Genomic DNA, 72,089 nt, shown 5'->3' with positions numbered 1-72,089 from the left:
TGAAGGGAGGTATTCTAATGGTGGCCATACCCACCGATCAATATCTTTTTTTCGTTCAGCCCACAGGCTGCATGAAAAAAAAGTTTACAATATATGCCCAACAAGGACCAGCAACGTACTGGTATGTTGCTGGACTTTGAGTGGTTATACCAGAATGATGCCTGCAGGTTTAGGTATCATCTTGGTATCATTCTTTTCAGCCAGCGGTCGGCTTTCATGTAAAAGCAATCCTAGCGGCTAATTAGACTGAACCTGAGAATGCAGCCGGTGATTCGGCCAGCTGACCATAGAGCTGATCAGAGACCAGAATGGCTCCAAACATCTCTATGGCCTAAGAATCCGGAAGCTACGAGCATTTCATGACTTAGATTTCGCCGGATTTAAACAGCGCCATTGTGAAATTGGGAAAGCATTTTATCACACCAATCTTGGTGTGGTCAGATGCTTTTAGGGCAGAGGAGAGATCTAGGGTCTAATAGACCCCAATTTTTTCAAAAAAAGAGTACCTGTCACTACCTATTGCTATCATAGGGGATATTTACATTCCCTGAGATAACAATAAAAATGATTAAAAAAAAATAAAAATGAAAGGAACAGTTTAAAAATAAGATAAAAAATCAAAAAATTAATAAAAAAAAAAAATAAAAAAAAAAAAAGCACCCCTGTCCCCCCCTGCTCTCGCGCAAAGGCGAACGCAAGCGTCGGTCTGGCGTCAAATGTAAACAGCAATTGCACCATGCATGTGAGGTATCACCGCGAAGGTCAGATTGAGGGCAGTCATTTTAGCAGTAGACCTCCTCTGTAAATCTAAAGTGGTAACCTGTAAAGGCTTTTAAAGGCTTTTAAAAATGTATTTAGTTTGTCGCCACTGCACGTTTGTGCGCAATTTTAAAGCATGTCATGTTTGGTATCCATGTACTCGGCCTAAGATCATCTTTTTATTTCATCAAACATTTGGGCAATATAGTGTGTTTTAGTGCATTAAAATTTTAAAAAGTGTGTTTTTTCCCCAAAAAATGCATTTGAAAAATCGCTGCGCAAATACTGTGTGAAAAAAAAAAATGAAACACCCACCATTTTAATCTGTAGGGCATTTGCTTTAAAAAAATATATAATGTTTGGGGGTTCAAAGTAATTTTCTTGCAAAAAAAAATAATTTTTTCATGTAAACAAAAAGTGTCAGAAAGGGCTTTGTCTTCAAGTGGTTAGAAGAGTGGGTGATGTGTGACATAAGCTTCTAAATGTTGTGCATAAAATGCCAGGACAGTTCAAACCCCCCCCAAATGACCCCATTTTGGAAAGTAGACACCCCAAGCTATTTGCTGAGAGGCATGTCGAGTCCATGGAATATTTTATATTGTGACACAAGTTGCGGGAAAAAGACAAATTTTTTTTTTTTTTGCACATAGTTGTCACTAAATGATATATTGCTCAAACATGCCATGGGAATATGTGAAATTACACCCCAAAATACATTCTGTTGCCTCTCCTGAGTACGGGGATACCACATGTGTGAGACTTTTTGGGAGCCTAGCCGCGTACGGGACCCCGAAAACCAAGCACCGCCTTCAGGCTTTCTAAGAGCGTAAATTTTTGATTTCACTCTTCACTGCCTATCACAGTTTCGGAGGCCATGGAATGCCCAGATGGCACAAACCCCCCCCCCCCAAATGACCCCATTTTGGAAAATAGACACCCAAAGCTATTTGCTGAGAGGTATAGTGAGTATTTTGCAGACCTCACTTTTTGTCACAAACTTTTGAAAATTGAAAAAAGAAAAAAAAAATATACGTTTTTCTTGTCTTTCTTCATTTTCAAAAACAAATGAGAGCTGCAAAATACTCACCATGCCTCTCAGCAAATAGCTTGGGGTGTCTACTTTCCAAAATGGGGTCATTTTGGGGTGGTTTTGTGCTATCTTGGCATTTTATGGCCTTCAAAACTGTGATGGGTAGTAAGGAGTGAAATCAAAATTAACGCTCTTAGAAATCCTGAAGGCGGTGATTGGATTTCTGGGCCCCGTATGAAGTTAGGCTCCCAAAAAGTGCCACTCATGTGGTATCCCCGTACTCAGGAGAAGCAGCAGAATGTATTTTGGGGTGTAATTCCACATATGCCCATGGCATGTTTGAGCAATATATCATTTAGTGACAACTTTGTGCAAAAAAAAAAAAAAAAAATTGTCACTTTCCCGCAACTTGTGTCAAAATATAAAATATTCCATGGACTCATCATGCCTCTCAACAAATAGCTTGGGGTGTCTTCTTTCCAAAATGGGGTCATTTGGGGGGGTTTGTGCCATCTTGGCATTTTATGGCCTTCAAAACTGTGATAGGTAGTGAGAGTAAAATCAAAAATTTATGCCCTTTGAAATCCTGAAGGCGGTGCTTGGTTTTCGGGGCCCCGTACGCGGCTAGGCTCCCAAAAAGTCCCACACATTTGGTATCCCCGTACTCAGGAGAAGCAGCTGAATGTATTTTGGGGTGCAATTCCACATATGCCCATGGCCTGTGTGAGCAATATATCATTTAGTGACAACTTTTTGTAATTTTTTTTTTTTTTTTGTCATTATTCAATCACTTGGGACAAAAAAAAATAAATATTCAATGGATTCAACATGCCTCTCAGCAATTTCCTTGGGGTGTCTACTTTCCAAAATGGGGTCATTTGGGGGGGTTTTGTACTGCCCTGCCATTTTAGCACCTCATGAAATGACATAGGCAGTCATAAACTAAAAGCTGTGTAAATTCCAGAAAATGTACCCTAGTTTGTAGGCGCTATAACTTTTGCGCAAACCAATAAATATACGCTTATTGACATTTTTTTTACCAAAGACATGTGGCCGAATACATGTTGGCCTAAATGTATGACTAAAATTGATTTTAATGGATTTTTTTTATAACAAAAAATAGAAAATATCATTTTTTTTCAAAATTTTCGGTCTTTTTCCGTTTATAGCGCAAAAAATAAAAGCGGCAAAGGTGATCAAATACCATCAAAATAAATCTCTATTTGTGGGAAGAAAAGGACGCAAATTTCGTTTGGGTACAGCATTGCATGACCGCACAATTAGCAGTTAAAGCGACGCAGTGCCAAATTGTAAAAAGTGCTCTGGTCAGGAAGGGGGTAAATCCTTCCGGGGCTGAAGTGGTTAACAACATCAGTACATCCGAAAGACAGGATCTTGCAGATCTCAAAAATGGCAAAGATATTGTTTTTCGAGAGGCAGATAAGGGGGGCGCTATAGTGGTACTTAATGATAGTGATTACATAATTGAAGCCTTGCGGCAACTTAATGATTCTTCCAAGTATCGTCCCCTTAGATCTGATCCCACTCCAGTTTTCAAGAGAAAATACAAACACCTCTTGGACCTCCCCAAGATACACAAACCTGAGATACCTGTAAAAGGTGTCCAATAGTAATAGGTATTGGTTCACTCCTTAAGAGATTAGGTGAATGGGTAGAGCAGTATCTGCAACCTTTTGTGACAAGGCTGCCGGGCTATATAAAAGACACCACATCAATACCAAAACATATAAATGAAGTACAATGGGCAGAGCATTTTTTGTGGGTTACTTTAGACATTAAGTCTCTTTATTCATGCCTACCACATCATCTTGCTCTAAACGCACTACAATTTCACTTGTCCAAATATCGTTTCTATGATCCCCAGCTCAAAGAATTCATCATCATGGCTGTCACATTTCTATTACAGCACAATTATTTCTTCTTTCACAATTCCTTCTACAGTCATTTTCTCCATTATTAGCTAATTTGTACATAGGATGGTGGGAAGAATGTTTTTTTTTTCACATCTCAATCTTTATGCACCCCACATCTATTGGTATGGGCGTAACATAGACGACCTGATTTTAAACTGGTGCTAAAATCTTGTGAGCCACAAATGGGTTAATGCCTCCAATGTGAATAAATGAACCTAATTCAGCTGCACACACTAACCACGTTCCATACCGTGTATATGCCAAAATAAAATAAATATATGTGCATGCGCTAAAGGCTATAAATAGGTGAACAAAGAATATAATAAATCTATATAATATTGAAAATTACAAACAGTGTAGATACGATAAAATTACAAATATAAATATAAACGAAAGTATTCCTGAAAATGCGTATTGATCTTGGAATATCACAATTACTATCTAGTAATAACACCTAAAAAATAGCCGCCTCACCAAATGGTAAAAGGGGAAAAGTAAGTCTATATGAACCATACCATACATGTTAATCAGACGATCATTTAAGTATCTAAAAAGTGCTAAGTAATCCAGGAGAGCGTTATATCAAAAAGCAATAAATATGGGGGAGTGCTTTGTGAAAGGCACTATATGAGCTTAATCGCTCCCCAATGTGCAAACATATTATTTTAGTGGCTAGAGTGAATCCATTCAAAATCAAGCGAATCGTCATAATCTACTATGTATACCCATACAAAACCTTTTAAGTACTGTAAAATATGGATATCTAGGTGGGATACAAAAAGGTGAAATCAATAATTACTCAAGAAACATCTTAAATCGAACTCCTTATTAAGCCCCCCCGGGGCCATGGAGCCGAGCTGGTGTATCCACCATGATTCACGTTTACTAATTATCCTGCGACACGATAGGGGTTGTTTACGCGTTAAAATGCCCATGCAATTACATCTATGTGGGGCGGACTATTAGGGCTTTGAAAGACCGTTTAGAAGAGCACGTAAGGAATATACGTAAGGGGTCTGACAAGCACCATCTGTACATACATTCAAACGTGTACATAATCAAAGCACGCTTGGGATGAAATTTTGGGGGATAGAGGTACCCAAACGCCACTGGAGGGGTTCCAACTTTGTAAGAGAAATTAGTAAACATGAATCATGGTGGATACACCAGCTCGGCTCCATGGCCCCGGGGGGGCTTAATAAGGAGTTCGATTTAAGATGTTTCTTGAGTAATTATTGATTTCACCTTTTTGTATCCCACCTAGATATCCATATTTTACAGTACTTAAAAGGTTTTTTATGGGTATACATAGTAGATTATGACGATTCGCTTGATTTTGATTGGATTCACTCTAGCCACTAAAATAATATGTTTGCACATTGGGGAGCAATTAAGCTCATATAGTGCTTTTCACAAAGCACTCCCCCATATTTATTGCTTTTTGATATAACGCTCTCCTGGATTACTTAGCACTTTTTAGATACTTAAATGATCGCCTGATTAACATGTATGGTATGGTTCATATAGACTTACTTTTCCCCTTTTACCATTTGGTGAGGCGGCTATTTTTTAGGTGTTATTACTAGATAGTAATTGTGATATTCCAAGATCAATACGCATTTTCAGGAATACTTTTGTTTATATTTATATTTGTAATTTTATCGTATCTACTGTATTCCAGATGTGTATTTTTTAGGTTATAGAATTATTGAATTTTTATATATAAAAAATGTTTTTTTTTTGTATCAATTTTCTATATTTATTTCAAATTTTTTTTATATATTTATTTTAATATTTTTATTTACATTTATTTTAATATTTTTATTTAAACACATATCTGTGAGTTTCCTATTACAGAGCAATAAAGGTTACAGGTCCCTTTAAGGGTTTTATAGGATCCCACAATGATGATTGTGCTGTATTACTGATGCGAGAAACATACTTAATTCTCAGTATGATTTTAAACAAAATTTTTTATATATATTTTTTATTGTTATATATTATGCCATTAGATTAGTACATTTGTAGTTTTTTGATGTTCCATATATTAATCGCTAGTGCAATTACCATTATTTGTGGTGTGCGATGTGGTGTCTACTCTGATGTGTGGCTCTGTCCTGGATTAGGATTATACTTATGCAGATAGGGTTAACACCGCTTACTATAGCTTTTCATTTCCTGCTTTTTCCTAAATATCAAGGCCGGCATACAGCGTCATTTGCTGTTGTTTTTACATAGCTGGAGCCTAACACTAGGATGTCAGCGATCCCAGGCAAAATGGCCGCTGTTGGAGCCGAACACTAGGATGTCCGCTGTGACAGTATAAATTACACATGGAGCGCCCGTCCTATTAGATCCCCCAGATGAAGGCACGTATACCCTGTGCCGAAGACGCATAGGGGAGGGGCAGGACGGAGCTTTCTACACACAGACAGGCAGAGGATTGTACACCGCACCGCACACCACAGGATTCATCTGTATTGCATACTTTGAATAGGATAGTGCACTGACGCACCCAAGCATTGTGAGTACCCTCCTGGAGGGATTGTTTTTATGGCTTTTCAAATAAATTCCTGGCGGTATTATGCTATGAGTCTCCTTTCTTTTATATATGTCACCATTTGAGCGTGGTACAGATCATCACCAGCAGACCCTGTATGAGCCCTGGAGTGGCTCTAATGCATGTTTTGACACTGTTTAGCCACTGTGTCACATGCTCTAAGGTGAGCACATTATCCATTGGGGGTCACTGGAGAGCACTGCAGCATGCCATAACGTGCACATCTCTTAAGAAGAGCATGAGGAATATTTAGCACTTTTTCATAAATACAAGCATGAGGAATGCCTGCTATTTGTTTGGACACTATTGTGCACTTTGATTTATATACTCTTGTGAATGGTTTGGACTGAGATATATTCATTTGTATGAATTGCTTTCGGACACTTTATTTATCAAGCAGCACTTATATATTTTATTTAAAGGATTTTTTTCTTTTCTTTCTCACTTTTTTTTTTTTTTTGCATGTTGCTTGTTACCATTTATTCATATATTCAATTGTGGATTTTAGTCACTTTCTTCACAGGCGTTTGACACTGTTTGTAATTTTCAATATTGTATAGATTTATTATATTCTTTGTTCACGTATTTATAGCCTTTAGCGCATGCACATATATTTATTTTATTTTGATTTTAAACTTGGACCATACTGATTCCTATTTAACTTCTTTTGTCTCATACCCCGACAACAACAGCCTTAATCTGGAATTCTTTTATGTGAATAATAAGACCACGATTGACCTTCTAGATATCACACTCAGGGTTGACTCCAGCACTGTCCTTATAAATACTGGAACGTTCCGCAAACCCACTACCGGAAATCCCTTACTTCTGGCCTCTAGCTTCCATTCACCCCATACTATTCATTCTATCCCAGTGGGTGAGTTCATTAGAGCCAAATGCAACTGCTCTACCCCAGCAAGTTTTCAGCTAGAATGTTACAACATCTCAAAATGATTAAGTGATAGAGGCTATCAGAAGTGGCCATTTCTATAGCCTCAGGGAAGGACAGGAACAATCTAATATATAACAAAGACAAATCCCCTTATTCTTTAAAACATACAAAACATATAAATCAAAAGAACAAGGACAAAAGTTTCCTTAGCTTTGTCACCACTTTTTCCAGAGAGTTTAATCAGATAAAAACAAATCGTTAACAAACATCTTCCCATCCTCTATGGTGACAAGGACCTAATAGATGTGCTTTCCAAAGGATGCAATTTTTCTTGTTATCGTGCCCCAACTTTAGGTAACACCTTGTCGCCCAGTCTACATCAAACCACCTCTATTCCCAAAATGTGCCTCAGTGTTAATGACTCATATAGTTGTGGTTTGAATACTTGTAGGTATTGTAACAAACATATCAAGAATCACAAGTCTATCGCCTTGTACCATAACAATAAGGTATTCCCTATCAAGGACTTTATAAATTGTAGTACTCAATATGTAGTCTACGTGATAAAATGTGATGTTTGTAAATTACAATAGTAAGGGTGCACCACCAGGCCCCTTCGCATGAGGATTAGCGAACATTATAACGGAGCAGCATATAGTAATGAGAGATTTCCAATGTATCAAAACACTTCAAATTTATACATGAAGATAACATGGATTCCTTCTCTTTCTCTGCAGTTCAAAAAACCAGAATGTCGATATGTGGAGGAGACAAGCACAGAAGACTATTAGAACAGGAAGTTAAGTGGATTTTCCTGTTGGGGACATGCACCCCCACAGGCATGAACCACAGATGGGATGTGGATCTATTTCTCAAATGAAATCATCCTATCCCATCTTTAGTGTTATGCCCCGTACACACGGTCGGACTTTGTTCGGACATTCCGACAACAAAATCCTAGGATTTTTTCCGACGGATGTTGGCTCAAACTTGTTTTGCCTACACACGGTCGCACAAAGTTGTCAAAATTTCCGATCGCCAACCATGCGGTCACGTACACCACATACGACGAGACTAGAAAAGGCCGGTTCAGAACCAAGCGCGGCACCCTTTGGGCTCCTTTTGCTAATCTGTGTTAGTAAAAGTTTGGTGAGAGACGATTCGCGCTTTTTCAGACTCGTGGCTTTCAGATCGTTTTCTGCCGTTCAGTTTGTGCTTGTGGGTTTGTATCTACTCTTCAGTGCGTGCAAGCAAGTTCCGCGTGACTTTAAGTAGTCATTGTATTCTTGTTCGTTCGTTACTGGTTTTCAGGTCGCTCTTCACAGGCCTTGCTGTTCTTCAGTGCGTTCTGTTACTTCGTTCTGAGCAGCCGACCGTTTTCTAGCCATGTTTCGTATGCGTACTCCTCGTAGAGTTCGTGCTGTGCGGGGGCTTGGTGTTGAGGTCTTGACCTTGACACAAGTCCAGTCCATGAACAGGGTGGGGAGGAGTTCATGGACCAAGAATTGGTTGCTTCAGCGTGACCAGTTCTGTCATATGCCTTTGCTCCGTGAGATCCATGAGAAATATCCTGATGATTTCAGGAACTTTCTCAGGATGACGGACCCTGTGTTTCACCGTTTGTTGGCTTTGCTGACCCCCTATATCAGCAGGCAGGATACCTACATGAGGCAAGCCATCACTGCGGAGCAGAGGTTGGTCGCTACCTTGCGGTATTTGGCCACAGGGAGAAGCCTGCAGGACCTCAAGTTCTCGACAGGCATCTCCCCCCAGGCTCTTCTTTGTGGACATTTACTGCTTGTGTTTGTTTGAGCTGACCCTGACAGAAATGTGTGGAGTGCAGAAAATGTCGTGATTGTGTAACCTTACAAAGCACTTTTGGCTGTTATTTACTAAATGCAAAGACACTTTTCACTACAAGTGCACTTGCAACTGCACTGAAACAGCACTTGGAAATAGGAAATAACCCCCATTTTCTCATAAAACAACAATTACATCACCCCAAAAGTGTTGTAGCATTGAGACAATAATCCACACATTCTTGATTAACAATCTTTTTAATACCAGCACAATCACATGTGCATTTACCCAAGGTTTTTCTGACAAACCGACATGTTTGTTGTATAACAATTTTTGTGGTGTCATTATCCAAAATCAAAATGTGCATTTTATAGAAAACAGGCCTGTGTAAAACCAACAAGAAAGACACAAATCTTGATCTTACAAAGTTCACATTTGGTAGAACTTGAAGGCAATATCAGACATGAGTATTTAGGAACTGGGTTTGATATTGCGTTCAGATGGGGGAAATCACCCCAGGAAAAGCCAAATTTGGAAGATGCACACAAATTTCACAATGTCAACATGTGCTATCTGCCATCAGGGGGGATCAAGGGACGTGTTTTGGGGGAGAAAGCCCTTCCTCACCGCTACTTTATTATTGAGGAAGGGGTTGCACCCCCAAAACGCGTCCATTGATCTCCCGTGATGGCAGATAGCACATGTTGACACACTGTGTGCATCCTCCAAATTTGGCTTTGGGAAAAATCACAAAAACATTTCGCACATTGTAGCACACAAAAGAAGAAAGTGATTTGGAGGGGTTTTAAACTCTCCCCAAAACATCAATGACGTTTTTATATTTTGGAATAACATCATTGATGTTTTGCTTGATGTTTTCCAATTGTAAATTACACCCCATGATCTCCCCGATCAGGATCTGGGCACTTTCGGATGTGAAAGGATCTTCATCCACAACCTCACGATCACCTAAAAAGAGAGGAACCCAAAATAAATTAGGTCTAAAAAATATGCCGCCATCCATCTCTTATCGGAGCCTGTGGTCGCAGACACTCACCTGTTGTGGTGACTAGTTCCACTACGTCTTCATCCTCCAGCTCATCTTGTGTTGGGGGGATTTCCCCTTCTTCCAGGGGGGGGGCTCTGGTCTCCTCGGATGAGGGGTGTCCTCCGAGTCTTTTCTCCCCTATGTAAAACAAAAATGGTATAATTAGCACACAGATATTTGATGGCAGAACTATAAAGATGAAACATTGCTTGGAAGTGGGGTACAATGATCTATTTTAGCAGAGTTCCAAGATGTAGCTTTTTTAGTGTCCTTTGTCAACCTGCAATACTTTACCTGTTTGGTACAAGCTTCACAGATGGAGACCCCCCTATAGTATACACTGGAGCACCTGTGTGGCCCCCCTAATAAAAATGGTGTTCTGGTGTCCCACACTAGTGCTCCAGTGTCCAGATGTGAAAACAGCTGCTGAGTGTCCTCTCCTTACACACAATCTAGTTTGCATTTCATTCTAGTAACAAAGTCTACACAACCAAATTCTTTGAAGACAAGTATAGGGCGTCAAAATGGTGGCCAAATGCATATGGCCTAAACAATGGTATTTTATCGTCACAAATAAAAATGTGTGATCCGAACGAATAATGTGCCCATGAACATGAAAGTTGCCATTTTAAACTGTACAACAGTTCCTAAAAGCACATGGAGCAGCACGAATGTAATAAACACAAGAACAATAGGAACACAGCACAACTACTTACTTTTTTGCAGCACTCTCTGGATCTTTCTGTACTGGTCGTGTTCTCGTAATTTCAGGTCCGACCACCACTTCCTGAGCTGATCTTTTGATCGTCGTACCCCGAATTTCCGGTGCAGACTCCTGACCACTTTTGCCATGATCTTGGCCTTTCGGACATTGGGGTTGGGGTAAGGCCCATACTTTCCATCATAGTTGGCCTTCTTCAGGATGTCCACCATTTCCAACATCTCCCCAAAGGACATATTTGAGTCCTTTAATCTCCTTCTGGATTGGGACGTTTCAGGCTCCGGCCTTTCCTCCTCCTCCTACTCCTCGTTGCTGTAATTAGCACGATCCTGCTGTCTATCCACAATGTGCTCTTCCTCCACTGCGCTGAACGAAAAGGGGTGGGGAATGGAATAGAAAGAACGTCAGGGGTGGGCGGAGTTATACGCATGCGCAGTGTGTATAAATCGTAACGCACGCGTCTTACGTACGATCTGTGAGCGGAGGAAGGAGCATCGGAGACGCCGATCGTGCTAACGAAGGTAGGATCTAAACTTGGGCCTATACTGCTTCGAAATGGAAGCCTATATTGTAACAAGATTAGGGGAGTTTGGCCTGACATTAGGGTTTGTCTTGTGTTGTGTCTTGCAGAGAAAATGGATGGGTTCAACGACCACAATTTCCTGCCCCTGTTCATTGACAAGTACAGGGAGCTGCCCTGTCTGTGGCAAGTCAGACACCCCCACTATAATCACAAACAGAAGAGGCAGGCAGCGCTGGAGAAACTGCTGGAGTTGGTGACGCCGGTGGTCCCCACAGCAACCATCCCCTATTTAAAAGCTAAAATTGGTGGCCTGAGGAGCACGTATCTTAGGGAGCGCAAGAAGGTCACAGATTCCCAGAGGTCCAGAGCTGCAGCAGATGACGTTTATGTCCCCAGGCTGTGGTACTATGAGAGACTGCGATTTCTGTCAGACCACACTGAAGTCAGGGAATCCCTCTCTACTCTTCCTTCCACCCTTCCTTCCATCCCAGCTGACGCTTCTGATGTCCAACCTGGGCCTTCCAGCCAGGAAGAAGTGGAGGAGCCCAGCTGGAGTCAGGTATAGCATTCTTCTACAGATTTCTGGGCAATAAATAAATGATGTTTACTAGATGTTATTATTGATCACTAATTGCTGATTAAAAAAAGTGTTTTACATATCAATAGACAGTAGTGGGCACCCAAAATTGGGACAAGAATGCAAAATGCTGGGCTCAGAAGGATAGTCTGTTATATTTGTTAACATTCAATTTGCAGCAGTCAGGAGGTGAAAATTGTGTGTGATTGATGTAAAAAATACTAAAACTATGTCCCTTTTTCATACACAGGAAGACCTCAGCCAGGGGGAGGCTGTGGAATGTGGCAGTCAAGAGGAGGCGGGGATTATTAGTGTCAGCCAGGAGGAGGCGGGGATTAGTGGCAGCCAGGAGGAGGCGGGGCTAAGTGGCAGCCAAGAGAAGCCTGGGGCAAGTCGCAGCCTGACTGAGTCTCAGGTTCCTCCCCTCCGCCTGCCATATAAACGAGCCAGGAAGGCCACTCCCAGTCCAGTGCAGGATTCAGCATACAGGCTGATCCAGGAGGCTTTGGCATCCATGAGAGCCTTCCCCAGTCCTGAAGAGGCCTTTGCCTGCATGGCTGCCACCAAATTGCTGGGCATGCAGGAGGGCCAACGCAAGATCTCTGAGGACCTGATTTATAAAGTCCTACGTAAGGGGGAGAGTGGGGAACTGACACACAAGACGGATGTCATTGAGATCGACGATCCTCCTCCTCCTCCTTCTCCTGCTGCCACAACTCCACCACCACAGCCAAAGCCTGGAAGGAAGCGTGGAAGGAAGACCAAAGAGTGATGACCCTGGGTTCAGTCTGGTCTGACAGAAGATGCAGTCTCTCGTATGACCACAGCCTGGGGACACAGATGTCATCTGCTGCTTTCCGGATCTCTGGGACTTCTGGACCAGACTGCCCTTCCTTATAGGGCGTACACATGGTCGGACTTTGTTCGGACATTCCGACAACAAAATCCTAGGATTTTTTCCGACGGATGTTGGCTCAAACTTGTCTTGCATACACACGGTCACACAAAGTTGTCGGAAAATCCGATTGTTCTGAACGCGGTGACGTAAAACACATACGTCGGGACTATAAACGGGGCAGTGGCCAATAGTTTTCATCTCTTTATTTATTCTGAGCATGCGTGGCACTTTGTCCATCGGATTTGTGTACACACGATCGGAATTTCCGACAACGGATTTTGTTGTCGGAAAATTTTATCTCCTGCTCTCCAACTTTGTGTGTCCAGAAAATCCGATGGAAAATGTCCGATGGAGCCCACACACGGTCGGAATTTCCGACAACACACTCCGATCGGACATTATCCATCGGAAAATCCGACCGTGTGTACAGGGCATTAGATATGGACTCCTCAGGCCACCAATTTTGCTTTTAAATAATTGATGTCTGCCCTGGGGGTCCAAGGCTTCGCCCACTTCTGCAGTTTCTCCAGTGTTGCCTCCCTCTTTGTTTATAGTTGGGACCCCTTAATAAAATTTTTTTAGGTAAATTCTACTCTCCTGTGTGTGTTTTCATCCAAAAAGGACCGTTTGTTGGTGACAATTCAGGTACATTTCTAAAAACATAAAATGTGAAATTAACAAGGGACAACAACACCAAACAATCTCCTACAGATTAAATAGAACAACATATCAATGGTGTTGTGGGAACTTGTCACAAAAAACACACAAACATTTTCGGGAGTACAAATCAAAATCACCAAAAAAAAAAATTAAAAAAGAGAAACACAAAAAAAGATTCTACATTAAAGTCAAAAAAAAAAAAAAAATATGTTGTCAGATGTGAGAAATCAAAATATATTGAGGGAATCCCGATAAATAGTAACGAAAGAAGTTTGTGAGAAGTGTGTGTGAATATGAGCATCAAAACTACTTAATTCTTGTCACATTATAAAGAAGAAGAGAGTGCGCTGTATTAAACCATTTTGAACATTGTAGCATGACGAAAGTGTTGTATCCATTGCGAACGCTAAGTTTACCAGAACGAGCTGTCCCGTGTCGGAATTTCTTCTGAGCATGCGCGGCACTTTGTGCGTCGGAACAGGCCACACACGGTCGGAATTGACGCGATCGGATTTTGTTGTCGGAATATTTTATCTCCTGCTGTCCAACTTTGTATGTCGGAAAATCCGATGGAAAATGTCCGATGGAGCCCACACACGGTCGGAATTTCCGACAACACGCTCCGATCGGACATTGTCCATCGGAAAATCCGACCGTGTGTACGGGGCATTATTGTTCACCTGCTTTAGATTTTGCCCTTTGCTCTTAGTAGGTTCCTTCTGTGCTTGTCTTCTGCCTTCTAATTTTTCCTCCTGCCATCTTTGAACAATCAATTGAGAATCTTTCCCCCACATTTTTTTTTTTGATCCTGCCATACATTTTTGATCCTGCCATAAAGGAAAGGAAAAGGAAAAGAGGTGTAGTCACCAACCACTTGAATGACTGGTGGTATCAATTAAATATGCCAATTTTCTGTGACACTATCCTGATAGGTCAATTATGTAGAGGTGGAGCTTGGATATGTGTATGTAAGTATATAGATATCTTGCCATATCTGTTTCAAACTAGATACAACTAAGGCTATTGCCAAAACGTTTCAGCATTATTGTTTTATTGTCACTCTGATGTACCAATAAACGACACTTCAAGGATTACAGTCTTGCCGGCTCTTCTTACTATTATATCAATATGGGTATTGCCATTCTCCGTATAAAACAGGGATCAAATCAACAAAACATTGAATATCTGGGTCTTTAGGGAGTGTTTCCTGCACTGGGCTCACAGCAGCTGATTCCTACTTCATCAATTTTAACACGTAGTTTTTCTTTGTCTCCAGCCTCCTCCAATACAGGCAATAAGGTAGCTGGATACAAATGTACACATTTTTCATTGTTAGATTTGTACATAAACAAACAAAACAAATTAATATTTTGAACCCTTCATTAGACAAACATTTAGTTAGCTGTATATTTGCTGCACAGAATGTGGAACCATTAAAAATTAAATATTTGACCAAAATAATTGCTGTAACTTTGTCTAAATAGCACCTTTACATAAAGCTACTACTCTGATATATCGGGGTGAAACCCTTCATTACTGGGTCCAACTTGCATAACTATATATTACAATGGTTTGTTTTCTATCATGCTGTTTGTGTAAGAAATCACGTTTCATGTTTCAAAAATACAACTTTTTCCTGGCAATATTATAATTTCCCATTGCTTGCTCTGTTGTTAGTTTTAGCTAGCTAACACAAGTCCTTAGTTTCCATCTGACATTATTTTCCTGGTGTCATAACATAATAAATGATAACAATACCTTGCGGTCATGCAGAGATGTCCAATAAATCCAAAGTATTTTTCTGCTTATACCACTGTACCCACTGCACTTACAAGGAAAAGGGGCATATCATTTCACAATCCACACATTCTGCTTTGGATTCCAAAAATAAAAATAAATAAAAACAAAAGGATCAACAATCTGTATATGGCAGAACAGAAAGCTCTCAGCTAGATCAAAAATTATACAACAACTGGCTGCAGGTGGCATCTATTCTAACAGGGTGTGTGGACTTGATGTGATGGGTCTGTTATATTTAAATTTTATTTATTATAGCTCTCACATCATGGACCACACATCAAGTTATTTTCAGACCTTTAGATCTCATTTTTGTAGAAAAACTTCTTTTGTATCCCATCCATCTTGGCTTTGTTAAATATTATGGCAGCTAAATATTCCAATTAACAACCTCATTTTAATCTTTTTTCTCTCTCAGTAAGGGTTTATTGTATAAATTTAAATTACAAAATTGTTATCTTAATCTAAACTAATCCCATCTTACAAATTTCTCCAATAACCTGGATTTCATTTCCAACCAAAGGTTGTCTAAACCAGTTATAATATATCTATATTATTAATACAATTGTTAAATTCATACTCAAGTGATAAGCTCACTATCACACCCTAATTCTAATATACAGTGGGGACGGAAAGTATTCAGACCCCCTTAAATTTTTCACTCTTTGTTAAATTGCAGCCATTTGCTAAAATCATTTAACCACTTCAACTCTGGAAGAATTTACCCCCTTCCTGACCAGAGCACTTTTTGCAATTCGGCACTGCGTCGCTTTAACTGACAATTGTGCGGTCGTGCGACGTGGCTCCCAAACAAAATTGACGTCTTTTTTTTCCGACAAATAGAGCTTTCTTTTGGTGGTATTTGATCACCCCTGCGCTTTTTATTTTTTGCGCTATAAACAAAAACAAGCGTCAATTTTGAAAAAAAACGCATTATTTTAAAATTTTTACTATGATAAATATCCCCCAAAAATATATATAAATTTTTTTTTTCCTCAGTTTAGGCAGATACGTATTTTTCTACATATTTTTGGTAAAAAAAAATTGCAATAAGCGATTATTGATCGGTTTGCGCAAAAGTTATAGCGTTTACAAAATAGGGGATAGTTTTATGGCATTTTTATTAATATTTTTTTTTTTTTAAATGGCAGGGATCAGCGATTTTTATTGTGACTGCGACATTATGGCGGACACATCGGACATTTTTGACACATTTTTGGGACCATTGTCATTTATACAGCAATCAGTGCTATACAAATGCGCTGATTCCTGTGTAAATGACACTGGCAGTGAAGGGGTTAACCACTAGGTGGCAGTGTAGGGGTCAAGTGTGTCCTAGAGGCGTGTTTCTAACTGTGAGGGGCATGGCTGTGTGTGGCATGTCACTGATCTCTGCTCCGATGACAGGGAGCAGAGATCAGTGACACTGTCACTAGGCAGAACGGGGAGATGCTTGTTTACATTAGCATCTCCCCATTCTTCCTCCCTGTGAGGCGATCGCAAGTATCCCCACGGTGATCGAGTCCACGGGACCCGGGACCTGGCTCATGGAGCTTGCCGCGTCCACACGCGCCGCCGGCGGCGCGCGCTCGCCCGCTGTCCGCCTCTTAAAGGGGAACAGGGGAACGTACAGGTACTTGATTCTGCCTGTACAAGCCCTTCTGCCGCAGTATATCTGTGTGAGGCGGTCGGCAAGCGGTTAAGTTCATTTTTTTCTTCGTTAATGTACACACAGCACCCTATATTGACAGAAAGTCCTTTGACCTCATGATTCTCATTTGCTCTGACACGCACTGTGAGCTGTAAGGTCTTATATAGACAGGTGTGTGGCTTTCCTAATTAAGTCCAATCAGTATAATCAAACACAGCTGGACTCAAATGAAGGTGTAGAACCATCTTAAGGATGATCAGAAGAAATAGACAGCACCTGAGTTAAATATATGAGTGTCACAGCAAAGGGTCTGAATACTTAGGACCATGTGATATTTCAGTTTTTCTTTTTTAATAAATCTGCAAAAATGTCAACAATTCTGTGTTTTTCTGTCAATATAGGGTGCTGTGTTTATATTAATGAGGAAAAAAATGACCTTAAATGATTTTAGCAAATGGCTGCAATATAACAAAGAGTGAATACTTTCCGTCCCCACTGTATGTCCACAGATATATTTCCTTAAATTTCCTTGTAATTTAAATTTATACATTTTACTTAATTTCCCCTTTTTAAATGCACTGTTTCCACTATCAAAGGATATTCAATTTGTTTAATACACAGTTAAATGTAACCTTCATTTTACCATGTTTGGAAAGCAGATTCAAAATAATTGTGATCACATTGTTTATCATTAGATTAAATAACTCGACACATTTTGTTATGATATACATGTAGTCATATCATGGGTGTCCTTGTCACTAATGTCTTATGCCAGCACATTCTTTTATGAGACAGTGAAAAGGGAGGAGGTCTTCAGAGAGCTAGCATCACACACAAGATGTAGAACTAAAGGTTCCAGCATTCACATACATGAATATCTCTCTTAAATTACTAGCATTTTCCCATTTGTACACAACACATGCATATCATTCTCTCTCTTTCTTTTAACTCTTTAATATTTCCCTGCTTAAATACTGCTTTCCTTATTTTGTTCTGATATCCTTTGCATCCCATGTATTGTAATCCCATTGAGGAGAAAGCAAAACAGTTCCAAAGAAATAGGTTATTTCCAGCTTTAGCAGTGCTCAAAACAACAACAAAAAAAAAATCACATAAATAAAGTTAAAAAAAAATGCATATGAGCAACCAGCACTCTAAAAATATAAAAATTGTGACAGTCCAGTTCCAATAATCTCACCACCTCAGAAAGAAACAGATCGTTTATGGTGGTTCCCGGGAGAGACTCGGAACTGCTTTTACCAGCAGTGTATATTATACCTGAATGCTGTTTTAAATACGTCTTTGTGTAAGTGCAATAGCTTAAGGGTCGGGTGTTTTTGGGACAATAAAAGTTTGCAGTTTCACACTATGAGGATTCCTTTAACTTCTATATGCTTGAGTGGAATAAGAGGATTGTGGGTGTGTTCAGTCTGGAATGTTCAGGATCAGGATGCCATATCTCTGTCGATTTGATCGTTACTGAAATCGCACGCTGATGTCCTTTATTTGCTGAGATAAGGCTGGATTGATCCACTAAGGCGATTGATTAGGAGTCCGGTAAGTGCATTTCCTATAGGGAGTGGAATCACAAGGTGTGGTGACGGAACATTTCTGCAATGATATGAACTGTCTCATGAAAAATTACTCAACACCTGGACTGTCACAATTTTTATATTTTTAGAGTGCTGGTTGCTCGTATGCATTTTTTTTTTAAACTTTATTTATATGGGTTTTTTTTTGTTGTTGTTTTGAGCGCTGCTTAAGCTGGAAAGAACCTATTTCGTTGGAACTTTTTTGCTTTCTCCCTAATGTTAAATTTGTTTATAGCAGCGGCTTCATTTAATTTACTTCTTATCTTGAGTGATGGATAAGTGACCCGTTTGCTTTTACTTATTGTATTGTAATCCCATACTTCCCATACTCTAGTTTCTATGATTCTATGATCAGATGGGCAGCCATAGTGCTCATCCCATCTTCCCTCTCTTACAAAATATAAAGTATCCTGTTTTGACTTTACTAGTTGTAGTGCCTGACCCTAAATTCATCCCACAACTTAACATCAAAAGGTCCTTTTCTGTCTAGTGTTCATTTTCAACCTTGATCCATCCTGCTCACATAGATAGCTGTTTCTCTAGCTGTTTACTCTGCATGATTCTTAGTCCCTATGGACTTTGGTAACCCAGTTACCCATTGTGGATCCATGTCCATTTTAACCATTTATCTAGGGGCTCAGTATAGGCGGAACCACACCTCTGGTTCATATATTTTATAGCGCTCCTCTTGCTCTGGGCATTTTTGAGGGTCTCTTACCCTTCATTCCCTTACTTAATTTAATGCCCATAATGACTGTCCAGTCTTTCTCTTCTCTACTTGTGCCTATACCTAATTGCCTCTAAACTACTTTATCTAGCAGATGTACTACATATACCTGTGAACAGAACTATGTTTTCCTTTCTTATCTATAACATTCCGATGGACAGAAGACAGAGACGACATAACATATAACCACCAAGCAATACAGTTTGATTAAGGGGAATAAAAAAGGTACCCTTTGTCCCGAAAATGCCTTACTGATCAAGGAAGTCTGATAACTCAAATGTAAGCAAAATGCTTACCTTAGTCGGCTGATTATCAGAAATTTCCGGATCGTCTCAAGCTCCTCGTTTTGGATTCTCAGGGTCACCTGTAAATCCCTTCCTATGCAAAGCTCACCATCTGATATGAAATTTTATAGATAGGCAACTCCTATCCTCATATTGATTAGTGGTTCCAAATTAATAATAACTACTGCAGTAGGGAACAGACACAAAAGATACACTCCGCATCTTTCCAAATAACTGTTCTGCTTTATTATGACACAAAACAAGGTTCACCTTGAGATAAGCCACGTCCATAAAACATTGAGGATACAGAATAAGGTAGTACTGAGTACAGGGAGGCGGACTTTTTAGGCTAAGAAACAGTGGAGAAGATATAGCAGTATAAAAAATATAAATTTATTGAAAAATACAAATATCTAAAAAACAAAATGACAGTTGTAACATAAAGCATCTAAGATTATTGTGCAGTGAGCCGTTGTATGTCTACGCGTTTTGCCATTAGGCTTCCTCAGGACACGGCCAAGGTTCACAGATGAGACAGAGAAGGAAATATGTCTCTATCTTAAATTGAAATGCAAAAACATGCAAATCACGGTAGAATGAGAAAGTTCAATCAGCAGTTAGAAAGTATATTGGATATAGCTAAATATCTCAGCAGATATTTCCTTCTCTGTCTCATCTGTGAACCTTGGCCGTGTCCTGAGGAAGCCTAATGGCGAAATGCATAGACATACAAGGGCTCACTGCACAATAATCATAGATGCTTTATGTTACAACTGTCATTTTGTTTTTTAGATATTTGTATTTTTCAATAAATTTATATTTTTTTATACTGCTATATCTTCTCCACTGTTTCTTAGCCTAAGAAGTCCGCCTCCCTGGTAATACTCAGTACTACCTTATTTTGTATCCGCTTTATTATGACACAATTGAGGGTTTTTATACACATGATTACCTAGGTATCACATTAATGTTACAATTGTTCGTTTATGGTAACAAGGGGCGTAACATAGGCAGACTAATTCTAATCAGGACTCGAAAGAATACAAACATGTAATGAAAACATTATTAGTGCTGTGTGCACAGTGAGGGCAGTGTGCAATACATACAAAATAGAATACAATTATATACAGAACTTACAAATTTACAAGCAATGCGAGACAGGGGCTTAATTTGAATGGAGAGGTCTCAACTGGAAGGGCTGGGACTTAGAATGGTCTGCACCCTAATGGTCTTGGTTGGGAGTCTGACTCCACTATGGCTATCTTTTGAGCTGTACAGTGGTGCTGACATGAGTGAAGTGTGATAAGACAGTACAAGCTATGTTCCTATGTTTGTAGCAGCTCTTTGTGGTAAAATTTTGGACTTGGCATTTTCAAACGTGAGGCTGAATATAAAGACAGTAAGGGAGAGAAGGAGCATGTACCCTAGTGGAAGGTCAAAGGGGTTTTTCAGAAGTACCAAGTTTTTACATCATACTTTATTATAATAGGGTGTTAAGCCAGCAGTTTGTGTTCCAAAAAGGATGGAACCCTCTTTAACTGCTTGCCACCCACCGGCCGTCATATGATGGCCAGGTGGCACGGCTCTTGTTCTGGGTGGGCGTCATATGACGCCCATCCATTTAAACAGGGCATGCGTGTGGTCGTGCGTGCAGCCCTGTACCTTCGGTGGCGGCGTGTTACAGAAACACTACTCGCCAACTGAGGGAGGTGAACAGCCATTGGGCATGGCTGTTTACCACGTGATCAGCCGTGATGAAGTCACGGCGATCACAGATGGTACCACCCTACTTTGCACGGCAAATGCGCGCGAGCGCGCTGCGCATCGGTGGCAGAGTGTTGCCAGGAACACTGCTCGTTACCGACGCTGGTAAACAGCCATTGGCCGACTTCTGTTTACCACGTGATCGGCTGTGATCCTTTCACAGTCGATCACTAAATGTAAACACAGAGCGGTAACGAGATGTTACCGGGTTCTCCTCCTTACACACCGATCGTGTGTAATAAGGAGACTGCAGTAACATCTCGTTACCACTTACAGTGTACACCAATCACACTGACCCCCCCCAATAAAGAGAACCTGTCACCACCCATCAAAGTACCTGTCACTGTCCATCTGAGTACCTGTCACAGCCCATCTGAGTATCTGTTACAGTTCATCTGAGTACCTGAGTACCTGTCACAGTTCATCCGAGTACCCGAGTACCCGAATACCTGTAACAGTCCATCTGAGTAGCCGAGTACCTGAGTACCTGTAACAGTCCATCTGAGTAGCTGAGTACCTGAGTACCTGTAACAGTACATCTAAATAGCCAAGTACCTGTAACAGTCCATCTGAGTACCTGAGTACCTGTCACAGTCCATCTGAGTACCTGAGTACCTGTCACAGTTCATTTGAGTATCCGAGTACCTGAGTACCTGTAACAGTCCATCTGAGTAGCCGAGTACCCGAGTACCTGAGTACCTGTCACAGTTCATCTGAGTACACGAGTACCTGAACATCTGTCACAGCCCATCTAAGTACCTGTCACCACCCATCAGAGTACCTGAGTACCTGTCACCAGCCCATCAAAGTACCCGAGTACCTGTCACCAGCCCATCAGAGTACCCGAGTACCTGTCACCAGCCCATCAGAGTAACCGAGTACCTGTCACCAGCCCATCAGAGTATCTGAGTACCTATCTGCAGCTCATCAAGTTACCCGAGTACCTGTCTCCAGCCCATCAGAGTACCTATCTGCAGCCCATGTCTCATAAAATATACGAATATACGTTGGGGTGTTTGCTTTCCAAAATTGAGTCATTTTGTGGGTAATTAGTTTGTCCTGGTGCTCAAGGACCTTCAAAAGTGTGATAGGTAGGAATGAAATAAGATGTGTAATTTATGCTCCTAGAACGCCTGAAGGTACTACTTCAATGTTGGGCCTCTGTATGTGGCCATGCTGTGTAAAAGTCTCACACATGTGGTATTGCCATACTCAAGATGAGTAGCAGAATGTGTTTTGGGGTTTAATTTTGCTATATACATGTTATGTTTTTAGAAATATCTTATAAATTTACAACTTTGTGTAAAAAAAATGTGTTGTATGTGGTCAGGCTGTGTAAAAGTCTCACACATGTGGTATCGTCATACTCGGGAAGAGTAGCAGAATGTATTTTGGGGTATAATTTGTTGTATGCATATGTTCTGTGAGAGAAATAACCCGTTAATATGACAATTTTGTAAAAAAAAAAAATCTTAATTTTGCAAAGAATTGTGTGAAAAAATTACAACTTAACAAAACTCACCATGCTACTTACCTAATACCTTGGAATGGCTAGTTTCTAAAAAGGGGTCATTTGGGGGATATTTGTACTTTCCTGACTTGTTAGTGTCTCAAGAAATGAGATAGGCCTTCAGTACATCAGGTGTGATCAGATGTGATCAATTTTCAGTGATTGGCACAATAGTTTGTAGACTCTTTCACAAAGACCAAATAATACACACTAATTTGGGTTATTTTTACCAAAGATATGTAGCAGTTATTTTTTTTGCCAAAATTACTAATTTGCTAAATTTTAAGACAGAAACAAAGAAAAAGGCATTTGTTTCACAAAATGTATGGTCTTTTTTTATTTACAGCACAAAAAATAAAAAAACACACTAGTGATTAAATACCACCAAAGGAAAGCTCTATTTGTGTGAAAAAAGGATGCAAATTTCGTATGGTTACAGCGTTGCATGACTGAGTAATTGTCATTCAAAGTGTGAGAGCGCTGAAAGCTGAAAATTGGTCTGGGCAGGAAGGGCGTGTAAGTGCCCTGTATTGAGGTGGTTAAGCACAACCAAAGTTATCTCAACCAAGACTGTAATGAACAATAGCTAAACTTTTTTAATATATTACCGTAACCTCTCTAATTATAGCTGCCCCTGAACATATGGGGGCAGTCAGCCATACATGCTTTACAGGTGCATCTCAAAAAGTTAGACTATATCAAAAAATGTATCTAGTTCAGTAATTCAATTCAAAAAGTGAAACACATTTATATTTTATATAGATGCAATATATTTCAAGCATTTCTCATTTTTGTTTTTAATTTTGATGATTATGGCTTACACCTAGTGAAAACCCAAAATTCAGTATCTCAGAAAATTTGAATATTACATAAGACCAATGAAAAAAAGGTTTTTTATTACAGAAATGTTGGCTTACTAAAAAATATGCCCATGTACAGTGTAGTATGCACTTAATACTTGGTTGGGGCTCCTTTTACATGAATTACTGCATCAATGCGACAGGGCATGGAGGCGATCAGCCTGTGGCACTGCTGAGGTGTTATGGAAGCCCAGGTTTCTTTGATAGTGGCTTTCAGCTCATCTGAATTGTTGGGTCTGGTGTCTCTCATTTCCCTCTTGACAATACTCCACAGGTTCTCTGTGGGATTTAGGTCAGGGCAGTTTGCTGGCCAATCAAGCACAGTGATACCATAATAATTAAAGCAGGTATTGGTACTTTTGGCAGTGTGAGCATGTGCCAAGTCCTGCTGGAAAATGAAATTAGCATCTTCATAAAACTGGTCAGCAGAGGGAAGCATGTCAAGAGGAAGATGAGACACCAGACCTAACAATGCAGATGAGCCAAAGGCTTCTATCAAAGCAATCTGGGCTTCCATAACACCTCAGAAGGGCCACAGGCTGATCGCCTCCATGCCACGCCGCATTGATTAAGTAATTCATGCAAAAGGAGGCCCGACCAAATATTGGTATAGTGCATACTATACTGTACACAAACACACTTTTCAGTAAGCTAACATTTCTGTACTAAAAATCCTTTTTTTCAATTGTTCTTATGTAATATTCTAATTTTCTGAGATACTGAATTTTGGGTTTTCATTATCTGTAAGCCATAATCATCAAAAATAAAAACAAGAAATGTTTGAAATGTACAGTATCTCACAAAAGTGAGTACATCCCTCACATTTTTGTAAATATTTTATTATAACTTTTCATGTGACAACACTGAAGAAATGACACTTTGCTACAATGTAAACTAGTGCGTTTACAGTTTGTATAACAGTGTAAATTTGCTGTCCCCTCAAAATAACTCAACACACAGCCATTATTGTCTAAACCGCTGGCAACAAAAGTGAGTACACCCCTAAGTGAAAATGTCCAAATTGGGGCCAATTAGCCATTTTCCCTCCCCGGTGTCATGTGACTCGTTAGTGTTACAAAGTCTCAGGTGTGAATGGGGAGCAGGTGTGTTAAATGTGGTGTTATCGCTCTCACTTTCTCATACTGGTCACTGGAAGTTCAACATGGCACCCCTTGGCAAAGAACTCTCTGAGGATATGAAAAAAAAAATTGTTGCTCTACATAAAGATGGCCTAGGCTATAAGAAGATTGCCAAGACCCTGAAACTGAGCCGCAGCACAGTGGCCAAGACTATACAGCGGTTTAACAGGACGGGTTCCACTCAGAACAGGCCTCGCCATGGTCGAACAAAGACATTGAGTGCACGTGCTCAGCATCATATCCAGGGGTCGTCTTTGGGAAATAGACGTATGAGTGCTGCCAGCATTGCTGCAGAGGTTGAAGGGGTGGGGGGGTCAGCCTGTCAGTGCTCAGACCATACTCCGCACACTGCATCAAATTGGTCTGCATGACTGTCATCCCAGAAGGAAGCCTCTTCTAAAGATTATGAACAAGAAAGCCTGCAAACAGTTTACTGAAGACAAGCCGACTAAGGACATGGATTACTGGAACCATGTCCTGTGGTCTGATGAGACCAAGATAAACTTATTTGTTTCAGATGATGTCAAGCATGTGTGGTGGCAACCAGAGTAGGAGTACAAAGACAAATGTGTCTTGCCTGCAGTCAAGCATGGTGGTGGGAGTGTCATGGTCTGGGGCTGCATGAGTGCTGCCAGCACTGGGGAGCTATAGTTCATTGAGGGAACCATGAATGCCAGCATGTACAGTGACATACTGAAGCAGAGCATGATTCCCTCCATTCGGAGACTGGGCTGCAGTGCAATATTCTAACATGATAACAACCCCAAACACACCTCCAGGACGACTACTCCCTAGCTAAAGAAGCTCAGGGTAAAGGTGATGGACTGAAAATGCATGTCAACAGATCTAAACCCTATTGAGCATCTGTGGGGCATCCTCAAACAGAAGGTGGAGGATCGCAAGGTCTCTAATATCCACCAGCTCTGTGATGTCATCATGGAGGAGTGGAAGAGGACTCAATCTGTGAAGCTCTGGTGAACTCCATACCCAAGAGGGTTAAGACAGTGCTGGAAAATAGTGGTGGTCGCACAAAATATTGACACTTTGGGCCCAATTTGGACATTTTCACTCACTGTGAGTTGAGTTATTTTGAGGGGACAGCAAATGTGCACTGTTATACAAGCTGTAAACTCACTACTTTATATTGTAGCAAAGTGTAATTTATTCATTGTTGTCACATGAAAAGATATATTAAAATATTTACAAAAATGTAAGGGGTGTACTCACTTTTGTGAGATACTGTATCACTCTGTGTGTAAGGAATCTATATAAAATATATGAGTTTCAATTTTTGAATTGAATTACTGAAATAAATTAACTTTTTGATGATATTCTAATTTTTTGAGATGCACCTGTATATGACCACCCTCTGACCCAGAAGACCATCATGTTTATTGCTATGTATAAGAATTGGTTTAGTGTTGTTTATTACTAGGAGAAAGAATAGCAATTACTGTAGCTGTTCTTACCTGCCTCATCTATTGTTCTATTGTTCACCCCCAGTAAGTTCCTATTAAATGACAAATGGGTTATATGTTGATACACTAACATATTGAGCAAATTGAAGAACTTTGAAAACAACCATTGTTGGTAATGTTTATTGAATTTTAAAGGAAATCTTTACTTTATCATTTTAGCAAGCACAGTAAGTATCCTGTACTGAAATCCCTGACCCCTGTACTCCTTTACTGCCATGACTCATTGTCAGATTTCTAAGAACTACAGTACCTGGCACTTCTGGATATGGTTGAACATAGGACGCCTTCTTCCCCAAATATTCTACTTTAGAGTGTGCTGATATTCTTGATGTTCTAAAGATACCAGTTTCAAGCTTTGATCACCAAGAACTCAAGCCTCCCAGTTAAAATATGTATTGTATTACTACAAAATTCATAAAGCTCCAAACACTATTAAAGCATGGTATTATTTTGCTTTTATCCAAACCTCTGTTCATGATCTTGAAACATTTTTATAAAGATAATTTCTGGCAAGTTCCTATGTGCTAAAAACCATACTACCATTGATGATAACTGGGGATGGGCTGAACACCCCCCCCCCGTTTGGTTTGCACCAGAACATGCGAACAGGCAAAAAATTTGTTCGACCATGCGAACACCATTAAAGTCTATGGGATACAAGCATGAAAAATCAAAAGTGCTAATTTTAAAGTCTTCTATGCATGCTATTGTCTTAAAAAGTGTTTGGGGACTTGTATCAATGCAAAAAAAAGTTTTAAAAACGGCAGTTTTTTCGGGAGCAGTGATTTTAATAATGCTTAAAGTGAAACAATAAAAGTGTAGTATTCCTTTAAATTTTGTACCTGGGGGGTGTCTATAGTATGCCTGTAAAGTGGAGCATGTTTCCCATGTTTAGAACAGTCTGACAGCAAAATGACATTTCTAAAGGAAAAAAAGTCATTTAAAAGTACTTGCGGCTAAAATGAATTGTCGGTCCGGCAATACACATAAAAGTTCATTGATAAAAACGGCATAGGATTCCCCTACAGGGGAACCCCGAACCAAAATTTAAAAAAAAATGCATGGGGGTCCCCACAAATTCCATACCAGGCCCTTCAGATCTGGTATGGATTTTAAGGGGAACCCCGTGCCAAAATAAAAAAAAATGTTGTGGGGTCCCCCCAAAAATCCATACCAGACCTTTATCCGAGCAAGCAACCTGGCAGGCTGCAGGAAATGAGGGGGGTGAGAGAGCGCCCCCCCTCCTGAACCGTACCAGGCCACATGCCCTCAACATTGGGAGGGTGCTTTGGGGTAGCCCCCAAAGCACCTTGTCCCCATGTTGATGAGGAGAAGGGCCTCATCCCCACAACCCTTTCCCGGTGGTTGTGGGGGTCTGCAGGCGGGGGCTAATTGGAATCTGAAAGCCCCCTTTAACAAGGGGACCCCCAGATCCCGGCCCCCCTGTGTGAATTGGTAATGGGGTATAAATGTACCTCTACCATTTCACAGAAAAAGTGTCAAAAATGTTAAAAAAAAGGCAATAGACAGTTTTTGACAATTCCTTTATTAATGTCTTCTTCTTTCCCAGCTTCTTCTTCCATCCTCTTCTGGTCTTCCTTCGGCATTCTTCTTCTTCCTCCATCTTGTTCTTCCTCCGCTTCTTCCTCCGGTCTTCTCGTCCGGCATCTTTGTCTGGCTTCTTCTTCTCCCTTCGTCCTCCGATCCGCCTCAATGGGAGTCTCCCACTGTGTGATGATTCTGTTCAGGTGAAAGCTCTTATATAACGGAGGGCGGGGCCACCTGATGACCCCGCCCCCTCTGACGCATGGGGACTTTCCTAAGGCTTTCCCCGTGTTGTCAGAGGGGGCCAGGGTCACCCAATTACTTACTAGCGATGTGCGAACCTCCTTTTTAGACTTGCATCATCTTTCATCATTCACAAGAAACTTTATTGGAAGCTGGTCAGACAAAACATGGTTCTGCCATGGTGTTCTGTCTAAACAGGCTCCAGTTTTTTGGATGATACCATGGTGTTCGACCCTCCTTTTCAACATAGAATTGTATTATTCTTATAATAATTATAAGCAGATTAAGTCATAAGTTTATAGCATAACTCCACTTTTGTTGAGAAAAAAACATTCCCCTCTGGGTGATTGATGTACATTGCAAGGATTTTAACAAACTTTGTTTGCAGATTCCTACTTTTTGTAGAAATTTGAAGAATTGTTGAAGAAATCACTGTTTGTTTCTCTGTGTCCCTGTTCTGAGTGAAACTAATGGGAGTGGTTTCATAATTATCAACAGCTACTGCAGAATCAGGGCTCTAATGGGGAAAGCTGCAGGGTCTGCATCACTTTAGACATTGTTTCCTATCAGGAGTAGCTTACCAAAAATGAAATTTTTGCTGCAGGGGATGCCAAAAATCTGACTTGTATCTTAGTGCAGGCTTCTGGGAAAATGAGCGAGCCAATCACACAAGCAGAAAATAATGTTTCTTGGGGGTGTTCTGTACACATTCTGTGTACAGAACACCTCCAGGTAGCTATATTGCATTGCACTTTACAAAAAATTACAGAGCTGCAGATTGAAAAGGAAAGGTCATTTTAATAACATTCAAATACAATATGACTCGTGTTGCAATTGGATATGCTATATTAATTTTTTTTTTATTTGATGTTTTTTTTCCCATGAAAGTGGAGTTACCCTTTAAGTCTTAAGTTATTACTAAAACCAGTAATATTGTTCAATACTGGTCCATACAAGCTAATATTGTAGCTTGTATGGACCAGCTGCGGGCTTTGCCTGGTTGGCTCTCTCCTTGCTCTGGTGCCTGCCCAGGGAGATTTCTGTATGTGCATTCCCATCCAGGCCAGTGCATCATCCAGGCCAGGTGAATAAACTTTTTTTTTGTTATAATAATTTCCATGGTTGTAATAATTTACCTTTTACATAATGTACTAATATTGTATGTTTAATCTCCATGCATGTGGTAATCGGATATTTTTCTTGTTTATGTAGTGAAATCTGTTTCTCCCCTTTTTGTGTGTCCTGAGTAAGCAGACCGGGGAATGTGTTGATGCACAGGGGCTTACTCACTCATTCAAAACTGTGTAAAACTGTGTAAACTGTATAACAATATTGCTATACTTATGGTCTATTGTGGCCATTTGCTGTAATTTAGCGTACATGTTTTTCCATGCTCTTTTATATTTTGTTTACAAATAAAATGATTGATTTTTGTATAATTATACCCCCTACTTTGTCTCTAAAGTCCAGCCAAAAGCTCTCTTTTTCTTCCTGAATTCCAGTTACGGATGTGGCATTGGAGTGATTTTTGTTGCTTTTCTCTAAAACCAGTGATAATTGAATGCAGATGAAATTATTTAATATGATAAAGAGTAGATACATTTATATAGTCTTACAGATATGCCCTGCCCTTTGAGGACAGCCATAATGCTAATGCAGCCTGCAATGAAATGAGTTTGACACCCCTGATGTATAACATGCCTGGAATGCCTGGAATTATTCTTTAACTACTTCCAGCCCACTCCAATTCTGACATTTCTCTCCTACACATAAAAATCATACTTTTTTTTGCTAGAAAATTACTCAGAACCCCCAAACCTTATATATATATATATATATATATATATATATATATATATATATATATACAGTCAGGTCCATAAATACATAAATATTGGGACATTGACACAATTCTAATCTTTTTGGCTCTATACACCACCACAATGGATTTGAAATGAAACGAACAACATGTGCTTTAAATGCAGACTTTCAGCTTTAATTTGAGGGTATTTACATCCAAATTAGGTGAACGGTGTAGGAATGACAACAGTTTGTATATGTGCCTCCCACTTTTTAAGGGACCAAAAGTAATGGGACAGATTAACAATCATCCATCAAACTTTCACTTTTTAATACTTGGTTGCAAATCCTTTTTAGTCAATTACAGCCTGAAGTCTGGAATGCATAGACATCACCAGACACTGGGTTTCATCACTGGTGATGCTCTAAAAAAAAAAACTAGGATTTTTGCCCGGATCAACCAATGAATATTAGCAGTGGTGGCTAGTTTTTGCGGGTAAGTATAGACCTATCATACAGACAACAAGGTCTGGATGCAGTTCAAGTTGGCCTTATAAACATATTGCAAAAAAGAAGGGAGAAACAGAGAGTTTCTCTAAAGAAGGTCAACAGAGAACACTAATGTCAATTACAAAACCAGCTTTATTAATTACCAAAAATTAAATAACCAATTAATATACCAAAGGTGAAAATATAAGCAATATGGACAGACGGTTATCACAAACTAATTAGAACATGGACAACGTTGTCACAGGGGGTATTAAAAACAAATGGGAGCCGCGGCTACACGCCCACTCATACACATCATACACTCTAGATATGGGGTATATTGAGCTTAGGATAGTTCTGCACAATAAGTTGACAATTATTGGAAAGTATTCCCAGTATCAAGTATCCAGTTGGACAAGAACAGTCCTGTATCACTAATTTGAAGGTGTTGTGAATGGGTGGGTGATCTGACAAATCAAAAAGACATGAAGTTGGATCATAGATGGAGCGATCTCTCAAAGGATCATTGCACTCAGTGATTGCTTAGACCACAGCTGATGAGTAGATTGCAAGCACTTTCCAGATTGCAGTAAGATTAGTTGTACAAACATCTACATAGGTAGCAGGGTAAATGTCCTTGGAGACAGTATTTAAGGAAACATAGAGAAAACTGACATACGTGTGGTTGAAGTGCTGAGCAAGGTAAAGGATCTCACTAACCGCACTGTATCCGTCGTCAGACTATGGTAGTCCTTGATGTTAAAGTCTCTCTATGGACAGGTGCTTCTATGTGGCTCATCAGGAGTGCAGGCTGGCAGGCATTCGTTCCTCATTGCTCCTCACCATGAAGCCGCCAAAGTACCGCCGTCACCGTGTAGTGTAAGGCTGCAAAGGAAAGCCGATATCAGCTGTTGGATCAGCTGTTAGGTCCGTGTGAGGATGAGTCAGATCGAGTTGCGCGCGGCTCCCAGGAACGTGCTGACGTCACACCGCTGACGCGTTTCACCAGCCAATAGACGCTGGTTTCCTCAGAGCTAGGAGGGGTCAAGTGTGGTGAGTTTAAATAGGTATTAAAGAGTGCAGGTACTATTTATATCCACTAGATGTCCACCATAACCCCTCAGTGTAAGTCATTCAGCAAACAAAGCATACATTCTAATTACATAATTAGGATAGTGATGTTAGCTGTTTACGAGATAAAGGCGGGGAGCATATAGAGAAGAGATAAAAATAATACTTTAACAATTTTTTGAGAATCAGCCATGGAAAGAGTGAATTATTAGAAATAATATTTTAAAATAAAAATTTCATCTCTACAATTAAGAAGCATTGTTTATGTTTCTAGGAAGGATTGTAAACTGTATTCAGTGTTTAACCCCTTGGGGGCCAGAGAATCTAAATAGTACGTCCACATTTTCTCCTTTTGCAGGAGTATGGTGTCAAAATCACCCCTTCTGGGGGGCAAATTAAGTACATAGATCCCTTTAACCATGAGGCCTGCTGGATTACTGTCGTGATATTTGGCAAAGTGTACTGGGATAGGTCTGTCATCATCCTTATTTTTAGTTTTATTCCTAATGCCACTGATGTGTTCGCTGATCCTAATCCGGAGCTGACGTTTTGTTTTTCCAATGTAATTTTTATTGCAAGGGCACGTGAGCATGTATATGACACGTGTCGTTGAGCAATTAATAAATTGTTTGATTCGATAATCATTGCCACCCCTTGGATCAGCGAACACATCAGTGTGATGTACATATTTGCATATGTTACAGTGTCCACATGCATGCATGCCTGGAGGAGGTTTTCTCTCAGTAAGCCAGTTTTTATTAGTCGTTCTGGTATATTCTGAATGAACCAGAACATCTCCCAAGTTACGTGCCCTTTTAGCCGTAATCAGTGGTTTAGGGCTAATTATGTTGGTAATGAGGGGTGCCGATTTCAGAATATACCAGTGTTTGTTTAAGATCTCATGGACTTGAGTCCACTGCGAACCAAACTGGTGATGCTCTGCCAGGCCTCTACTGCAACTGTCTTCAGTTCCTGCTTGTTCTTGGGGCATTTTTCCTTCAGTTTTGTCTTCAGCAAGTGAAATGCATGCTCAATCAGATTTAGGTCAGGTGATTGACTTGGCCATTGCATAACATTCCACTTCTTTCCCTTAAAAAACTCTTTGGTTGCATTCGCAGTATGCTTGGGGTCATTGTCCATCTGCACTGTGAAGCGCCGTCCAATAAGTTCTGAAGCATTTTGCTGAATATGAGCAGATAATATTGTCCGAAACACTTCAGAATTCATCCTGCTGCTTTTGTCAGCAGTCACATCATCAATAAACACAAAAGAACCAGTTCTATTGGCATTCATACATGCCCACGCCATGACACTACCATCACCATGCTTCACTGATTAGGTGGTATTCTTTGGATCATGAGCAGTTCCTTTCCTTCTCCATACTCTTCTCTTCCCATCACTCTGGTACAAGTTGATCTTGGTCTCATCTGTCCATAGAATGTTGTTCCAGAACTGTGAAGGTTTTTTTAGATGTTGTTTGGCAAACTCTAATCTAGGCTTCCTGTTTTTTAGGCTCACCAATGGTTTACATCTTGTGGTGAACCCTCTGTATTCACTCTGGTGAAGTCTTCTCTTGATTGTTGACTTTGACACACTTACACCTACCTCCTGGAGAGTGTTCTTGATCTGGCCAACTGTTGTGAAGGGTGTTTTCTTCACCATGGAAAGAATTCTTTGGTCATCCACCACAGTTGTTTTCCATGGTCTTCCAGGTCTTTTGGTGTTGCTGAGCTCACCGGTGCGTTCTTTCTTTTTAAGGATGCTCCAAACTGTTGATTTGGCCACACCTAGTGTTTTTGCTATCTCTCTGATGGGTTTGGTTTGTTTTTTCAGCCTAATGATGGCTTGCTTCACTGATAGTGACAGCTCTTTGGATCTTATATTGAGAGTTGACAGCAACAGATTCCAAATGCAAATAGCACACTTGAAATTAACTCTGGACCTTTTATCTGCTCCTTGTAAATGGGATGAGGGAATAACACACACCTGGCCATGGAACAGCTGAGCAGCCAATTGTCCCATTACTTTTGGTCCCTTAAAAAGTGGGAGGCACATATATAAACTGTTGTAATTCCTACACCGTTCACCTGATTTGGATGTAAATACCCTCAAATTAAAGCTAAAAGTCTGCAGTTAACCACTTGACGACCGCCTCACGCCGATGTACGTCGGCAAGGCGGCACGGACAGGCAAAATCACGTACAGGGTACGTGATTTGCCTTCCGCGGGTGGGGGGTCCGATCGGACCCCCCCCGCCGCCCGAGGCGGTCCCGTTCTGTCCCCCGGCGATCAGAGACGAGGGGGAGGCCATCCGTTCGTGGCCCCCCCCTCGCGATCGCCGCCGGCCAATGGGAACACTCCTTTGCTGCTGTATGCTAAACAGCAGCAAAGGAAGTGATGTAATCTCCCCTCGGGTCGGTAGTTTCCGTTCCGGCCCGAGGAGAGACGACATGTGAGTGAGTGCACCAACACACACACACACAGTAGAACATGCCAGGCACACATTACACCCCGATCCCCCCCCCGATCGCCCCCCGATCCCCCCCAATCACCCCCCCCTGTCACAAACTGACACCAGCAGTTTTTTTTTTTTTTTTTTTCTGATTACTGCTGTGTCAGTTTGTGACAGTTACTGTGTTAGCACAGTTACTGTTACCCCCCTGTAGGTCTAGGGTACCCCCCTAACCCCCCCTAATAAAGTTTTAACCCCTTGATCACCCCCTGTCACCAGTGTCGCTAAGCGATCATTTTTGTGATCGCTGTATTAGTGTCGCTGGTGACGCTAGTTAGTGAGGTAAATATTTAGGTTCGCCGTCAGCGTTTTATAGCGTCAGGGACCCCCATATACTACCTAATAAATGTTTTAACCCCTTGATTGCCCCCTAGTTAACCCTTTCACCACTGATCACTGTATAACCGTTACGGGTGACGCTGGTTAGTTTGTTTATTTTTTATAGTGTCAGGGCACCCGCCGTTTATTACCGAATAAAGGTTTAGCCCCCCGATCGCCCGGCGGTGATATGCGTCGCCCCAGGCAGCGTCAGATTAGCGCCAGTACCGCTAACACCCACGCACACAGCATACGCCTCCCTTAGTGGTATAGTATCTGATCGGATCAATATCTGATCCGATCAGATCTATACTAGCGTCCCCAGCAGTTTAGGGTTCCCAAAAACGCAGTGTTAGCGGGATCAGCCCAGATACCTGCTAGCACCTGCGTTTTGCCCCTCCGCCCAGCCCACCCAAGTGCAGTATCGATCGATCACTGTCACTTACAAGGCACTAAACGCATAACTGCAGCGTTCGCAGAGTCAGGCCTGATCCCTGCGATTGCTAACAGTTTTTTTGGTAGCATTTTGGTGAACTGGCAAGCACCAGCCCCAGGCAGCGTCAGGTTAGCGCCAGTACCGCTAACACCCACGCACGCACCGTACACCTCCCTTAGTGGTATAGTATCTGAACGCATCAATATCTGATCCGATCAGATCTATACTAGCGTCACCAGCAGTTTAGGGTTCCCAAAAACGCAGTGTTAGCGGGATCAGCCCAGATACCTGCTAGCACCTGCGTTTTGCCCCTCCGCCCGGCCCAGCCCAGCCCACCCAAGTGCAGTATCGATCGATCACTGTCACTTACAAAACACTAAATGCATAACTGCAGCGTTCGCAGAGTCAGGCCTGATCCCTGCGATCGCTAACAGTTTTTTGGTAGCGTTTTGGGGAACTGGCAAGCGCCAGCGGCCTAGTACACCCCGGTCATAGTCAAACCAGCACTGCAGTAACACGTGGTGACGTGGCGAGTCCCATAAGTGCAGTTCAAGCTGGTGAGGTGGCAAGCACAAGTAGTGTCCCGCTGCCACCAAAAAGACAAACAAAGGCGCGTCGTGCCCATAGTGCCCTTCCTGCTGCATTTGCCAATCCTAATTGGGAACCCACCGCTTCTGCAGCGCCCGTATTTCCCCCATTCACATCCCCAACCAAATGCAGTCGGCTGCATGAGAGGCATTTTCTTTATGTCCTCCCGAGTACCCCTACCCAGCGAACCCCCCAAAAAAGATGTTGTGTCTGCAGCAAGCGCGGATATAGGCGTGACACCCGCTATTATTGTCCCTCCTGTCCTGACAATCCTGGTCTTTGCATTGGTGAATGTTTTGAACGCTACCATTCACTAGTTGAGTATTAGCGTAGAGTACAGCATTGCACAGACTAGGCACACTTTCACAGGGTCTCCCAAGATGCCATCGCATTTTGAGAGACCCGAACCTGGAACCGGTTACCGTTATAAAAGTTAGTTACAAAAAAAGTGTAAAAAAAAAAAAAAATATGAAATAAAAAAAAAATAGTTGTCGTTTTATTGTTCTCTCTCTCTCTATTCTCTCTCTCTATTGTTCTGCTCTTTTTTACTGTATTCTATTCTGCAATGTTTTATTGTTATTGTTATTATGTTTTATCATGTTTGTTTTTCAGGTGTGTAATTATTTATACTTTACTGTTTACTGTGCTTTATTGTTAACCATTGTTAACCATTTTTTTGTCTTCAGGTACGCCATTCACGACTTTGAGTGGTTATACCAGAATGATGCTTGCAGGTTTAGGTATCATCTTGGTATCATTCTTTTCAGCCAGCGGTCGGCTTTCATGTAAAAGCAATCCTAGCGGCTAATTAGCCTCTAGACTGCCTTTACAAGCCGTGGGAGGGAATGCCCCCCCCCACCCCCACCGTCTTCCGTGTTTTTCTCTGGCTCTCCTGTCTCAACAGGGAACCTGAGAATGCAGCCGGTGATTCAGCCAGCTGACCATAGAGCTGATCAGAGACCAGAGTGGCTCCAAACATCTCTATGGCCTAAGAAACCGGAAGCTACGAGTATTTCATGACTTAGATTTCGCCGGATGTAAATAGCGCCATTGGGAAATTGGGGAAGCATTTTATCACACCGATCTTGGTGTGGTCAGATGCTTTGAGGGCAGAGGAGAGATCTAGGGTCTAATAGACCACAATTTTTTCAAAAAAGAGTACCTGTCACTACCTATTGCTATCATAGGGGATATTTACATTCCCCGAGATAACAATAAAAATGATTAAAAAAAAAAATATGAAAGGAACAGTTTAAAAGTAAGATTAAAAAAGCAAAAAAATAATAAAGAAAAAAAAAAAAAAAAGCACCCCTGTCGCCCCCTGCTCTCGCGCTAAGGCGAACGCAAGCGGCGGTCTGGCGTCATATGTAAACAGCAATTGCACCATGCATGTGAGGTATCACCGTGAAGGCCAGATCGAGTGCAGTAATTTTTCCAGTAGACCTCCTCTGTAAATCTAAAGTGGTAACCTGTAAAGGCTTTTGAAGGCTTTTAAACATGTATTTATTTTGTTGCCACTGCACGTTTGTGCGCAATTTTAAAGCATGTCATGTTTGGTATCCATGTACTCGGCCTAAGATCATCTTTTTTATTTCATCAAACATTTGGGCAATATAGTGTGTTTTAGTGCATTAAAATTTAAAAAAGTGTGTTTTTTCCCCAAAAAATGCGTTTGAAAAATCGCTGCGCAATTACTGTGTGAAAAAAAAAAATGAAACACCCACCATTTTAATCTGTAGGGCATTTGCTTTAAAAAAATATATAATGTTTGGGGGTTCAAAGTAATTTTTTTGCAAAAAAAAAAAACTTTTTCATGTAAACAATAAGTGTCAGAAAGGGCTTTGTCTTCAAGTGGTTAGAAGAGTGGGTGATGTGTGACATAAGCTTCTAAATGTTGTGCATAAAATGCCAGGACAGTTCAAAACCCCCCCAAATGACCCCATTTTGGAAAGTAGACACCCCAAGCTATTTGCTGAGAGGCATGTCGAGTCCATGGAATATTTTATATTGCGACACAAGTTGCGGGAAAGAGACAAATTTTTTTTTTTTTTTTTTTTTTGCACAAAGTTGTCACTAAATGATATATTGCTCAAACATGCCATGGGAATATGTGAAATTACACCCCAAAATACATTCTGCTGCTTCTCCTGAGTACGGGGATACCACATGTGTGAGACTTTTTGGGAGCCTAGCCGCGTACGGGACCCCGAAAACCAAGCACCGCCTTCAGGCTTTCTAAGGGCGTGAATTTTTGATTTCACTCTTCACTGCCTATCACAGTTTCGGAGGCCATGGAATGCCCAGGTGGCAAAAAACCCCCCCAAATGACCCCATTTTGGAAAGTAGACACCCCAAGCTATTTGCTGAGAGGTATAGTGAGTATTTTGCAGACCTCACTTTTTGTCACAAAGTTTTGAAAATTGAAAAAAGAAAAAAAAAAATGTTTTTTCTTGTCTTTCTTCATTTTCAAAAACAAATGAGAGCTGCAAAATACTCACCATGCCTCTCAGCAAATAGCTTGGGGTGTCTACTTTCCAAAATGGGGTCATTTGGGGGGGTTTTATGCCACCTGGGCATTCCATGGCCTCCGAAACTGTGATAGGCAGTAAAGAGTGAAATCAAAAATTTTCACCCTTAGAAATCCTGAAGGCAGTGATTGGTTTTCGGGGTCCCGTACGCGGCTAGGCTCCCAAAAAGTCCCACACATGTGGTATCCCCATACTCAGGAGAAGCAGCTAAATGTATTTTGGGGTGCAATTCCACATATGCCCATGGCCTGTGTGAGCAATATATCATTTAGTGACAACTTTATGAAAAAAAAAAAAAAAAAAAAAAAAAGTGTCACTTTCCCGCAACTTGTGTCAAAATATAAAATATTCCATGGACTCAATATGCCTCTCAGCAAATAGCTTGGGGTGTCTACTTTCCAAAATGGGGTCATTTTGGGGGGTTTTGTGCCACCTGGGCATTCCATGGCCTCCGAAACTGTGATAGGCAGTGAAGAGTGAAAGCAAAAATTTACACCCTTAGAAATCCTGAAGGCGGTGATTGGTTTTCGGGGCCCCGTACGCAGCTAGGCTCCCAAAAAGTTCCACACATGTGGTATCCCCATACTCAGGAGAAGCAGCTGAATGTATTTTGGGGTGCAATTCCACATAGGCCCATGGCCTGTGTGAGCAATATATCATTTAGTGACAACTTTTTGTAAATATTTTTTTTTTTTTTGTCATTTTTCAATCACTTGGGACAAAAAAAAATAATATTCAATGGGTTCAACATGCCTCTCAGCAATTTCCTTGGGGTGTCTACTTTCCAAAATGGGGTCATTTGTGGGGGTTTTGTACTGCCCTGCCATTTTAGCACCTCAAGAAATGACATAGGCAGTCATAAACTAAAAGCTGTGTAAATTCCAGAAAATGTACCCTAGTTTGTAGACGCTATAACTTTTGCGCAAACCAATAAATATACGCTTATTGACATTTTTTTTACCAAAGACATGTGGCCAAATACATTTTGGCCTAAATGTATGACTAAAATTTAGTTTATTGGATTTTTTTTATAACAAAAAGTAGAAAATATCATTTTTTTTCAAAATTTTCGGTCTTTTTCCATTTATAGCGCAAAAAATAAAAACCGCAGAGGTGATCAAATACCATCAAAAGAAAGCTCTCTTTGTGGGAAGAAAAGGACGCAAATTTCGTTTGGGTACAGCATTGCATGACCGCGCAATTAGCAGTTAAAGCGACGCAGTGCCAAATTGGAAAAAGACCTCTGGTCCTTAGGCAGCATAATGGTCCGGGGCTCAAGTGGTTAAAGCACGTCTTGTTCATTTCATTTCAAATCCATTGTGGTGGTGTATAGAGCCAAAAAGATTAGAATTGTGTCGATGTCCAAATATTTATGGACCTGACTGTATATATATTTTATTTTTTAAAGCAGAGGCCCTAGAGAATAAAATAGTGGGTTTTCTATTTTTTTTTTATTTCACACGTAGTGATTTTTCAAATGTAAATTTTTTGGGGAAAAAATACACTTTCATGATTCTTAATGCAAAAAAACACACAATTTACAACCCATTTTTTTTAAAAGTACAAAAGATGATGTTATGCCGAATAAATGGATACCTAACATGTCACACTTTAAAATTGCGCACGCTCATGGAATAAGCGGATAAGAGGAAATCTCCACACGACCCAGGCATTGCCACCCATGGACCTGCAAAGATGGACCTTCCTTCTCTGCAGTGAGAAGGACAGAAGATTTGGAACCAGGCATCATGAGGAAATGGAACAAGAAGACTGTTTTTGACTTTAGGGATTTTTTAAAAAGTATACTCAGCAATTAGAGCTAGGGGCATGTCTAGACTTCATCTTTAAAGTGGTTTTTACCTCAGTACAATAAAATCCTCCCATCCTCTCTGTAACATAACGATATGTGTCCCTGTGCCTGTGTTATATAAAAAAGCTGCCAATCTGTACCTATATTAGAGCGTTTCCCAGTGCTCACGTGACTCCTCAGCTCACTTCTCTGCCCTGCTAACAGCTATAGCGGGCGGGGCCGAGCACTCCCGCTGACGTCAGCTGGGGAGGAGGAGAGGAGAGAGAAAGCCGAGGAGTCACGTGAGCGCTGGTAGACGCTCTGATATAGGTACAGGTCGGCAGATTTTTTTTTTAATTTGAAGTCTTTATTAAAAGAGTTTTGTACAAAATAACAGAATAAACATAGCTCAATATAAATAATGCCATTGGTCACCAACAGGAGATTGGGTCTAGCAAAGGGAGGCATTACATTAGTCAGAAAAGGAAGTAAGGGGAGGGGGGAAAGGGATGCTATGGGTGTAGAGAAAGAAATGCTTGTATAATAGCTTAACAATTACTGGTACCATATAACGTATATGTAAAGCTACATCTCGTTTAAGAACAGTGAGGAGTTTTGTCCCCCAATAGGTTTCAAACCAAACAGAATGATATAACTAAAAAGCACATGAAAGAAAGCATAAGAAGCATTAACATGGCCCAAGAGTGTTTCTATCATCCTTAATCCAGAGCGCCCTGTTTACCTGAAATAAAGAGATTTTGTCTTGAATTTGTGCAAACATTTTTTCAAAGGTAGCATGCACATTTAGGAAGTTTATAACTGTGTGGAGGGAAGAAGTATATTCTGATTTCCATACGTTGGCCAGGGCCCTCCTGATGGGTAATAAAAACATGAGCCTTGCTTGGCCATTTGTCCAAACCAATGTCAAAAAGAGCAGTTTCTGGAGTCGGAGGGTAATTCATCCCAGTGGCAGAAGAAATAAGGGCAAAGGCATTTTTCTAGTGTAAGGATCTTTGGGCAGAACCACCATATATGCCCAATGGATCCCAGGTGTCCGCATTTCCCCCCAACATAATGGGGAATGGGTGTCAGGGTGTCGTCGAGCTAACACTTGTGGTGTAAGGTACCACCTTTGCAGAACTTTTTGTGCCATTTCCCAATGAGAGATGCATTGGGATGGTTTTGGGGGTCGAGATAGGGCTTATTGCCATTGCAGGGTCATGTAGGAGATTCCTAGATTATATTCCCAAGAGATAATAGTTGGGAGCTTGCCGGTTTAATCCTAGAGTATAAGGCTGTGTTTCGAGATGCACTGTATTTGTCTGTTTTCTCCCATTTCTCTGAGGATTGCAGCAAATTTATCAGCCACCTGGACCGGTATCGCACTTTCTTGATGACTTTGCTGCCTGGCTACCCTACTTTCTCTCATCTGAAATACCCACTATCATTCTTGGTGACTTCAACATTCCTGTCAATGTTAACAGCCCAACTACAGCTAAACTTCTCAACTTAAACTCATCTTTTGACCTAACCCAATGGACACATGCTTCCACTCACTCCAATGGTAATACCCTTGACCTTGTATTCTCCCATCTTTGCAACCCTGGCAACCTCACCAACACCCCCTTTCCTCTCTCTGATCACAACCTCATTAGTTTCACTGTATCCTTGCCTCCAACCACCCATCCCTTCAAGCAGCAAACAATTACTTGTAGAAACCTTCGCCACCTTAACCCTTCTCTTCTCTATTCTGCTACTGACCACCTATATGACATAATCTCTCCCCTGTCCTGTGCTGAACTGGCCACCTCTGTCTACAACAGTTCACTCTCATCATCACTAGATGCACTTTCTCCTCTAACCACACACAGAATCAGGCCTGACCGTTACAACCCTGGCAAACTGACAACACTAGAAATCTCAAGAGACATTGCCATGCTCTTAAATGACTGTCACATAAAACCAAATGCCTGCGAGACTTCACCCTATATAAATCTGCCCTTCTAAAATACAATTCCTGCCTCCATGCTGCCAAACAAGCCTACTTTGTCTCTCTTATTAATACCTTGTCATCCAGTCCCCGTTGGCTCTTCTCAACCTTTAACTCTCTGCTTCATCCCCCACCCCTCTACCCACTAACTCACTCACTGCCCAAGAGATTGCCAATTACTTCAAAGACAAGATTGATGCAATTTGTGAGGACACCTCCACTGTGCATACATCTTCCCCATCCAACATACCTTGCCTAATAGCACATTCAACACTCTCCTCTTTTGAATTGGCTACCACTGAAGAGGTTACAAATCTTTTCTCAGATGCCCACCTAACCAATTGTCCCTTGGATCCTGTTCCCTCACAACTACTATGGTCACCCTCATCTTCTATCCTATGCACCCTCACTCACATCTTCAATCTCTCCCTCTCTAGTGGCACCTTCCCCTCCCCTCTAAAACATGCGCAGATCACTCCCATACCCATACAAGCCCTCACTAGACCCCACCAACCTGAACAACTTAAGACCCATCTCATTGCTCCCATTCACCTCTAAACTTCTAGAACGCTTAGTCTACAACCATCTTAGCTTCTACCTCAGTGAAAATAACTATCAGGAGAGTACTTACTGAGGCCGAAATGCCGAGAGCGGTTCACCCTCGTGACTAAGCGCAGTCCACCCCCTGGGGTGAGACAGGGAGTGGATGCACAAAGTGGCACTGGCTACCCACCAAGTCGGGGGTCACTTGCGTGTAGTCCTTGCAGGGAGAGGTAGCTGTGCAGAGACTGGCAGATGGATGATTTGCCGGAACAGGTACAAGAGAGTCCAGAACCAGGCTGAGGGACAAACACACACAGGATCAGTATTTCCAAAGCAAGCGGAGGTAGTGTGTCAGGAGGACACAAGGAAAGTCCAGGATACAAGCAGAGGTTCAAGGGCAAGGAGACAGTAGGCAGATCCGGGTCACAGGCAGAGGGTCAAACACTGGAGAGGAGCGGAATCCATATAACAAGCCAAGGGTCAGGTCCAGGAGAAAAGCAGAAGAGTCAAGGTCAATCTGGGTCACAACAGGTAGTCAGGTATCAAGCAACAGGAAACAGAGATTCACAGGAATCTGAAGACAAACCAGCAATTGGTCTGTGTGCCAGAGTCCTTTTTATAGGCTAGCCCAAGGGTCAGGTAGAGCATGCACCAGTGCGCATGTGCGTGCGCCGGATTGCCGGCCCGCGAATGTGCATGCGCCGGAGCTCCATTCCACCACGCATGCGTGCAGGAACACGGCTGAAGCGCCTGGAAGCAATATTCTCCTGACAATAGCCTTCTTGACCCCTTACAGTCTGGCTTTCGCTCGCAGCACTCCACGGAAACTGCCTTACTAAAACTCACTAACGATTTACTAACTGCTAAAATCAACAGCCAGTACTCCATACTCCAACTACTTGACCTCTCTGTGGCCTTTGATACTGTTGACCACCCGCTCCTTCTCAATAAACTACATTTGCTTGGCCTCCGAGATTCTGCTCTATCCTGGTTCTCTGCCTATCTATCACAGTGCTCCTTCAGTGTCACCTAAAACTCTGTCTCCTCCTCTCCATTGTCCCTTTCTGTGGGGGTCTCCCAAGGCTCTGTTCTTGGACCCCTTCTCTTCTCTATCTACACCTCCTCCCTTGGTCACTTGATAACTGTCCACGGTTTCCAATACCACTTATACGCCGATGACACCCAAATCTATCTGTCTACTCCTCACCTCACTCCTTCAGTCTCCTTTCGCATTACTAACTTACCCCCCCTCCATGACTTTTATATCAAAATCAACAATGCAACTATCAGTCCCTCCTCTCACGCCAGGGTACTAGGTGTAATCCTAGACTCTGACTTGTCATTTCAGCCTAAAATCCAATCGTTGTCAAAAGTTTGTAGAATTAACCTCCTTAACATCTCTAAAATTCGCCCCTTTTTAACAAATGAAACCACCAAGCTCCTCATTCACTCCCTTGTTATCTCTCGCCTTGACTATTGCAACTCCCTTTTCATTGGCCTGCCTCTCCATAGGCTATCCCCTCTTCAGTCTATCATGAATGTTGTTGCCAGACTTATACACCTTACCAACCGCTCAGTGTCTGCCAACCCTCTCCTCCAATCCCTACACTGGTTCCCAATCACCCAGCTATTATATTCAAAATACTAACCACAACATACAAAGCCATTCACAACTCTGGCCCTAGCTACATCACCAATCTTGTGGATAAAAAAATACAGCGCTCGCAACACACGATATAAGTGAAATCAACAAAAAAATCCAAATAAGTGCAACTGAAGTGTTAGTCCACAATGAAGTAGGTGCAAAAAATGCTTCACAAACTTGCAGGAGTACAGTGACACCCCCTTTTGCATCTCCACTCACCAGAACAGGATGACCCCCAGCTTTTCAGTCCAGGGGTCACTTCAGGCTTGTAAATGGTATCCCACACACGTGGATTGGTGTCAAAACATCAGATGGTGGATCGGTGTAAACATCAGATGATAGATTCCAATAGGAGGCTCTCAACAGGATATACAGGCAGCCAGAAATGAAAAGAGGATGGACTAATAGTGAAGTACTGTTATAAAAGTTGATTCAATGCGCATAGGGATCGGTACTTACAAAAAGATGGTTAAAAACAGGCATGGATATAGAGCTATAGATACAGGAAGTAGCCGTTCATAGCATGCATTCCATAGACCGGAAGTGACGTCAAACCAGGAGATTATGTCAATGCATTTCACCCTCCCTCAGGGTGTCATCAAAGACCTGACTTTGAGAAGGTGCAGGCACTCGAAACATGTAAGCCACGGTCGCCATGACAACACTGAGCTTGCGATCCACCTCGATACACAATACATCCTGGTCATCTTCGCCTCCGGCCTGACGTCCACTTCATTCAGGGCGCCCAGCCTTGGTCAGTCCGATCGGCTCCTTCGAGTTAAGTCTCTACCGGAGTGCGCTATAATACACCTTCTGCGATATAGTGGGCTTGACACCCACGACTAGCCACCGGCCTCACAATTGGGATTCTAGTCTTTCCATATTGGCGGCTCCCCCCAGAAGATCTGGTGGCATATCCCATGACCGAAATTGAAGCATACTGGTTAACCCCTCGTCATTTGGACTTCTTGGAGGTATAGTGTACATATTTTCTTCAAAATATATCAACAATGGCAATTAGTTTTTATTATTACTTTTGCAAACTTCTATAATCTCATTACCATAGACAGTTTATTTGACTTAAGGTTTGCAAGTTCTTATGCTGGCCCCATAGAGCACTGCTTTTTGTTTTATATGTCCTGTTGTCCACCTTTTCCAGTGGTTGGCGGCTGCACTGGGTTTCCGCAATTTCTTATATTCTCCAGGATATGCATACTTCCATAGATGACTGACAGTTTTAGCACTCAAGGACCCTTTTGTTTTGTTATCTGATCTCCATGTTAAACACCCATATGCTCCCGTACCCTCTACAAAGACACAGAGCCAAAACCTTTGAATATTCTGTGATGCTTCGAGGCAATATCTGCTGTGGCCTACTTAAAGCGGAGTTCCACCTAAAAATGGAACTTCCGCTTTAAAGGAGGGTGACCCCCTGACATGCCACATTTGGCATGTCATTTTTTTGGGGGGGCGGAAACCCTCTTTTTAGAGGGTTCCAGCTCCCACTTCCTCCCAGGGCTCCGTGGCGCCCCACGGCGCCCGAAGGGAAATCACCTCTCCCCCCTCCCTCTCGGCAGTCATCTGGGACATGTCCCATGTCTAAGGTCCCAGATGATTGCCCGGCCAGTCATAGCGTGCAGCACGGCTCACACATTCGCAGTGCCTGCCCCGCTGTGAAGCCACAGCCGGGCGCCCACAGTGACAATGCCGGCACCGCAGAAAGGAGGGGGAGATGAGCGTGGCTTCATTCCCCCTGCATCGCTGGGACTTAGGACAGGTAAGTATCCGATTACTAAAAGTCAGCAGCTGCAGTATTTGTAGTTAATTTTAATTTTTTTTATTGGAACTCCGCTTTAAGAACTGTCGACACTACAGCACAAAGCCACATAGGATTTGTCATGGGCAAGGCAAAGCTAGCTCCACACTCACACCCTAAGCACACATACTTAGGCTAGAACTTTGTGCTGCAGTACTAGCTGTTGAACTAGCAGAACTAATAACCTCAGTGATGGAAATTGACCTCAAGGATATCCAGCCCTACACTGACAGCAAGGTAGAGCTAGGCTACATCTACAATGAGACCAGACGTTTCTATATTTACGTCAACAACAGAGTGTTAAGGATTAGGAGATCCAGTTGTCCAACACAATGGCACTACGTACCTACTGACCATAAACCTGCAGACCATGCTACAAGAGCTGTTGCTGCATGTAACCTTAAAGACACAACATGGTTTACAGGACCTGCATTCTTGTACAATGTAGAACAGACTGTTCCTAAGAGTGGTACCATTGAACTAGTAGATCCAGACTCAGATACTGACATCCGTCCTGAGATCTCAACATTTCAGACTGCAACTTCAGACTGCCAGCTTAAATCTGACAGATTTACCAGATTCTCAAAAAAGAAGGCACATGTTCAAACTATTTGTTGTCTCATCCATATACAGGTAGCTCACTCTTTCAAAGGTGATTCGAACAGCTGTGACCGCAAAGGATGACATCACTATCAAAGGATCAGTTCAGCGTTAGAGCTCCAGCAGTCTCAGGATCTTATCACTGTTTATGCTAAGGAGATCGACTGTATCTTGAAGAGAAAACTTGAACTATTTCTTAATCAAAATGGACTATTGAGGGTAGGTGGTCATCTAAGACAAGCAAACTTAGAATCAGATGAGAGGAACCCTCTAATAGTTCCTGGTCACCACCACATTGCTTACTTGATCATATCAAATCATCACCTCCATGTCAAACATCAAGGAAGACTGTTCACAGAGGAAGCTTTATGAGCTAATGGCCTATGGATAGTTGGAGCTAAGAGATGTGTGAGTAACGTGATCTTTAAATGTAATACTTGATGCAAATTTCATGGCATGCTACAAACACAAAAAATGGTCAACCTTCCAGCTGACAGATTTGCTCCAGACCCTCCTTTCACCAATGTTGGCCTTGATGTCTTTGGCCCTTGGTCTGTTGTCGCACGTCACACCAAGGGAGGTCATGCAAACAACAAACACTGGACAGTCATATTCACCTGTATGGTCATCAGGGCAGTGCACTTCAAAGTTATTGAGTCTATGGACACTGCAAGCTTCATAAATGCCCTGAGGCACTTCATTGCTATCCGAAGCCCCATAAAACACACCCGCTCAGACAGAGGCACTAACTTTGTTGGAGCAGCCAGGGAACTGCATATTCCTTCAAACATGAACACCAAAGGGGTAGAGAGATGCCTCGGAGACCAGGGCTGTTCATGGACTTTAAACCTACCTCACTGCTCTCACATGGGTGGAGCATGGGAAAGAATGATAGGCATAGCCCGCAGAATTCTGGACTCTATCTTTCTGCAAATAGGGACCAAAAGAGAGTCTGGTAACCTTCATGGCAGAGGTCTCAGTCATCATCAAAGCCAGACCTCTAACTCCATTCTCAAATGACCCAGACGAGCCTGTTTTACTCACATCAGTAGCACTCCTTACACAGAAAATTGGAGTAATCAGTGCTCCCCATGGGCATTTCACCACTAAAGACTTATACTTGCGCTAGTGGAGACAAGTACAAAGTTTGGGAAATACCTTCAGGGACAGGTGGAGGAAGCAATACCTCTCTACTTTACAGCTACGTACTAAATGGCAAGACAACCTAAAAGGAGGAGATCACGTTCTTGTTAAGGACTGTTAGTCCCAAAGGAATGAGTAGCCTTTGGGTCTCATCACCAATACCTTTTCAAGTGAGGATGGAAAGGTCAGAAAAGTGGAAGTCAAGATTCATGGAAACAAGGAGACAAAGTTGTTCCCCAGACCAGTTTCTAAACTAATTTTATTGTTGTCATCTGAGGAATAAATAGTGGCATCTGACGATACCAGACGGGGAGTGTCATGCCTTCAGCCTATAAGGAAAAATAATATCTTCTGGACTTGCAATACCAACATTGTCCACTAGATACCACTCTAACAAAAGACTACTGATGGGCAGTGTCCTATGGTTTATTACATGATTCCTGTTATATCACTGGGAACTAGCTCCACTTCCTACTACAAGTTTCTTTCACTTTTTCCACTGGGACAGACCCCATGGGAGCCAGCTAAGCCTGCACTAAGTGTTTCCAAGGAAAATCTTGGTCCTTCTAAGGCAGCATCGCTGGTATACTAAAAGATTTGTTTAACTGTATACCCAGTGGACATTTGTTTATGTTCATGTATTTATTATATTTCATTTTATCTGTTTGTTTCTAGTTTCACCATGTACATCTGTCAGGGCTGGGCTCAGCCCTTCCTTCTCAAAGCTGGCCACTCAGCTGTTGGCTAATTGCCAGCTATTATCTCTCCACAGTGACTAACCTGTTGATGATATCTTGCTAGTCAGTCCTGACTACGTTTACTCTGTTTACCTTTTTTTCCTATTATTAAACAAGTGTGATTTTACTGTACTTCTGTCTCAGTCTGATTCATGGTTTCTAACAACATCCTATTCTTCTACGGCCACCATCTGTTCATTGTAATAAAAAAAAAAAAAAGTTCCAATGTCATAGACATTCTGTTTATTTTAGGATTCAAATATTAAGCTGTATGTTGAGCTACATACACGCCAGGGGCAAACGTGTAGTGAGAACAGAACACATAACAAGTAACAAGTCCTATTTGCAAACTCGGAACACCCAATAAGAGGACAGTATGCGACTGGTCTAAACTATGTGGCAATGCCAGGAGCCTGGCGAACAAGATAGGTGAATTAGTGATACTGTTGAACGAGGAGGATTTCGATTTTGTAGGAATTTCAGAGACCTGGTTTAACAGCTCTCAAGATTGGCTGTCAACCATTCATGGGTATTCCCTTTATCACAGGGATAGAGAGGGTAAAAAAGGGGGATTGGTATGCCTATATATCAAGAATAATGTACAAGTCAATGTGGGAGATGACATCAATAAGGGAGCTAGAGATGAAGTGGAAACCTTATGGGTAGAGCTTCAAAGAGATGAAGCTAAGGGGAAAATAATACGGGGAGTATTCTATAGGCCCCCTAACCTGAGGGAAGAGGGGGAGACTGATCTATCACAAGTTGGATTAGCAGCAAGGATGGGAAGTGTTATCATAATGGGGGATTTTAATTATCCAGACTTATGCCCCGTACACACGGTCGGACATTGATCGGACATATCAACAACAAAATCCTAGGATTTTTTCCGACGGATGTTGGCTCAAACTTGTCTTGCATACACACGGTCACACAAAGTTGTCGGAAAATCCGATCGTTCTAAACACGGTGACGTAAAAGACGTATGTCAGGACTATAAACGGGGCAGTGGCCAATAGCTTTCATCTCTTTATTTATTCTGAGCATGTGTGGCACTTTGTGCGTTGGATTTGTGTACACACGATCGGAATTTCCGACAACGGATTTTGTTGTCGGAAAATTTTATATCCTGCTCTCAAACTTTGTGTGTCGGAAAATCTGATGGAAAATGTGTGATGGAGCCTACACACGGTCGGAATTTCCGACAACAGGGTCCTATCACACATTTTCCATTGGAAAATCCGACCGTGTGTACGGAGCAATAGACTGGGCGGAGGGAACCACACATTCGTCTAAGGCTCGCCAGTTCCTAAATATCTTGTAGGACAATTTCATGGGTCACCAACTAGAAACAAGGCATTACTAGATCTACTGATTACTAACAATACAGACCTGATCACGGATGTGGAAACACGGGGCAATTTAGGAAACAGCGATCACAGGTCAATTGGCTTTAATATAACTACACAGATAGGAAACACAAGGGTAACACAAAGACACTGAATTTCAAAAAAGCCAACTTCCCTAAACTAGGAACATTGCTAGAAGATATAAATTGGGATAAAATCTTAGAAACAGAGGCATATGCGCGGTAGCTTTCGTTCCTCGGGAGCAGACAGAGCGATCCACCAAGCTTTTTAACGGCACCCCCGGGAAGCATCTGATGTTGGCTGGGTCTGCCAGGAGGAGCCTATCGAGCCAGATGATGGCCGCGAGCGGACCGATCAGCTAGGCCAAGATGGCCGCCGATCCTCCGAGACACAACATTGCAGCAGCAGAGGAATCCATAGCGGATCATGATTGTGCCCCACCGCAGTCTCCAGGTACCGTGGACTCACTGCTACCACAGGCCCATTCACCAGCCTCCATTGAATCCCTCCTGTTTAGCCTGCACGCCGACCTCCCATCCACCCCCATGATGGACCCACATACAGGCCTATTGCTTTCAGTCAGCGAAGCACATGAAGCTTCCCCCACCCCTACTGACTTTCCCTCCATGATGGAGGCTTTTGCTCAGCTGCTTTCTAAAAGCCTGGCTCAAAACGCAGCCCAGATCACATCCTCCATTCGTGCTGACATGCAGCCGTTTGGGCTCAGATTAGACAATATGGAGAAGAAAGCTGACCAAGCAGGGGCAAGGATCAACCAGAATACAGCAAGACTACAAGACATGCAGGATCAACTCGAGATGGCTTTTGCAACGATTGACGATCTTGAGAACAGATCGAGACGATATAACTTCAGAGTACGGGGGCTCCCAGAATCGGAGAAGGAGGTACACTCTGTCATCAAAGTCCTTATCAAAGGTTTTATCCCAGAGATCTCAGAGCACTGTTTGGAGCTGGATAGGGCCCACAGAGCTCTGCAACCTCCCCGTAAAGACGGCCGCCCAAGGGACATAATAGTTAAGCCCCATTTTTATTCCGTGAAGGAGGAAGTTATGCGGAAAGCTAGAAATTTGAATGACTTATCCATACATGGACATAAAATTCAGATTTTTGCTGATCTGTCCCCTTACACAGTTCAGAAGAGAAGAGCTCTGAAACCTCTACTTCAGCTCCTGCAAGAGAAAGAGATTCCCTACAGATGGTCGTTCCCGCTGAGACTAAATTTCTCATACAAAAGCAGAAATTGTAGCTTTTCCACCTTTGCTGAGGGGGAACGTCTTCTTCTTCAGCTGGGCCTCATCCCTCAGGATCCTTCTTCGTCACAGACGAGCAGAGGAACTCCATCTTCCACTAAGAGACTGCCTCCAGCAAGCCCTCTGGCTGAAATAAGCCAGCCTTCCTGGCTGAAACAAAGCTCCAAGAGGATGAAAGAAAATTTCCCCACATGACTCGTAACCTATCTTACTTGGCTCAAAGATCCACCATGGGTGGTTGGCGTCTGAATTTTGACCTTTAGGAAAATATTTTTATTTCCTTTTTTTCTCCCAGTTCTGGGACTTTGACTCTCACAATTTGGTCTGGTATTTTTCCCCCTCTTTTTTTTTTTTTTCTCCATGTTGACTTATGGAACGTTCTCTTTACATGGCAAAATTTTAGATAAGCGGGCTTATTCAATGGGTCCTGGGGGATGGAGGGCTTTCCACAAATGGTCTCCAGAATGGGTATTCATGTTCCCGGGGATCCCTTGGGGGGACAGCCCTGGCTTGGGGATACCCCCCTCCCCCGGGTTTTGGTATGCTACCACTCACGGGCTGCTCATAGCGAGTTTTGTTTTCCTATCCTCCACTGACTCAGGCCCCCTCATGCCCCAAGGCCCCTGGGGCATTCAGATAGGCACTGGTTCCCTGGGAGGGATGGCTCCAGGGGGGAGTTCTCCCCTCGGGGTCAACTAGTTTTGGGGTTACTTTGCCTACCGACATTTAAAGGGGGGGCCCCTATATCCCCGTGATTCAAGGTATTTTTCATATGTCACGTTATCAATAGATAGTTTGCTAAGATTAATTACGTTTACTGAATGCTCTGTCATATGTTCTTAATAGACCCGACTGTGGTCTTCAGTTAGCATGTTTTGAGGAACTGGGGCTGTGGTGGACCCAGTGTGCCGACACTAGATCCCAGGAGTTCCTCTAATTCCCCTGGGCTCTACTTGGTCTCCCCATTTTTGGGAGGCTCAGGTCCAAGTGGATGCAAGGGTAGGAACGACAGTCCTTCCTACTCTTTGGGTTGGGGGGGATGGTTTCCCCAATTACTTCAGTACAATTATCGGTTATGTTTAACAGTTTCTTGTTGTTCTTTGTTCAATGCTCACCATTATTTTCTCTTCTTATCTTTCATCTCTTTTCTCTCTCCCTCCCCTCCCTTTCTACTCTCCCGTACTCTGCCATAGGTTCTACCGGACTCAGGGGAGGTATCAGGCTCCACATCCCAGGCCCAAACGGACGCCGCGTCTCTCTTACGGGGCTTCGATATATTTTCCACTCCCTAGGAGTAGGTAAGTCACAGAATATAAGGATAGTTTTCTCTCCTCTGGACTATAGCTAGTATAAAGGATCAACACCATCCTCTTAGAATTATATCGCACAACACTCAAGGCCTCATCTCTCCAATTAAACGCAGATAGGTCTTCCAGTCTTACCACTCCATGCACACTGACGTCCTGCTTCTACAAGAGACACATTTCCCAGTGAGCTACAAACCCTCATATTTCTTCATCAGCACTATCCCCAATTTTTCTTGGCCTCAGCTGAAAACAAAACCAAGGGTGTGGCCATTTGTTTCACCAAACATCTAAATGTTTCACAACCAGAGAAGATAGTTGATCCCCAGGGGCGCTTCCTGCTAGTGTTGGGCCATATTGATGGCAAACTTTATACTTTCGTTTCTTATTATACGCCTAACAAAGGCCAAAGAAAGTTCTTTGACTTTCTGCTTAAAAAACTACAGGGCCGCCTTAAAGGTACAGTATTTATAGGAGGGGATTCGAACACCGCCTTTGACTCCGCGTTTGATAGACTAGCCAACGGGAAATCTAAACCTAAACGCCCGTCCAAACAGAGTACTAGAATAGCCTCTCTCCTATTTGAAGAGGGTTTGGTCGATATTAGGAGGGAAGCAAACCCACACAAAAAAGATTACACTCATTTCTCGGCACCTCACAACTCTTTCGCCAAGATAGACAACATCTTTACTCGCCTACGCACTATCCCGCTTATTCTAAGCTCTCGGATCATTGATTCTCCGCTGTCCGATCACACTATGGTCTTGGTTGTGGCTCAGAAAGTAGGTCCCTCAAAGGGCCCACCACGTTGGGGATTACAGGAGTCTCTCCTTAGTGATCCAATAAATTGTCTGGGCTTCGAAGCGGCCATAAAAGACTACTTCCATATTAACCAGAGGTATCCCCCTCCACTATATGGGCAGCTCACAAATCGGTAATTAAGGGTCACATTATTAGTTTATCCTCTCAACTCAAAGCAGCTCATAGAGTTGACATTCTCAAACTCACATCGGAATACCAGGCTGCAGCGAAGGCACATAAGAGACTCCTCACCACAGACTCTCTAAAGACCCTTGACAATTCCCGGACCCTCCTTAACCTAGCTCTGACCTCCGCAGCCGAAAAACATCTAAGATGGACAGAAGCTAAATTCTATTACCAAACTGACCGGATGGGTTCCAGACTAGCAGCCAAACTCAACCCCAAACAACGCTCTTTAGCGTTTCCCAAAATCAAGACGTCATAAGGTGATCTGACACAAAACCCAACAAAGATTATGGAAGCATTTTCGCAATTTTATTCTAGTGTATATAAACCCTCTGAATCCCCCACACAACAGAAATGGGACAGTTTCCTCGGCGACCTACCTCTACCAGCTTTGTTCAAGGAGCATAGGGAACTTTTAGATGACACGTTTTCGGTGGAGGCAGTGTTAGACACGATCCGATCTCTTAAAATGGGGTCCGCCCCAAGACCAGATAGATTCTCCCCCGGGTATTACAAAAAGTTTGCTCCCTGCCTGGCCCCTCACTTAACTACATTTTTCAACTCCCTCAGGGATGGAGCCCCCCTAGGATCTGATCTTAACTCAGCATATATTTCGGTAATCCCGAAGCCAGGAAAAGACTCAAGTGTGCTTGGTAACTATATGCCTATTTCGCTTATTAACAATGATATCAAAATTCTGACAAAAATTCTAGTGAATAGGGTGGCGAGCTTCATATCCAAATATATTCATAACGATCGGGTGGGCTTCATCCCTGGCAGACAGGGACCAGATCAAATACGTAGAACAATAGATGTCATTTCTCTGCTTAGGTCTGGATGGGACGGGGGCCCTCCGCAGAGGGGCTTCCTCCTTTCCATCGACCTACATAAAGCTTCTGACTCTGTTGACTGGGAATATTTATCTCACATATTACAAAGATGGGGATTTGGCCCCTTCTTATTGAACTCCATTAAGTCCCTTTATTCGACCCCATCAGCCCAGGTTCGTCTCATGGGGAGGTACTCAGAACAGTTCCCTATTGGACGGGGGACCAGGCAGGGTTGTCCACTCTCCCTTCTCCTCTTCGCGATTGCAATTGAGACACTGGCTGTAGCAATCAGAACCAATCCAGATATCAAGGGGGTTCAATGCGGAGATCAGAGCATAAATGTGCACTCTATGAGGACGACTTTCTCCTTTATATCACCTCCCCTATCACCTCCACCCCTATCATCTATAAAATCCTCCAAGAATTTAGCACAGTTTCTGGCTTAAGGGTCAATATGTCTAAATCCATCGCTCTGAACATAATGGTCCCGCAAGATCTAATCACTCAACTCTCCACTAACTTCGAATTCCCCTGGGCGCTAACAGAGATTCCCTATTTAGGCATCAGAATAACCTCAGACATACAAAGCCTTTTTGGAGCTAATTACCCCCCCATGTTTCGAAAATGTAGAGAGGACTTGGATAAGTGGGCCAGATGTGGTCTATCCTGGTTGGGCAGGATTCATGCCGTAAAAATGACTCTTCTCCCCCGCCTTTTATATCTTTTTCGCTCCCTCTTAAGAAAAAGATCCTTCTCAAATTCCAATCGGAGATTGTCCGCTTTATCTGGGGACAAAGGGGGTAGAGATGCCACTCAAGTATCCTTTACCGTCTAAAAAGTCAGGGAGGGCTTGGTTTGCCGGACTTATGGCGATACTATCAGGCGGCCCAATTATCCCAAATCTCAGCAGTCCTTGGGAAAGGCCCAAAGCCGAGCTGGCATTCAATGGAAAGACAGGCTACTCCGCGGAACACTATCGACTACCTTCTCTGGTGTGATCCTAAAGCTAGGCCAGCTATCCTTTCACCCACCCTCTCTCATTCCATAACCTTGAGCACAAGTCTCTTATCGCAACCTAATCTAATCTCACCTATTAGATCGCTAGCACACCTTTTCCACAACCCTGATTTCCCTCCAGGGATGGTCATTAAGGCTTTTAAATGGTGGATGGATAAAGGCCTTTATAGGATAGGTCACTTTCTTTCCCCCAGAGGCCCGATCACGCTGACCCACTGTCAGAATAACTTAGAGATGCACGACTCTGAGATCTTCAGATTCTCCCAAATTTCCCACTACCTACACTCAATTTGGAAACACAATCAAGAAAACCCCTCCTTGACTCCCTTTGAACATTGGTGCTCCAATACAGAAGTCCAGAAGGGAGGAATTTGCCTAATTTACTCTGCTTTAAAATCTCTCTCGGACAAACCTGCATATGCTCGGGCCTGGGAGGAGGACACAGACAGCTCCTGGACTTCGAAGGACTGGTCTATCAGGTTTGAAAGATCATTCAAAGGTATACAAAACATCTCCTTGATAGAAGCTAGTGTCAAAGTCATAACACGGTGGTACTATGTACCTGCTTGCATTTCTGTTATTTTTCCAGGGACATCCCCCCTATGTTTTAGGGGTTGCAAGCTAGAGGTGTCTATGATACATATATAGTGGTCTTGCCTGCGAATCAGATCATACTGGGGTAAAGTTTTCCGCACAATCGGTACTATATTGCAGCAAACAATAACCCCTAATCCCTCCATTGCTCTGCTAAATGGGAGGATCAGGGCTCTTCCTAAATTTACACAGAAGTTAATATTCTTTATCCTCTTAGGGGCTAAATTTACCATTGCAAAGTCCTGGAAGAAACCTAGCGTTTCGTTTCAGGGTTTTAAGAGGAAGGTTTCGTGGATTATGGCGCAGGAACAAATCGTGGCAAAACTAAATGAGAAAAGTGGAATATTCTTTGCTATATGGGAACCATGGGCCACATACTGTAATGTTCTCTTGTTGCCGGGCACACCTCAAGCTCCTAGATAGTTTGATCCTCTCGGAGAGTATCCCCCTTCTCTACCCTTCCTTTTCTCACACCTTTCCCTCTTCCTTTACCTGAGACTCTCTTGTCTCCTTTTTAGGATATAACATGACAATTTCAGTTAGAATTTTGTCTTGTCATGGGCAGCTTTCTGAGGCAGACTTAATACGAATGTACTATGATGTTAGGCATGATAAAAGCCATGTTTCTTGAGCGTAAGCACCCCAGACAGGCTGCAAAATGGAGGGGATTAGAGGCACAGTGTGGGGATATAAGTAGGGCTAAAGCGATGAAGCGGGGGACTTATATAGAGATAGATAGATAGATAGATAGATAGATAGATAGATAGATAGATAGATAGATAGATAGATAGATAGATAGATAGATAGATAGATAGATAGATAGATACATAGATAGATAGATAGATAGATAGATAGATAGATAGATAGATAGATAGATAGATAGATAGATAGATAGATAGATAGATAGATAGATAGATAGATAGATAGATAGATAGATAGATAGATAGATAGATAGATAGATAGATAGATAGATAGATAGATAGATAGATAGATAGATAGATAGATAGATAGATAGATAGATAGATAGATAGATAGATAGATAGATAGATCTATATATATACAGTGGGGGCGGAAAGTATTCAGACCCCCTTAAATTTTTCACTCTTTGTTATATTGCAGCCATTTGCTAAAATCATTTAAGTTCATTTTTTTTCCTCATTAACCACTTACCAACCGGCCCATAGCCGAATGATGGCTGCAGGGCGGTTGGATAACTCTGGGAGGACGTACTATGACGTCCTCCCAGAATTCCCCTCTCGCGCGCCCCCTAGGGCGCGCACCCGAACACATCCGTGACCACCGGGTCCAGAGGACCCGGCGCATCACGGATCCCGGTAAATGGCCGCTGATCGCGGCCATTTACCATGTGATCGCGCCGTCAAATGACGGCGCGATCACATGTAAACAGACCGGCGTCATCTGATGACGCCAGTTCCTCTCCTCCTTACAGGAGGCGAGAGGGGATGTCCCCCCCTCCCGCGATTCTACCGACTCACCGCTACGATCGAAGCCAGGATCTTTTTTTTTTTTTTTTTTTTATTTCAGGCTTCCCAGCCTAGAGGTGAGATGTGGGGTCTTATTGACCCCATATCTCACTGTAAAGAGGACCTGTCATGCCATATTCCTATTACAAGGATGTTTATATTCCTTGTAATAGGAATAAAAGTGGTCCAAATTTTTTTTTTTTTGGAAAAAAGCATCAAACTAAAATAAATAAAGTAAAATGAACAAAAAAAAAAAAAAATTTTTTTAAAGCGCCCCTGTCCCTGTGTGCTCGCATGCAGAAGCGAAAGAAATACGTAAGTCCCGCCCACATATGAAAACAGTGTTCAAACCACACATGTGAGGTATCGCTGCGATCGGTAGAGCGAGAGCAATAATTTTGGCCCTAGACCTCCTCTGTAACGCAAAACATGTAACCAGTAAAAAATTTTAAAGCGTTGCCTATGGGGATTTTTGAGTAGCAAAGTTTGGCGCCATTCCACAAGCGCATGCAATTTTGAAAGGTGACATGTTGGGTATCTATTTACTCGGCGTAACTTGATCTTTCACATTATGCAAAAACATTAGGCTAACTTTACTGTGTTGGTTTTTGTAAAGCACAAAACAGTTTTTTTTCCAAAAAAAACGCGTTAAAAAAATTGCTGCGTAAATACCGTGTGAGATAAAAAGTTGCAACGACCGCCATTGAATTCTCTAGGGTCTTTGTTAAAAAAACATATATAATGTTTTGGGGTTCTATGTAATTTTCTAGCTAATAAATGATGATTTTTACATGTAGGAGAGAAATGTCAGAATTGGCCTGGGTGCTCCAGAACGCCTGAAGGTGCTCCCCTGCATGTTGGGCCTCTGTATGTGGCCACGCTGTGTAAAAGTCTCACACATGTGGTATCGTCATACTCGGGAGTAATAGCAGAATGTGTTTTGGGGTGTAATTTGTGGTATGCATATGCTGTGTGTGAGAAATAACCTGCTAATATGACAATTTTGTGGGAAAAAAAAAAGTAAAAAAAAAACCTTGATTTTGCAAAGAATTGTGGGAAAAAATGACAACTTCAAAAAACTCACCATGCATCTTTCTAAATACCTTGGAATGTCTTCTTTCCAAAAAGGGGTCATTTGGGGGGTATTTGTACTTTTCTGGAATGTTAGGGACTCAAGAAATTAGATAGGCCGTCAGTACTTCAGGTGTGATCAATTTTCAGATATTCGCACCATAGCTTTTGGACTCTATAACTTTCACAAAGACCAAATAATATCCACCGATTTGGGTTAATTTTACCAAAGATATGTAGCGGTATAAATTTTGGCCAAAATATATGAAGAAAAATTACTAATTTGCAAAATATTATAACAGAAATGAAGAAAAATGTATTTTTTTACAGATTTTTCGGTCTTTTTTCTTTTACGGCGCAAAAAATAAAGAACCCAGCGGTGATTAAATACCACCAAAAGAAAGCTCCATTTGTGTGAAAAAAAGGACAAAAATTTCATATAGATACAGTGTTGCATGACTGAGTAATTGTCATTCAAAATGTGAGAGCACCAAAAGCTGAAAATTGGTCTGGTTAGGAAAGGGGTTTAAGTGCCCAGTTGTCAAGTGGTTAATGTACACACAGCACCCCATATTGACAGAAAAACACAGAATTGTTGACATTTTTGAAGATTTATTAAAAAAGAAAAACTGAAATTTTACATGGTCCTAAGTATTCAGACCCTTTGCTTAGTATTTAGTAGAAGCACCCTTTTGATCTAATACAGCCATGAGTCTTTTTGAGAAAGATGCAACAAGTTTTTCACACCTGGATTTGGGGATACTCTGCCATTCCTCCTTGCAGATCCTCTCCAGTTCTGTCAGGCTGGATGGTAAACGTTGGTGGACAGCCATTTTTAGGTTTTTCCAGAGATGCTCATTTGGGTTTAAGTCAGGGCTCTGGCTGGCCCATTCAAGAACAGTCATGGTGTTGTTGTGAAGCCACTCCTTCATTATTTTAGCTGTGTGCTTAGGGTCATTGTCTTGTTGGAAGGTAAACCTTCGGCCCAGTCTGAGGTTCTGAACACTCTGGAGAAGGTTTTCATCCAGGATATCCCTGCACCTGGCCGCATTCATCTTTCCCTCGATTGCAACCTATCGTCCTGTCCCTGCAGCTGAAAAACACCCCCATAGCATGATGCTGCCACCACCATGCTTCACTGTTGGGACAGGTGATGAGCAGTGCCTGGTTTTCTCCACACATACCGCTTAGAATTAAAGCCAAAAAGTTCTATTTTGGTCTCATCAGACCAGAGAATCTTATTTCGTACCATCTTGGAGTCCTTCAGGTGTTTTTTAGCAAACTCCATGCGGGCTTTCATGTGTCTTGCACTGAGGAGAGGCTTCCATCGGCCCACTCTGCCATAAAGCCCCGACTGGTGGAGGGCTGCAGTGATGGTTGACTTTCTACAACTTTCTCCCATCTCCCGACTGCATCTCTGGAGCTCAGCCATAGTGATCTTTGGGTTCTTCTTTACCTCTCTCACCAAGGCTCTTCTCCCCCGATAGCTCAGTTTGGCCGGACGGCCAGCTCTAGGAAGGGTTCTGGTCATCCCAAACATCTTCCATTTAAGGATTATGGAGGCCACTGTGCTCTTAGGAACCTTAAGTGCAGCAGAATTTTTTTTTGTAACCTTGGCCAGATCTGTGCCTTGCCACAATTCTGTCTCTGAGTTCTTTTGACCTCATGATTCTCATTTGCTCTGACATGCACTGTGAGCTGTAAGGTCTTAAATAGACAGGTGTGTGGCTTTCCTAATTAAGTCCAAGCAGTATAATCAAACACAGCTGGACTCAAAGGAAGGTGTAGAACCATATCAAGGATGATCAGAAGAAATGGACAGTTAAATATATGAGTGTCACAGCATAGGGTCTGAATACTTAGGACCATGTGATATTTCAGTTTTAAATCTGCAAAAATGTCAACAACTCTGTGTTTTTCTGTCAATATGGGGTGCTGTGTGTACATTAATGAGGAAAAAAATGAACTTAAATGATTTTAGCAAATGGCTAAATGTAATATAACAAATAGTGAAAAATTTAAGGGGGTCTGAATACTTTCCGTCCCCACTGTATATAGATATATAGCTATATCTATATATATATAGATATATCTATATATATCTATATATATATAGATATATATATATATATATATCTATATATAGATATATATATATATATATATATATATCTATCTATATATAGATATATATATATAGATATCTATCTATATATAGATATATATATATATATAGATAGATATCTATTAATATAGATCTATATATCTATATATATATATATAGATATATAGATATATAGATCTATATATATAGATATCTATCTATATATATATATAGATAGATATCTATATATATATATATATATATATATATATATATATAAATATAGCTGTGTGTGTACAGCGGCAAAAAACAATCCCCCCCGGTTATCAAGCCAGCACAGGGCGCCGGACATATACACTCTTCCCACACCAGCTCTCAGGTGTGTAACTGGGTGACGTGGTGACACCATGGCAACCCCCCCTCACCTATCACACTTCACCTCGAGGCAGCGGTAGACACCCCATCATCTCAAGCCGACACCCCGCCTGACAGACACCCACCTGTTACCACACCAGCTCGGGCCAGGGCAGGGTGGGTGGCTCAGGTAAACAGTGCACCTGTCCCAGGCGGCAGCTGGAGAGGAGAGCACAGTGTGCAGCTGCGCTGCCCAGGCAGAGATAGTGACAGGCTCAGCAGCGAAATAGGAGGAGGAAGACACAGGCCAGGCGCAGCTACAGCACTGGAGGTGTTCCAGGTCGGCTGGAAAAAAAATGCCAAAGGGAGCCAGGGTTTTCGTCACCCTTGGGAAAGTCGGGATGGTGTCACCCCTCTAGTGGGTGTCACCGGGGTGTGGACCGCACCCCCCTAGGGATGCCACTGCCTATGATATAGAACGGTAGTTGCACTTTATTACATAAGTGCTGGTAGGATCTCCTTACCAAAAAAACAAGAAAAAGAAGAATTCTTAAGTGAGGAACATTCAGTAGACAGTTTAGTAACTGTAAATTTTAATAAGATAATCACAATAATCACCAGTCCAAAAAATGTACTGTGAAGACAGGTACCATCACCAATTAAAAAGACAATAATGTCAAAGACATGCGCAGATGGCCACCTCACTCAGCCACAGATTCAACCCAAGCATATGAACTTCATTCATAAATGATGCATAGTAAGTAGCAGCAAGATATTTAAATGCACCAGTATGCACAAAAGTCCTTTATAATCAAAAGAAGGCAGCTGGTTGGGGCATGTAGGCTGAGCTTGGGCAATGTGAGAGTAAAGGAACCGGCCTGGTTGTCACAGTAGACGCCTGCTGAAATAGGGAGAACTGGAGTATGGAAGAGGAGGAAATGCAGGGAATGTAGGGGGTCTGTGGTGGTGGACCACCGAATCGTGGGACCTCAGGCTGTAAACCAGCATTGATGGTAAATAAACACGCCTGTATGATGAATATCTCTCTAGATAGCTTATCGCTAGAGATGTGAGAGGCAACTTGCACCTACCCCAAAGATACACAGAGTGACTGATTCTGTAGAATGGATGCAGTAGACAGACTCAGGATGTATTAATATAATGGCAGTCCCATGGCTGGGATGTGTAAAGGTTAAATCTCACCCGGTGTCAGCTGCGATCCTCTTCAGGAATGGGGGGTGATGATAGCTTTCACCATCTCACACGTGTAGATTGCGGGTTACTGGCTCTTCCGCAGGGTCAGTTGAGGTGCAAGGCCGTTGACGATCCCGTTGAAATCAGGATAATGATTCTCCTGGTGGGGTGTCGTACCGGAGTCGGGTGTACAGGCAATGGTGTGCTTCCTCTATTCCATTACCCAGGGGATGTGCAGGTAAGCGTTGTGATGCAGGCCGGAGGTTTGGAAAGGCTGGTGGGTGGATCTACGCCACTGCCAGAACGCTATAGGCAGCGTGATGGCGTCATGCTGACGCGTTTCATCCGGGTCTCGGATTTCCTCAGAGCATGCGCAGTAGGGAATAATGTCGTCTTAAATAGCGTCAGAGCGGAATCACGTGGAAGCTTCGGCATCTGGTTGTTATAGCTACGGCGCAGTTTCACTGACAACCACACACACATATAAACAGAGCTTGGAAAGCAACATAGGGGCAGAGGGAGACCATAAGTACCGAAGCTCCCTGGGGGGGGGGGAAGGGAGGGAAAAAAAAAAACCCAACCTCCCTTCTACTCCCCACCATCCCTCCTCACCCCTCACCATCCTCATCTTGACGTTTTCCCAGTCACTCACTATCCTTTCACAGCTATTCTCACTTTTTTGGGACATGGCCTACCAACTTGACGATGATATTGAACGGGAGATTCAATCTGCCTTTTCTAGTGAACAATCCGTCGCTAAGGACGGTGATGACTCATTACAGACCCTGTTCAGAAACCACAAAAAGCTAACTATCAAATTCTTAAATAGAAAGTGGGACATTTCATCCCTAAAGTCACACATTGAGAATCGCATCATACCGCGTGGTCTAAGAGAACGGGTCACCCCGGCTGGACACCTCCACACTCCTCGATTTATCGAGACGTGGAAGGCCAGTTGTGTCAAACGTGGCCTTGAAATCATGCAAATGATAGTTGATGAGGAAGAAATCCAGCTGATTGAACTAAAGGCAGAAATAGAAGTAAGTGCCGGACTACTAGAACCTTTCAAAACAAATCCTATGTTTGATAAACACAACAAACTCCTTAAAAAAGAAGTAGAAAGAACCCAAAAAAATCTAAAAAGTCATAAACAGGAAAAGTTCAAACAGAATTTACAAGATCTCGAACGAGGTGATCCCTTCGATCCCACAATTTATGTGGGTAGAAGTAGATCCCGGAGGAGCAGAGGGAGACAACATAGTTCCAAAATCGTAATCACCCTTCTTCGTCTGAAAGCGACAGCGAACATAAAGAACTCTCAGTGACTTTTTTAGACAAAGATTCACTCCCCCCAGACAGTCCCGTCACCATAACGGGAAAAGGGAAGATAAACCAAAAGGGACAAAAAATTACACATCAGTCCCCGCCGCATCAGGGAAGGGTGAGAGAAACACGCAGGAGTCAGCGACAACTCAGGAACAGATCACACAGGACATAACTGACCAAAGTAAGATATCTGACCCAATATCCTTGAGCTCCACCCCAGATATGAAAGTGGTCAACCTCACCCAATTTCCCCTTAACGAACATCATCTGTCGCTATTAAAAAGAGGCCTCTCCTTCTCCCCCAGATCTGGGATGAATGAGTTTGAAGTCTATAAAGACATATCCCTATACCTGAGAAAGGTTATATTTAAACTCTGCCATGCAGCACAAAAAGAGGAGTCCTCATGCACTCCACTAGCTGCGGAAGAAAGAGAGGCCCTGGATGCCCTGGTTTCCCTTTTGCAGGAGAGCCCCGATCTTGACTCAGACACAGAGATCTCGAATCAACAACATGTAGTGACATGTTCGGCAAACCTCACTATTAAGTCTACCAAAATGCCTCCACTCTCTAAATATAAACCTATCGAGTTCTTTCTGTCACAAGTCAGGAGGGATCTCTCCAAAGTGAACTGGAAATACAGGGGATTGGACAATATCTCACGAGAGGAAAGAAAAGCCCTGAAAGAACTCATGGAAGCCCCTGGCATTGTCATTAAGGGCAGTGACAAGGGGGGTAATGTGGTCCTCCTAACCGAGGACCAATACGAAACTGAAGTTAAGAGACTCCTGATGGATGAATCTACCTACCGGAAGCTTCATTCTAACCCCTTCACTGCCATTGTCAATGCCCTTAACTACATGCTTAGCTTAGGCCTAGAGGAGAAACTGATCACAAAAAAAGAATTTAACTATCTGCGGATACAACAATATAATATTCCAACGTTCTATATTATCCCCAAGCTCCACAAATCCCTGAAGAATCCCCCTGGCAGACCCATAGTCTCCGCTGTCAACGGTCCCCTAGAGAAAATTGGCAAATTCGTGGATGCCCTCATTAAGGATCTTGTATCAGAACTGCCCTCATATGTGCAGGATACTAGGGACGTACTGCGACGACTGGAGACTGTGACCATGCCACCTGGAGCTCTCCTGGTAGGGATTGACGTTGAATCGTTATATACATCAATACCACATGTATGGGGCCTACGGGCAGTTCAATTTTTCCTTGAGAGGAGGTTCCCATTGCTTGGGCAACAGAATGAATTCATAGGCGAAATTCTCGCCTTTCTACTTGAACATAACTGCTTCCAATTCTTGGGAGCTTTCTACCAGCAAATCAGGGGGACCTCCATGGGAGCCCCCTGGGCACCCTCATACGCATGTCTACACCTCGGCATGTGGGAGGAGGAGATGGTCTATCCCTCGTCCATGTACCTCGGCCACTGTCACTTGTGGCTGAGGTACATTGACGATGTTTTGATGATATGGGGGGGCTCCGAATCTGAGCTCCAGACCTTTATGGATGAACTAAACACCAATGACAGAAATATAAAACTTACTTTCTCCCTTGATCCCCACTCCCTTCCGTTCCTTGATCTGACTATATTGGTCAATAATGGTCTGATCGACACGAAGACCTTTAGAAAACCCACAGCAGCAAACACCCTTCTCCAGGCCTCCAGTGACCACCCCAAATCACTAATAAAAGCAATTCCTATAGGCCAATTTCTCAGGGCCCGTAGGAACTGCTCCAGTCAAGATGATTTCCTTGCTGAGTCAAGAGAGCTTTACAATAGATTTAGAGAGAGAGGTTACTCTCACTCCTGTATCAGGGAGGCAAGAAGGAGGGCGAATCAGACAGATCGGCCTACCCTGCTTAAGAAAAAAGATCATAAGCTTTCCAATGGGTCACAAGGACCCCTGAGGATCATCACCAAATTTGGAGCCCAATGGGACCAAGTTAGATCCATACTTAACCAACATTGGCACATTCTGTCTGATTCTCCCAACTTGGGTAAAATAGTAGGCACTAGACCCCTCCTGACCGCCCGCCGCTCCAGAAATCTAAAAGATAGCCTTATTCATTCAGAGTATAAAAGATCTTCCACCCCCAATTGGCTTACTCAACTCCCTCCCCTCAAGGGGATGTATAGATGCGGCCGCTGCTCGGTATGCAAATACGTCGAGCGTACGGACAGGTTCACCGATTCGGATGGCAAAAAATGCTTTAAAATTGATAACTTTATAAACTGCAACACCACCAGAGTAATTTATATGCTCACCTGCCCATGTGGTAAAAACTATATTGGCAAGACAAAGAGACAACTGAAAGTAAGAATCGGTGAACATGTCCAGAGTATCCTTAGCAAGGATGACGAGCAACCTATCCCACTACACTTCCTCCAATTCCATGGCGGAAGTCCTGCTGGGCTCACCTTTAAAGGTATATACAGGCTTAACCTCCCACAAAGAAGAGGGGACTTTGACAGGATACTATACCAAAAGGAAAAGATGTGGATATACAATACCAACAGTATGCAGCCACAGGGGTTAAATAATGAATGCAACCTCGCTGTTTTTCTTACACCGTAAACTCCTGTGCCACTTCAGTATTAATCTACGTGTCACCCATTTGAATTCATAATTCCAATTCTAAATAATAGGTTAATTCCCTAATTTCTTCCTGAGTCCCCACCTTGACGGTACACTCTCCATGTCCTTGCTCACTTCATCACATTTCTCCCCACATTTCCCTTCCTTTCCCCCCCCTTTCCGCCCCCCCCCTCGTTCGAAATCTTGTAAATTCTGTTTGAACTTTTCCTGTTTATGACTTTTTAGATTTTTTTGGGTTCTTTCTACTTCTTTTTTAAGGAGTTCGTTGTGTTTATCAAACATAGGATTTGTTTTGAAAGGTTCTAGTAGTCCGGCACTTACTTCTATTTCTGCCTTTAGTTCAATCAGCTGGATTTCTTCCTCATCAACTATCATTTGCATGATTTCAAGGCCACGTTTGACACAACTGGCCTTCCACGTCTCGATAAATCGAGGAGTGTGGAGGTGTCCAGCCGGGGTGACCCGTTCTCTTAGACCACGCGGTATGATGCGATTCTCAATGTGTGACTTTAGGGACGAAATGTCCCACTTTCTATTTAAGAATTTGATAGTTAGCTTTTTGTGGTTTCTGAACAGGGTCTGTAATGAGTCATCACCGTCCTTAGCGACGGATTGTTCACTAGAAAAGGCAGATTGAATCTCCCGTTCAATATCATCGTCAAGTTGGTAGGCCATGTCCCAAAAAAGTGAGAATAGCTGTGAAAGGATAGTGAGTGACTGGGAAAACGTCAAGATGAGGATGGTGAGGGGTGAGGAGGGATGGTGGGGAGTAGAAGGGAGGTTGGGTTTTTTTTTTTCCCTCCCTTCCCCCCCCCCCAGGGAGCTTCGGTACTTATGGTCTCCCTCTGCCCCTATGTTGCTTTCCAAGCTCTGTTTATATGTGTGTGTGGTTGTCAGTGAAACTGCGCCGTAGCTATAACAACCAGATGCCGAAGCTTCCACGTGATTCCGCTCTGACGCTATTTAAGACGACATTATTCCCTACTGCGCATGCTCTGAGGAAATCCGAGACCCGGATGAAACGCGTCAGCATGACGCCATCACGCTGCCTATAGCGTTCTGGCAGTGGCGTAGATCCACCCACCAGCCTTTCCAAACCTCCGGCCTGCATCACAACGCTTACCTGCACATCCCCTGGGTAATGGAATAGAGGAAGCACACCATTGCCTGTACACCCGACTCCGGTACGACACCCCACCAGGAGAATCATTATCCTGATTTCAACGGGATCGTCAACGGCCTTGCACCTCAACTGACCCTGCGGAAGAGCCAGTAACCCGCAATCTACACGTGTGAGATGGTGAAAGCTATCATCACCCCCCATTCCTGAAGAGGATCGCAGCTGACACCGGGTGAGATTTAACCTTTACACATCCCAGCCATGGGACTGCCATTATATTAATACATCCTGAGTCTGTCTACTGCATCCATTCTACAGAATCAGTCACTCTGTGTATCTTTGGGGTAGGTGCAAGTTGCCTCTCACATCTCTAGCGATAAGCTATCTAGAGAGATATTCATCATACAGGCGTGTTTATTTACCATCAATGCTGGTTTACAGCCTGGGGTCCCACGATTCGGTGGTCCACCACCACAGACCCCCTACATTCCCTGCATTTCCTCCTCTTCCATACTCCAGTTCTCCCTATTTCAGCAGGCGTCTACTGTGACAACCAGGCCGGTTTCTTTACTCTCACATTGCCCAAGCTCAGCCTACATGCCCCAACCAGCTGCCTTCTTTTGATTATAAAGGACTTTTGTGCATACTGGTGCATTTAAATATCTTGCTGCTACTTACTATGCATCATTTATGAATGAAGTTCATATGCTTGGGTTGAATCTGTGGCTGAGTGAGGTGGCCATCTGCGCATGTCTTTGACATTATTGTCTTTTTAATTGGTGATGGTACCTGTCTTCACAGTACATTTTTTGGACTGGTGATTATTGTGATTATCTTATTAAAATTTACAGTTACTAAACTGTCTACTGAATGTTCCTCACTTAAGAATTCTTCTTTTTCTTGTTTTTTTGATATATGTGACTTGAATTCAGAGGAACACACCCATACTCTGTAGGTGATAGCAGTAGCCTTTAATCTACACAGACTTGATTGATATCATTCCCAGTCTGTTTCATCAATATTTGAACGCAGAGTTCACATTGGTTCCTTTTTTGTTTTTGTTTGAGGATCTCCTTACCACCAGAGAAAGAAGAGAACTCATTATAGTAAATGACCATAGGAAAGACACCTGGAAAAAATGCTGTATGTACTCAAAATTAAAAAGAAAAACCCAGAGGAAGACAAAGGTAGGGGGAACTTGGTGCCCATCCTGGAGATGGGCTTTAGGATCTTGGTTTGCAAAGATAGAATTTTATTGGCTGGTAAAAAAAATGACATCTTCGAAAACAATGGTTCACAGATGTATATGTTGGCAGATTAGTAGCCAAGCTACCAGATAGCTTGATTGACGGTATACAGGAAGACCTCCACTTCATTGTGTAGCAAAATCTTTTGTAAAAAAAGTAGTTTGCTCTGGTTGAAATTGTGTTGGTATGAGTGAAATCTGAGACATCCTGATTCTGGGCAGCAAAATCCTATACCTTACTTGAAGATTGCCTTCTGCTGCTTGAGCTAACAATGACTTTAAGCACTCAGAGATGCCCTCAGCAGTTTGACTATGTATGTTGGCATTAATCACTTGCTATGCTCTGGTAGTCCCTTGTTGATCTGCAGTATACTGGAATAAGGAATTTAACATGTCCTCCAAAGTGCATACACAGAAATTTCATACTTCACAGCAAATATCTTACCATCCATTTAAAGGTCACTGACCTACACAATTCAGCCCCAAGGATTACTATCATATGCTTTGTCTGGACATCTCATCATTTCATTGTAAATATTAGTCCTTGGTTTAAAAAGAGAGGTGTAGAGGGTTGAATCAGGCTTTCTATGTCATTTCCATACCTATACTGTATACTTATTCAGTACTGGCATAGTCACAGTGCTGAAAACTCACTTTACCCTTTGGGGATAATATTACTTTTTTAAATGATTAAAATGAATAAATGGTTTAAAGAATGTAAGCTTAAACAGTTGCAGAAAATTGTTTTTTCACAGGTAATGATAGAGAGGTCAGTTTTCTGAACTAGGAATATTCTAGCATGACTTTAAATTAGTAATGACATTTCTCAATTGAGGTATCCAAGGTTCAGTGGAAAACAGTACAGGCTGGCAGTTTTAAGATTAAAAAAAGTAATGATTCTGTTGTTAAGCCACATTTGCACCAGTCAATAGCAGAATCATCCAGATCCAATTACTAAGCAGATATAGAATACTTTTGTTTTAAAAAAAATACTGTTAAAAACGAATAATAAAAAGAAAGAAATCTAAAGGAGTACAAAAAATGTTTTTTTTTTAATTTTACTAATTCATACTATATGAACTTGTGTGTGTAGGTTAAAGTGTTACTAAATCCACAACAGTAAAATAAGTCTGTATAATGTAATAAAGTATGCTTGTTATACACATTATGGAACCTAAGGGTTTAATCCTCTGCCTTGTGTAAAAAAGGCTGTTTAATCCTGTCTTCTCTGATCCTACTCTTCTTCCACTGCCCCCAATCTAGCCTGATAAGACAGCGCTTTTAGAGTCATTCTGCACATGCTCAGTTTGGTGTGTATTGCTAGAGATTTTATTTTTTTCTTAGGAGGGTGCATGTGATCAGCACAGGGCCAATCAGCATTGTCCAGCCAGGGGGTCAGAGGTTCTGCAGCCTTATAGGACATTCAGCGTAGAATTAAAACTCCTCCTACAAGCTGTAACCAGACACTGATAGAAGTCACAAGACTGCTTTATACTGCTGATGAGAAAAGCTATTTAGCAGTTTATATGTACTAAAACAATTGCTTTTTCATGTTTTGTGTACTGTGGGAGACCAGACATAGTGAATGCAGGGTCATGGGTTTATTAGTATTTTGAGTAAACTCAGCCCCTCTCGCACACCTAGCAAACAGTGTACTTGCAAACACAGTAAAACAGACACAAATGTAGTGAACAGGAAGTTTGTTTACTGGGAGACTTTCCACAATCAAACAAACAGTGATCTGGTAACTCAAGAAAGTCTTTAATAGTGTTAATCAAACCCAAAATGCAGACTTCAAAATAACACAGTTAACCACTTGCCGACTGCCTAACGCAGATATACTGTGGCAGAATGGCACGGGCAGGCAAAATCACGTACCCGGTATCGCGCCCCCCCCCAGTGCCCGAGGCTGTCGGCATCGTTAGGGGAGCAATCAGTGCTGAGGGGGAGGCCACTCATTCGTGGCCACCCCCTAGCGATCGCTCCCATCGAATGACAATCTTCCTCTGCCTCTGTAATGTAAACAGCGGCAGAGGAAGTGATGTCATCTCTCCTCGTGTCGGTCTTTTCGTTACGGCGCCAAGGAGAGAAGACATCCAAGTAAGTGCACCAACACTACACTAATAGTAGAACACTCTAGGCACACATTTCAACCCCCAGTCACCCCCCCCCCCCGATCACCCCCCAATCACGCCCTTGCACCCCCTGTCACAGTGACAACAATAGCAGTTTTTTTTTCTGATTATTGCATTGGTGTCATTTTGTGACAGTTATAAGTGGTAGGGCAGTTAGTGTTAGGCCCTTTCTAGGGTACCCCCCTAACCCTACCTAATAAAGTTTTAACCCCTTGATCACCCTCCATCACCAGTGTCACTAAGTGATCGTTTTTCTGATCACTGTATTAGTGTCACAGGTGACGCTAGTTAGGGAGGTAAGTATTTAGGTTTGCCGTCAGCGTTTTATAGCGTCAGGGTCCCCCATATAGTACCTAGTAAAGGTTTTAACCCACTGATTGTCCCCTAGTTAGCCCTTTCACGAGTGATCACCGTATAACTGTTACGGGTAACGCTGGTTAGTTAGTATGATTTTCATAGTTTCAGGGCACCCGCCGTTTATTACCTAATAAAGGTTTAACCCCCTGATCGCCCGGCGGTTATATTAGGTAAGTTTTAGGGTCAGATAGGGTCTGCGTCGCCCCAGGCAGCGTCAGGTTAGTGCCAGTACCGCTAACACCCACGCACGCAGCATACACCCCCTTAGTGGTATAGTATCTGAACGGATCAATATCTGATCCGATCAGATCTATATTAGCGTCCCCAGCAGTTTAGGGTTCCCAAAAATGCAGTGTTAGCAGGATCAGCCCAGATACCTGCTAGCACCTGCGTTTTGTCAGGCCTGATCCCTGCGATTGATAACAGTTTTTTTGGTAGCGTTTTGATACAGTCGCTAACAGTCAGGAGCTTTTTTACCTGTGAGTCTCACTAGTGTACCACTAAATTTAGAGCCCAAAATGGCAAATCGAAGGTACACTAGTGAAGAGGCCTACACGTTTCTGAGCATGACAGATAGTGAAGAGGAAGTCACTCATCTATCAGATTCAGGCTCAGAATACGATCCTGTAGAGGACAGCGGCTCCATGACAGATAGCTCTGATGACGGAGTTGTGGTCCCTACCAAGGTCAGGCATATCAGACCCCGAACTTCTTCTGTCGTTGATGTACAAGAACCGCAGGTCCCTCGTATGGAGCAGAGCAGTACTAGCACCGCTATTCCTTCTGGTGAACTGGCAAGCACCAGAGGCCTAGTACACCCTGGTTGTAGTCAATCCAGCACTGCAGTATCACGTGGTGACGTGGCGAGTCCCATAAGTGCAGTTCAAGCTGGTGAGGTGGCAAGCACAAGTAGTGTCCCGCTGCCACCAAGAAGACGAACACAGGCCCATTGTGCCCATAGTGCCCTTCCTGCTGCATTCGCCAATCCTAATTGGGAACCCACCACTTCTGCAGCACCCGTACTTCCCCATTCACTGGCCAACCCGGCATTCAGGTGGAAACAGTTGATTTTACATCACTTGATTTTTATTCGCTGTTTTTCACTGAAGATCTCTATAGATCTATTGTAGACCAAAGCAATTTGTACGCTGATAAACACATCGCCACTATTCCCCAGTCCTCCCTTGCTAGAGATTGGAGACCAATTACGGTTTCCGAATTTAAGCTCTTTCTGGGCCTTTCCCTCAACATGGGTGTCGCGGACACTGGCTGCAAGGACCTTTTTCTGTCCACATTCACCCTGTTATTTGGTATTTCTATATTAATCTTTTATTTTTTTTGAACTTGCCCAATACATGATTCTTGAAAGAGCTGATCACATTAACCTGCAGAGACGAACTGTCTGGTCACCAGGTCTGCCTTAAGTGTTGTGTTAATTAACATGTTAATTATATTATTGTCTTTTAAGTTTTTGCTAGAGGGGAGGGGGGAGTGTCCATGAGTCAGCCCTACCTCGTTATCTAACCCCTTGTGTTAAATGTGTATAAAAAGGCTGTATTCTGTCCAATAAAGCAGTCAAGATTCTACAAGCTATTATCGACTAGACTTGTATTTACTGCAGCTATAATATTATATCTGTCTGATGGTCATACTGGAGTAAGCGGTGTTATTGACGGAGGCACTCAGTGGAGTGTGGGATAGGATCCGTCACAATTGGT

The sequence above is a fragment of the Aquarana catesbeiana genome, linkage group LG03 (genome assembly GCF_042186555.1).
Source record: "Aquarana catesbeiana isolate 2022-GZ linkage group LG03, ASM4218655v1, whole genome shotgun sequence".
NCBI lineage: Eukaryota > Metazoa > Chordata > Amphibia > Anura > Ranidae > Aquarana > Aquarana catesbeiana.
The sequence above is the reverse complement of the archived record's forward strand: the minus strand, read 5'-3'. Positions refer to the sequence as shown.